At 39.7% G+C, this 72,089-nt stretch overlaps 1 pseudogene; it reads left to right on the top strand.

Moving 5' to 3' along the window:
- The first annotated feature begins 31,724 nt into the window (after nt 1-31,724).
- LOC100411914 (small ribosomal subunit protein uS13 pseudogene) lies at nt 31,725-32,172 on the top strand (annotated as a pseudogene).
- Nucleotides 32,173-72,089: the final 39,917 nt, after the last annotated feature.

Consider the following 72,089-nt stretch of genomic DNA (forward strand, 5'->3'; position numbering starts at 1 on the left):
CCATGAGCCCTGAAGTTTACCTTTGATTTTTTCCAATCGTATAAGAGGCTTTGATAAGCCAAGGGTCTATTATGTGTCTGAAAAATTCAGATTTCAGGCTGATTGGCCTTGCTATTTGCTTGAGCCGAAGCAAATGGCTCTCTCTACAAGAGCTCTCCAAGCCTTGCTTTCCTCGCTTCTGTTTGCAATAGAGATGGAAGAAAAAGAGAAGGGGGCAGAAGAGGTTGCAAAGCAAATTAATAGTGTCAACAGGACTAAAGAGAAAACTATTCAGCCTCCACTAGGGAAAAGGCAAACTGTTTTTCAAGTACATTAAAAATCACTTTAGTAGCATCCACTTTGCATGCATGCCCCCAAATTACCAAGCTAGTTACAAATTATTCTCATCTGCTTATAGAAGCACTTTCAAGATCTTCCAAAGGATACATACTCTGTTTTTGTTCTTGTATTGACTTGGTAGGTTTGTTAAAAAAAAGTTTGCCGGTGATCCCAGCACTTTGGAGGGCTGAGGTGGATGGATCACAAGGTCAAGAGATGGAGACTATCCTGGTCAACATGGTGAAACCCTGTCTCTACTAAAAATACAAAAATTAGCCGGGTGTGGTGGTGCATGCTTGTAGTCCCAGCTACTCGGGAGGCTGAGGCAGGAGAATCACTTGAACCTGGGAGGTGGAGGTTGCAATGAGCTGAGATTCTGCCACTGCACTCCAGCTTGGTGACAGGGTGAGACTCTGTCTCCAAATAAATAAATAAATAAATAAACTATTGGGCATCCTAGCAGTGGTCCGGAGCCCTTCCCAGTCTTTGAGACTGTACCTAGGTATTCTTGGGGCTTCTGAAGAACTCTGCCACTATGACTACTTAGAATACAAGAAATGTCTTGAGCGTTAAATCTCCAGTGATGTGTGGTGGGCCTGGAGTTGTTATCACTAGTGACATCAGAATGAGAAACTACCACAAAAAGAGCCTGGCACTAAGGTGGCATCAGATTTTTTTTTAAGCCACACCATTCTCCTCCTCCTCCTCTTCTTTCTTCTTCTTCTTTTCTTCTTCTTTTTCCTTCTTTCTTCTTCTTCTTTTTAATATACTGAAAGTATTTATAAAGGGTATTTTTAAACAAATTTGTCAAACTTATCACTAACTTAAATATATGTTACCATTAACTTATTTATCATTTTTGTTTTTTTAATGGAATGGGTTCTTAATTTTTTTTTATTCAGGTATAATTTATATAAGTAAAATTCACCTTTTAAAAAAGTATATAGTTCTGCAAGATTATACAAATACATACAATTACATAACCAACACTACCATCAATAACAGGTCTATCAGCCCAAAAAGTTCTTCCATGCCACTTTGTAGTCAGACCCCAGGCCCCCAAACCCCTGACAGCAACTGGTCTCTTTTCTTTAGAGTCTTGCTTTTACCAAAATGCCATATAAATGAAATCATACAGAATTAAGCATTTTTGCTTTGACATACATTTGAGATACATCCATGTTGTTTTGTGTATCAGTAGTTCATTCCTTTCAACTGATGAGTATTATCCCTTGTATGGATGAACCACAGTTTACGCATTTATGCACCAAAAGATATTTGAGTTGTTTGTAGTTTTTGGAGATTACAAATAAAGTTCCTATAAACATTCATGTATTTGAGTCGGGATCTATCAGACAGATTCAGCTTCCAGAACCTAGGATTCAGGCTAAACAAATTCACAGGGACTCTTCCTGTAGAATGAATCATTTCTGCACCTGATCTCGACCTTCCTTCAATACTGGATCCTCCAGGTCTCCTGGGGAGACTTTTTAAACTTCTTGTGCAAAACTTACTAAAATTCACACAAGAGAAAGTCTTAATATCTTTTGTTTTCCCAGAAGTAAATTTTCTACATCCTAGTTAGTAAAAAATATACAGTCATGCCTCGGTATCTGAGGAGGATTAGTTCCAGGACCTCTTTTGGATATTAAAATTCACGGATACTTAAGTCTCTGATATAAAATGGGATAGTATTTTCATACAACCTATGCCCATCCTTCTATATACTTTAAATCATCTTTTGGTTACTTATGATACCTAATACAATGCAAATACTATGTAAACTATTATTATACTGTATTGTTCAGGAAATAATGACTAGGAAAAAAGTCTATATTGTTCAGTATAGATGCAGTGTTTTTTTCTGAATATTTTCAATCTTTGGTTGGTTGAATCCATGAATGCAGAGTCCATGGATACAGAGGATTGACTGTATGAGCAAGTCCTATAAGCTTTATTTATTGTTTTGACTACATTTTGAAAGAGACATTTCTTACTTGTTGAGGATTCCAACACCTTGAACTAGTCTTTCTTTCTTTTCACCTCTGGTATATTGTGGAGTATGCTTTTGACATTTAAATGAGGACATTTAGTTATTTCTTTGGTTTAGTATATTTTCAGTTTTTAAGTAGGATGAAAATCTTACTATTTCTGAAAATCACAGAAATCATGACTGAGAGAAAGAGAGGAGAGAGAGTAAATGTCTACAAAGAGTGCTCATGCATGACCTGAGAGCTTTGAAGTCATGTAATATATCTGGCCTTTTAATAGGTGATCCCAACTTTAAGGAATGGCGGTGTGAGAAAATCCTAGTTAATAACCCATTCATATCAGGTTCTGGATAGTCAGCTCCAGAATCATTTCTTTCAGAAAGCATTCTCCAGTGGTTTCTATTTGGAAAACAACTCTCTCATCCTTATGGTGCATATAAAATGTCCCTCTTCCAGCAGCATATCTATTGCATCAAGCAAGATAAAGTATAGTTTTATTTTTTGCAGTAGTTTTATTTTATTGGAAGGTAATGACTACTCATCCTCCATGTATTTGGGGAGTGGGAGCTGTAAGGGACAGTGGAAAATAGTAAGGCCTGTTGATTTTTTCATGAGGTCATTTTTCCTTTGACATGCAATTTGATGCTTCACAATTTTTCTGAAAGTCAAAAGGAGTACCACGTTCTCTAATTTTCATAGTGCTATAAATAGCCCCTCACAAAGCATAATTGTATAAAACAGATGACACTTCTTTATGAAAGAATTTCCACTGAAAAGATAAAAGGAGGTCAAAACTCTTATGTGAGACATGTATTTTCAAGTATTCATAAGAATAGAAATCATTAACAGTGGGAAAATTCTTCGTGATAGTCACACATAAGATACTGGAGCCAAAGCCATTTTCACAGGCGCCAACTGTAGTTTGAATGGAATCCATCCAAGAAGCGGCTGCTGGGCATTTAGCTCAAGTGCCAGTAAAAAGGAGGAGGAGCATGCATGTGTGCGTGTGCACACACATACACACACACACACATATACACACAGTACAGCTTGTGGAGGTATTTGCCAGAAACATTTTCAGGCTTTTGCCATCTGGGTCCTACAGCCAACAGTCAGGTCCTGTGGTGATTCCAGCTGCTGACTCCTGCTCCTAGAGGTGGAGTAATGTGGAAAAGAAAAGGGAAAAAAACAGGAGAGCACATATAGCAGCTGGAAGGATATGCTAAAGAACATTTACATAACATCAAGATCCCAATTAACTTGTAATGATTCCAATGTCATGAAAACTTTAAGAAATCCACTTGCAAGTGATTATACATGCGTTGGTATTATTTTTGTTATTTATAAATCAGCAGAGATACACAGGACAATTTATAAAACATTTAAAAAGACCAGGACTCTGTTTCATTGGGTTTATGGGCATGTAACAAAAAATGGTGGGCAACATATGAATTATATAAGAAATCAGGCCGGGCGTGGTGGCTCACGCCTGTAATCCCAGCACTTTGGGAGGCTGAGGCGGGTGGATCACGAGGTCAAGATGTCGAGACCATCCTGGTTAACATGGTGTAACCCCGTCTCTACTAAAAATACAAAAAATTAGCTAGGCATGGTGGCTCGTGCCTGTAATCCCAGCTACTCGGGAGGCTGAGGCAGGAGAATGGCCTGAACCCAGGAGGCGGAGGTTGCAGTGAGCCGAGATCGCGCCATTGCACTCCAGCCTGGGTAATGGGTGAAACTCTGTCTCAAAAAAAAAAAAAAATCATTGGTAGTCATGACACTGAGCCAACATGTATTGTGTCCTTCCCATGTGCCAGGCACTGAGTTAGGCCTTTATATAAACTCTTCATTTTAACCCTTACAATACCCCATAAGGAAGGTGTTCTCAGTAGACTCATTTTACAAATGAGCAAATTGATTTTTGAAGAGTTAAGTGGCTTACTCAATATCCTACAGCTGGTATGAGGTAGTGGGAGGATTTTAAACCAGGTCGTGTCTTATTTTAGAACGAATGCTCTGACCTTCTGCTATACTGTCTCTTCCTGGCAGTGTGCTGAGTTAGTCCTCCATGGACTAAAAAAAATTCCAGTGGGCCCTGGGGCTCAAGCTTGTAATTCCATCACTTTGGGAGTCCAGGACAGGGGGATCACTGGAGCTCAGGAGTTCCAGACCAGTCTGGGCAATATAACGAGACCCTGTCTCTATTAAAAAAGTAAAAAATTTGGCCAGGTGTGGTGGTGCACCTCTAATCCAACTACTTAGGAGGCTGAGATGGGAGGATTGCCCAGGGGATTGAGGGTGCTGAGACCTGTGATTGCTCCTCTGCTCTCCAGCCTGGGCTAGAGCCTGCACTGAATTTATAATCAGGAGATGCTAGACCAGCAAAGCATAGACAGTAGACAGTAGACAGTAGTTCTTCTGGCATTTTCCATGCAAATGAGTCTTTTCAAGCCACCCAGTTTGCATGAGGTTACTGTATTCGATAGCCCTCTATAGAGCACGAAGTCAGATATTCCCTCTGTATAATAATGATTACATTGCCTCAGCATCCTTGATAGACAGGGCCACTGCATTGGGTCTTTGGACAACTTAGTTCTCGTGCAGAGAGTAAAGCATTGCTGTTCACTTCTTTTTTCATTCTTATGAGCATGAGTGTTAGAGCTGGAATTCAAGCAGAAAGTTGAGATTACTTCCTGGCAGCAAATGTTGTTCTATCTTTGCTTCAAGAGTCTGTGCCTCTCTGTTGATTACCTCCTGCCACACTCTCAATTAATGCACACAACAAAAGGGTGGGGGGGTTCAATGGGGAGAAAAAAATTAGGTAAGGTCAGGTTCTTGTTCACCTCATCATTTGGTTCATTTCTTCCATGCTCAGAACTCCCTTTGTCATCAAGGAGAAAGAGAACCCGGGGTGGAAGGGAAAGATAACTGGGCCTGAAGTAATTTATAACCATAGGCAACTAGATCATTTTATACCAAAATGGTGCTTTCTCAAATCTCATCATTCATACCAGGAGTATTTCTTATGGATTAATATTCCTGTGTTTATGGAAACATTGTGTGCAGTTGAACTCGCTTAAACTGTGAACATTTTGCCTCCCTGAAGAGTTGGGGAAAGGGTATTATGTCATTATAGTGTTAAAACGCATCAGTGACTTGATCATTTGGAATGCTTTAATAAAAATGAATTCTATTATCTGATTCTGATTATCTAGCACCAGGCTTTACAGGCTTTTAAGACATTTTCCAGTTGTCAGACCTTTTTTTCTATGAGACATTTAAATACTTAGATTTCATTCTTTCTGGGATTTCTAAATATAGGAAACAGATGTCTTAATAGCAGAAATATTTACAGGATTACTCTGTGGACAGTCTTCTCTAATGGCCTTTTGAAAATCAAATCATGTTACTGGATTATGTATCAAACATCTTTGCTTGAAGTGAAGTAGTGGGTAGAGACCCAAGATTCAGTCCTGTTAAGAGGTATTTGTTAAAAATATATATATATATATATTTATATACACACACACACACACCACACGCGTGCACGTGCATGGGCACACATACACACACACACACACACGTTATTATGGCTAGTATGATTTAGCTGTGTCGCCACCCAAATCTCATCTTGAATTGTAGTTCTCATAATTTCCATGTGTTGTAGGAGGGACCCAGTGGGAAAAAAAGTGAATCATGGGGGTGGTTAACCCCATGCTGTTCTTGTGATAGTGAGTGAGTTCTCACAAGATCTGATGGTTTTAGAAGGAGCTTTTCCCCCTTTTATTGGCACTTCTTCCTGCTGCCATGTGAAGAAAGATGTGTTTGCTTCCCCTCCCACCATAACTGTAAGTTTCCTGAGGCCTCCCCAGCCCAGCAGAACTGTGAGTCAATTAAACCTCTTTTCTTTATAAATTAGCCCGTCTTGGTTATATCTTTAATAGTAGTGTGAGAATGGAGTAATACAATGGCCAATTTGAAAAAGCAAAATATGGCTGACTGAGCTCATCCAAAAACTTCCCCAATAGTAGTAAATATCAATAAGGGCTATTCTGTGTGACAGTAAAGTCGGACTATAAATGTGTGCTTCTCATGTATTTCTTGGTCTCTACAGTAAAAGTCATTTGCATACATGAAAAGGTATACATTCCTGTATGTGCTAATGTACCTGTGAGCATGCGCATGCCTGCGCATACAGACACTGATTTTCATGGTAAAGTAATAGAAATCCTGCAGATTAAAATAATTTTTATATACCAAACAATTATATTTTTCATTGCAAGTATTTTATTTTTACCCTGAGACTTTTCTTCCAATTTAGCTAGACCAGGAAGAATCCACTTTTTCAGGTGGCAGCCGGGGCGGGGGTCTTACCACAGCAAAATAGATAGAAATTGCGTGATGCACCAGAAAGAAGACTCAAAGCACAAGTTGGAAGAAGATTCCCACAATTCCATGCCCAATCCCAAGGGCGTATAAAAATTCGTGGGATAGAGGGAGTGTAGAGAAAGTAAACGAGAGTATTGGACTTGGAGGGACTGAATAGAGAGGAGTAAAATCAGTATATAGAACATACCCCCTCCACACCCTCCTAATTGGTTCTCCCTTCAAGCCAGGTGGCTCCAAGGGCTTGTGATTAGTGCAGTCACACAACGTCTTGTGCTTAGAAAGGCCCACACTTAAGATTTAATGCTCTGGGCCTATTGTCTTAAAATTCTCTTTACTTTGATTTTGTGTTGTGTTTTTTTTTTTTTTTTTAAGTGGGATGGGAGAATCACAAGGAATCAGGTGTTCAGAGGAATGTATTGAGTAGAGGCGAGGAACTAGGATGTTGAAAAGTAAAAAAAAGGAGAGAAGGAGAGGAAGAAAGAGGAAGAAAAAGAGGGAGAGAGAACAGGAATATTGCTTCATTCTAAAAATGGGTATTAATAATGGCCGATCAATATTTTGTGTATTTAAAATAGAGAACTCTATAAATATTTATTGAGTTTACTTGTTCCGGATCTGAGTTGAAGTCCTGGATATCCTTATTAATTTTCTGTCTCGTTGAGTCTAAATCTCGTTATGGGTCTTATGTATCTGGGTATTAAGATCTCTTATTGTTGCATTGATCCTTTTACCACTGTATCTTTGCTGCTTTGAAATCTATTTTATCAAATGTGAGAATTGCAACTCCTGCTTTTTGTTTATTTATTTATTTTTGCTCTCCATTTGGTTGGTAAATTTTTCTCCAACCCTTTGTTTTGAGTCTTTGTGTATCTTTGGAAAAATAAAATCTTTTATGAACAAGCAAGTACTCAGAGATTTTATTACCACCAGGCCTGCTTTACAAGAACTTCTGAAAGAAGCATTATACATAGAAAGGAACAACCAGTATGAGCCTTTCTAAAAATATACCAAAAAGTAAAGAGCATCAACATAAAGAAGAATTTACATCAACGAATGAATAAAATAGCCAGTTAACATCAAATGGCAGTAACCCTAAATTTAAATCGACTAAATCCCCCGATCAAAAGATACAGCCAAAACCTAACGGTATATCCAGTGATTTTGTGTTTTGGCAGTGAAGTCTGATAGTACAAAGTAGCCTTGACTCCGCATGGTCCTAATTCCTGTCACTCCCAACTTTCCAGGGATGGGTTCTTGGACACACTCTGGTGCCCTGGCTTCTCCCAACCACCTTCTAGTTTCTCAGAAACTTCTACTTCTCTCTGCGGCTCACCCCAGGGACCTGGTTGTGAGGATGGGGAAGGTCGGGGTCTGACTGTATGTGCCTCAGGGGGTCTGCAGGTGGGGCATGGTGGTGGCTGTACCAACTTGAAGCTGGCGTCACCACGTGTGGTTGGCAGTTGCTTTGACTAGGCAAGCTTCTTGAAACCACCTCTGAAAAGGTATGACAGTAAGAGAAATCTAGCATGGCTGACTCAGTCTTGCTTCTAGTTTCTCAGGGTGACTGTCCTTGCCTTTTCCTGGGTGTTGGCCAAGGTAACCATGGGAGGAATTTAGTTTATAGTTTAAACTTAAAGCAAAGATAATAATCGTCCCTCCCTAAAACTAACCAACTCTTTATTCAAGTGTTGAAACTGCCTTTGTAAAACTAATGAAAGGCCACAATATTAGGACTATGTTAGTGGCCTGAATTTTGCTAAAATGTGTAGTGTATTTTCTATACTCCCTTAGTACTCAGGTGTCATATGGCTAGAAGTCACAAGATTTGTGACTTCCCCAATTGTTCCTATAGATAACATCACTATTGTAAAACCTAAGAGTAGTCCTTTGAGATGTTTTTAGACTGATCCCACCCAGACTTGTGACTCATGACTCAACTGATCTGATGGCCCCCAAAAGGCAGACAGCACACAAAGACCAATTTCCACACCCTAATTATTACACCCCCAACCAATTAATAGCACCCATTACCAAGTCCCCTGCCCACAAAAATATCCTTGAAAAACCTTAACCTCCAAGCTTTCTAAGAGACTAATTTGAGTAATAACTCCGTCTCTCATATGACTGGCCTCTCACATAAATTAAACTCTTCACTGCCGTACCACAGTGTCAGTAAACTGGTTTTTCTTTCCTGGTGAGCGTGAAGAACCCATTGGGCAATTACACTTTCACCAGCAATTATACTCTCACCTATCCCACATCTTAACCCATCTTAACATGGAGGCTGCAACCCCTCACTTGTTCTATCCACCATGGGTCGAAGCAGCAAATCCTTTGGAAGGAGAGGTTGACTTCCCCATCTCTATTGCTGCAAAATGAATTACCATAATTCCATGCCTGAACGCAACACATACTTGTTATCTCACAGTTTTCGTGGGTCAGGAGTCCGGATACAGCTTACATGTGTTCTCTGTAAAAGGTTTCACCAGGCTTCCAGCAAGGCATTGACAAAGGTGTGTTCTTATCTGGAGATTTGCCTCGGGGAAGATCTGTTTCAAAGACTTCTCTATTGGTTGAGAGAATTCACCTCCTTGTAATTGGGGGACTGAGTCCTCATAGATTTTGCTGGCTGGCTGTTGGCTGGGGGCTGCTCTCAGCAACTAAATGCAGTTTCCTGACATGTGACGCTCTTCCTGGGCAGTTTCCAACATGGCTATCTGCTTGTTTAAGCCTAGAAGAATAATCTCCTTTCATTTCATCAGCTTTACCATATTCTACTAGTCAGAAGCAAGTCTGATGTCCAGCCCATATTCAGAGGGGAAGAGATTATTCTGGCATAACAAAAGGAACCAGAGATTAAAAAGTCACTTTAGAATTCTGTTGACCACACCCAGATGTGGCTCATTTTTTGAAAGAGCTTGTATTTTAGCTGAGGAAAGAAGACCAACACTTCCAAAACATTGAGATATGGAACCAAACATTTCCATGGCTTCCAGGAAGGCATTTTCCTGCCTGTCTGCTTTTAACAGTTCTGACAAGGATTAGCCAAGGAGTGATTGTGAAGCACTGGGCTAAGTCTGCAATCCCGTGTGTCAGTAACTTACTCATTTGTGCTACCGGAATGACTTTGGATAAATTACCTCCTCTGGTGCAATAGTTTATTCCATTTTTATAACTTAAAAAAAAGAAATGTCTTTGCTCCTCTTTCTTATGCCCAGTCCTACACAATTCTCTAAGAGGATGCTGAGCAATACTAGTCTTCTCTGAGTCTCGGTCTGCAGCTCCTCTTCTCCATGGCCATTATTTAGCCTGCAAGTAGAAAGAAATGCTCCATTTTCCCCACTGATTACCAAGTGGGACTGGGAGCCAGCTATCTTTACAGAAAGTACAGAAAGTTAATCCAGCATTTGGTGGATGCAGGTCTGGAACAGGATCAGAATTCTACTGACAGGCCAGGTAAGATTACAGCATTCTGGAGATGTAATACAAAGTGCCCAGAAAATGGAGAAAGTTTCTATAGAGTAAAGATGGGAGTCAGCTGCAACGTGGAAGAATGGAGTGGGGACACATAAGGAACAATAAAATTCATCTTAAAAGTCTCAAATTTTGCATCACGATCTAATCTTGGGCCCTGTGAAGACTAGACTGAATCCCAGGAGTGTGTCTATGTACTTAGAAGGCATAACAGCTCCACATCCTAAATGGGAAGGCCTTTTAGAAAGGCAAATCGTGTGGTATATAAGCGATTCAACCCAGTTACTGCACTACAGTAATAACAATGTATTTTAAATTGTGGAATGTATGCTGATTAATTCCATGGAGGATTCTGAAAATCCTTTAAATCAGAGAAGTATTATTTATACAAAAATTGGGACATCACTTTTCTGGAGCCCCTTCTATTTCTACTATTAAAGTGACTTGTCCAAGAATCACTCCGTAATTGGTAACTTGTAGAAAAGGACTAGAGATATTTTATAGAAAATTTATTTTAAGTCCAGGCATAGTGGCTCACGCCTGTAATTCCAGTACTTTGGGAGGCCGAGGTGGGTGATCATGAGGTCAGGAGATCGAGACCACCCTGGCCAACATGGTGAAATCCTGTGTCTACTAAAACAAAATTAGCCAGGCGTGGTGGCACATGCCTGCAGTCTCAGCTACTCAGGAGGCCGAGGCAGAAGAATCGCTTGAACCCTGGAGGCAGAGGTTGAAGTGAGCAGAGATGGCACCATTGTACTACAGCCTGGGAGACAGAGCGAGACACTGTCTCAAAAAAAAAAAAAAAAAAAAAGAAAGGAAAAGAAAATTTATTTTGAAATACATGCAGTAGCTGTAATTTACCTCCTCCGTGGGGAAGAATAGTAGGCAAACTCTGAACTAATGCCCAGTGGAAATGGATGCTAGGCATTGGGAAGATGACACTGTAGCATAAAATGTGTTTAGGCAGATTTTTCTGTCTTGCGTTACCCACAGAAAAACCTTTACAATGACACTAACATAGAACCCTCTGTGTATTAGTCAGTTCTCACACTGCTATAAAGAAGTATCTGAAACCGGGTAATTTCCAAAGAAAAGAGGTTTAATTTGCTCACGGTTCTGAAGACTGTATGGGAAGTGTAGCTCCTTCTGCTTCTGGGGAGGCCTTAGGAAGCTTCCAATCATGGCAAAGGCAAAGGGGGAGTGAGACACTTCACATGGCCAGAGTAGGAGGCAGAGAGAGAGTGGGGAGGTGCTACACACTTTTAAATGACCAGATGTCATAAGAACTCTATCGCCATACAGTACCAAGGGGGGAAGGTACTAAACCATTCCTGAGAACCGTGCTCCCATGATCCCATGACCTCCCACCAAGCCGTGCTCCAACACTAGAGATTACAGTTTGACATGAGGTTTGGTGGGGACACAGATCCAAACCGTATTATTGTGCTCCTGGCCCATCCAAACCTCATGTCCCTTTCACATTGCAAAATATAATAGTCTCTTCCCAATAGTTTCCCTAAGTTTTAACTCCTTCCAGCATTACTCAAAAGTCCAAAGTCCCAAGGCTCATCTGAGACAAGGCTAGTAGCCCCTTCCACCTATGAGCCTGTAAAATAAAAAACAAATTAGTTACTTCCTAGATACAATGGGGGTAAAATATTCCTGTTTCAAAAGGGAGAAATCAGCCAAAAGAAAAAGGCCGCAGGTCCGATGCAAGTTCAAAACCCAGCAGGGCAGTCATTAAGTTTTAAAGTTCCAAAATAATCTCCTTTAACTCCATGTCTCACGTCCAGGGCACACTGGGGCAAGGGGTAAACTCTCAAGGCTGTAGGGATTCTTTACTTTATACCATGCACATTTTGGGCCAAATCTTTATTCAGCAACTCTCTAGTGAACTTTTCTTCAACCACAGATCAGACCTTATTCCTTGTTTTCACTAATGTAATAATTATCTGTTAAATACTCCCTCTGGACAAACACTATGCTAATGTAACAGAAAAGCAATAAATGACAGAGACCAGCTCCATCATCTTGGAACTTACATTCTAGACAACACAGCTTTTTGCTTAGAAGTCATCTTTCTTTCAAGTCTTGTGTGATAAAATGTTTAAAAGGAGTTGTCTGCTCGTAGTTCAGTCATAAACACAGTTTTTCATTCAGGAATTTGTGTAATGACTTTTCCTAGGGTCAGTTACCAAATCTAAACACTTGCTGATCTTGTTTTGTTCCATTGTGATTTTCCTTATCGGTCCTCCACTCTTTCTTTGGGGAGCTGAGTCAAGCATGACATTTTTAAAATTTGTGTTTTCATTTCATTGTTATCCTCTTAATATAGACCTCTTTTGATTGCTATCAACTATAAAAAGTGTTCTTGGCTAAATACAATAGAGGTATTTCTGAAACACTGCATGCAAATTGGATTTTTGTAAATTAAATCACATTTATACTTCGACTATAATTTCAGAAGTGTAGTACAGAATTGCTTCAAGAAATAGTCAAGTAATTTCTGATGCTTACTTGCAATCGTTAAGTGGATATGCCTGCATCTCTTCACTTTGCATACACATACAGGGCAGGGTCAATAAAGCAGATTCAGAAAAAAATCCACTGCCCAATGAAGGTAATATTTTATTTTAATATTGAACATGTTTTCTGGAAACCCTACCTGCATTTCAACTTAGGATGCTGAATTAGAGTTAGTCCTTTCTTTGATTATGGTTGATTTAATTATTTCACTCTGAGAAAACAGGCTTGGAACCTGTTCTCTACCATATAAATTTTGCTGTCGGGTCATTATGACAGTTTGGGATTATTATCTAAAATATTTAATCAATTTCTGACCTTTTCTGATACCTTGCAAGTGTTTCTACTTACTCTCTTCAACACAAGTCAGTATAGTTCCAAATGTAAATCCTGCTAAAAAATTCAAATAGGAGAGGGATATAGGTGTCGAATGGAACCAGCTTTTGTTGAATCTCTTCTGTGTGTCAAGTCTAAAACCAGGTACTCCATATGCATACATTGTTTCTCATTTCATCATACACCAACGGTAGGATGAATATTAATGTATTCATTTTACAGTTGAAGAAACTGTGGTTTTGAAACTTAAATAACTTGCCTAAGGGCACATTATTAATACGTGTGCTGTGGTCCAGGGGAAAGGGTAGGGTTGTGGAAATCACTCAAACACTGGATTTGAAAACCTGCCTGACACCAGGAAAGATACTTAAACTCCCTAAGGCTCAGCCTTTCGTCTACAAAATAGGGCTCCTTCCAGATTCATTGTGAAGATAAAAATAATGTATGCATAATATCTAGCAAATGATAGATGCAAAAATAATTACAGCAATGGTTTTATATAAAACCTACCAAGTCCAAATTCACATCCAGTGTTCCTCCCAGTATCCCACCCATTTAAAATGGCGATTTAGCTATGGAAACCAAGAAACCTCACAATAATCCCTCACACAATATTATTCTTGGGAAAGTTTACGAACAACTAGGGCAACTCTGTTCCTTTCTTGATTTCCCTAACATCAGTCAGCAAAAATGTCAGCAAGAAAACAGCTTATACAAGCTGAATTCTAGTCCTGGCTCTAACATGAGCTGCATGACCTTGGGTGAGTCATCTAATTTTTCGAGTGTCAGTTTCCTTGCCCTAAAATGGCAAAGTCAGATGAGGAGACCTCTAGGGTGCCCTCTGGCTCTGCAATTCTCATTTGACCAGGACCTGGAGGACTTATTCTGAGTTTTCTTTGTGTGATTCCTTTCTTTAATAAGTCTGTCAGACAGAAACTAAGCCTAGAGAAGTGAACAATCAGTTGATCATTTAAAAGCCCATTTCCTCATTCTCTGTTCCAATTTATCAGGGATCTTGTCATTGAATCACACAACATGTAGGCTAGAGCCAGAAAAAGTACCTACAATAGAGCCGCTTTCAGCCAAGATAGGTTGAAAAGTACCAAAGAAGTTGATGATAAGAGATAACTGCTGGTCTTCATGTATCGTAGACCATGTTAACTCTCTTGTCAAATTAAAAATTGAAAAGGCTCTTTGAACAAGACAAACAGCTTTTCTGTAGCTTTGGTATCTGCCATCAGAAAACAAAATTAACCATCTGAGGGCCGTTCAATAAGGACTCACCCTCTGTTGCATTTTGTCAGGTTGCAACGGATAGGATATTTCAGCATCAGCTAGTGTCTAAAATCACATGGCCCAGTGGTCTCCTCAAAGGGATACTGCAGTGGCTATTTACAAAACCTGAAAGCTAAATGCATAATTTATTAAAATTTCTTGGCTCCTGATTCTTTTGGTTTATGTGTTTTCAATCTATGCCTTTCAGAAAGTATGATTCAGAAACTCTCCTCAATAAATATCAATCACATGTCTGCTGTTTTCTAGTGTCTAAGGTATTAAAAGGATAGAGCAAAGAAAATGGCATTTGAAATAAATAAGACATGATATCTGCCTTAAAGAAGCTAGAGTTTAAAAAGTGCCTTAACTATAAAGTAATTTTGAGCCCTAAGAGTTGAAAATGAGAACGTAGCTAAACCTTTTTTTTTAAAGGATTGAAATAATTTTTCCTGTAGATGGAGAAAGCCCAGCCTATTGGAAGGGATGTTGAGGGGTGTGATGGAAGAAAAGCAGCCGCTCCTCATTCTCTATTCCTTTATCTGTCATAGTCGCTGGTTCTCATATTTCTTTGGTTTCTGCGATCCCAACCAGAGCGCGGAGCAGGGAAGGGACTATATGTGTTAGACAAAGTTGGCAGTTAGTAATGTTTCCTTTTGCCTCATTCAGATTTATATGTATGTGAATAAATAAAAGGTTAAGAAAGACTTGCTCAGCCACCAAGTAGCTCGCAACATGGCTTTTGCCGTAATCAAGATTCGGGTGAAGGGAGAGGCAAGGATGAGAGGTGAGAAATCATTTCTCTGTCTTTGGTTACCCTCTCAGTCGTGAGGTGAGAATTAGACTATGACATTTTATGACCTGATTTAATGACTAAAATTTAATTTAAAGGCTACGATCTGAACATCGAGTTGAAGATTCTACTCCAAGTATGTTATCTTACTGATTCATATAGTTTATAATCAGAAACCCTGATTGAATTTTAGATATGTTTTCTTTATACATTATTATTGATATACTTACTAACAAATCATTCACAGGAAGCATATTTTACTTATCCATATTACATGCAATGAAGAGAATGGATTCTGGATTATACTGAATATATAACTGCTAAGCTTTTAATATTACTCCTCAGGTAAGAAAAAGTCAGAACTGTATCATAATCTACATTTTGAACTTGCTGAAGACAATATTGTAACCTTTTTCCCCATGAAATACAATGAAGAAATATGAAACCTTCAATGAGTTTTCACAGGGAAAATAGTTGATCATCACTCACTCTCTTGCTACTCCCTTCCTGCTCTCCCCACTACCTCCATCCTAATTTAGGATGCTGTGGTCTCTGAAATGCAGTCACTTCCTGTCTTCCCTTTTCCTTTCTTTACTTCTTTTTTTTTTTGAGACAAAGTCTCACTCTGTCACCCAGGCTGGAGAGCAGTGGTGCGATCTCCGCTCATTGCAGCCTCCACCTCCCGGGTTCGAGTGATTCACCTGCCTCAGCTTCCCGAGTAGCTAGGATTATAGGTGTTCACCACCATGCCCAGCTAATTTTTGTATGTTTATTAGAGACAGGATTTCACCATGTTGGCCAGGCAAGTCTCGAACTCCTGAGCTCAAGTGATCTGCCCTTCTTGGCCTCCCAAAGTGCTCGGATTACAGGTGTGAGCCACTGTACCCAGCCCCTGTCTTTCCTTTTCTAATCCCTCCCTCCCACATCTGCCAGATTAATAGTCATAGAATTCCACATTCTTCATAACATTTACCTGTGCAGTCTTCAGTGTCTCCCCAGTGCTTGCAAGAAACAGTAGAAATACCTGAATTTCATACTCAAAGCTAAACTGACTGGCTCTGGTATAGAAGCTCAGTCTTTCTGTGGTCCTGAAAAGCTGCTCATTCACTATGGTGCCTTCCTTGACACTTTTCGTTCCTGCCTAGAATTCTCCTTCTCTCATTTGTCATTCTTTATATCCCATCCATTCTTCAAGGTCTTCTTACAACTCCTGCCTTGATCACTCTAGCCATCAGATGTCTTAGGTGTGCATTCCACCACAGTCATGTAACAAGCCATACTCTTCTGACTTCACATTTCTATTCAACCTTATCTGACTTACGTCTTGCTTCTGATGCAATTGGGTTTCAGAAACCATAAGTTACACTTTTTTCTAATCTCCAAAGCATAGCGTGAAAAAGAGGCTTTGTCAAGATTGTGGTGTTTAATTTTTTTATCTTGATAAATTTTTTTTAAAGAAACCAGTTTGTCTATTGTTATAAAACAACAAACAAACAAACCATATAAATATGCAAGGCAAGTAGAGGAGTAATAGTTGTGGTCCTCAGAAGGTCAAAGTGAGCTGTTTCATACAATGCTGGTAATTGTATAAATACGTGGTCAGTTATTTAACCCATCAAGCAGGTGTCGGCAGGTTTACATGCTACGTGTCCTTGTTGAGGACACAGTGAAAGTTGTGATGGTTTTGATGTTACCACTTTTCTTGATAACACCAATTTCCAGTGGAGTCTCCAAAGGAGAGTTGTTCAGTTGGAGGGAAATGAGAAAAATTCAGTAAGTTAATCCACGTAACTTAAGTATGAATGGAAACTGTGAAGTCCCTTAACAAACTAACCTTGAGAATTCCAGAGCTGGCAATAGAGGGGGAAAAAGAATCTCAAAGTAGGGAGGAGCCACTATACTCTGATGTCCTAAAACTCAAAGATTCTCCATTCCCTTGGGGCATTTCTTTTATGATTATTGCCTCCACCATCAGAATAGCCTCAGGAATATGGCTCCATCTTTTTTTTTTTTTTGAGATGGAGTCTTTGTTGCCCAGGCTGGAGTGCAGTGGCACAGCCTCAGCTCACTGCAACCTCCACCTCCCGGGTTCAAGTTATTTTCCTTCTTCAGCCTCCCAAGTAGCTGGGATTACTGGCATGTGCCATGTCCAGCTAATTTTTGTATTTTTTTTTTTTTTTAGGAGAGACAGGGTTTCACCATGTTAGTCAGGATGGTCTTGAACTCCTGACCTCGCGATCCGCCCAACTCAGCTTCCCAAAGTGCTGGGATTACAGGCATGAGCCACCGCACGCGGCCGTGGCTCCATCTTTAAAGCCCCAGCTCAAACATAGATAAACCACTCTTCCCTCAATTAATCATAACATTTTTTGGAAAATTGAAGGATAAATCTCCATGTGGGCAGAAAAGCTAATCCACACCTATGAATTCATAAATTCTTCAGAAATTCTTTCCTTGGGTGGCCATTTCTGGTCCTACCACATGTGAAAAGGAATATGCCAACTTCCTTATGGTAGCTGTCCAGAATTTCTGAGAAGTGTCGAGAAATAAAAACATTCTGAAGGACAGCTGGTGTGGCTCCTCCTGGCATGTGGGCGGGTTGGCTTCTCACCTCTGGAGTAAGAATTAACTTTAAGATGATGCATCAGGATGACCATCTCAACTTATAGTCTTACAAGGGAGAAGGGGCTGGACTTGTCCTCATTCTTCCCACACAGAGTTCTTCATGTTCTTCTTCAAGCTTTAGGATATCTTTTCCCTAACAAAATAGACTATAAAGTTTAGATTAGAAGAAGACAAGAATGTGACTTTCTTACAAGGAATTCCTAGCCTCTGTACCTTCTTGTTTGAGTAAATTATAGTAGGACTGGAAAAGGAGGAAAATTCATCCTAAAAGAAAGGTATCGAAAATAGAGGTATGTGTATACTTGTTCACATCTACCTAATTTCTAGACCTAATGCATAAACATTTTCCTTATAATATATACTGATGTGCAATAAAAGTGTTACTAGGCACTGGTACCTATGACAATACTTGGCAGTATAGTAGGTGCTCAATAGTTATTTGTTGAATAAGGAAACTAGTGATGCAGAATCAAAGATCATAATAATCATCACCATTTGAGGACTTAGTACATGACGTTGAGAATCTTTTATCTATAATCCTCACAAGAATAGAGGCAACAAGTTTATTACTCTTATTTTTGCAGGCAGGAAAACAGGTTTATTCAGGCTTAGTAATTTGTTTAAGGTCACACAGCTAATGAGTGGTGAAGTCAGTGTTTGATATTAGTGTTCTTATTGAAAACTCTGTCCTTTTTTCCTGCACACCGATGCTGTAGAGTGGGAAATAGCAACTCCAGTAAGAAAATGAAGAGTCTTTTACTCTGACAAATTTCTGCTGCCCATTGATCCTCACCAGGTCTACCCTCAACCTACCCCTTTCCAAGACATTGCTACCGCCAGAGTACAGAGTACGTTCGTTAAAAGAGTCTCAGAGCTTATTTGCTCAGGACTTTGGACAGCCTCCAAGAGTCTTCTAGATTCAAAGGGTCTCATAGCTAAAAACTCTAGATGCAGAAGTATTTGGCTATTGATGTTAAAGCTGCTCAGGGCCTAGATGGAGTAGGCAGGGAAGTGTTTTATTTAGGAGTGCAGGTCTTAGGCTTGTAATAGGATGCTTTTTGTCATAGGTAACAGCAAAACAATATGGAAATTTGTCTCAAAAGATAGGGAGTTCAAAGGTCAAGTAGGTTCTAGGCACAATACAATCAGTTGCCCAATGATATTTTCAAGGACATAGTTATTTTCATCTTCCCTTTTGCAGTTGTCAGGCCTTGTACTTAGCTGATTTACCTTGCAGGTGATGCAAGATGGCTGCCAGGGCAATTGGGACTGGATGTTTCTTTGACCTCATGCAGTGAGAGAGAGGAGAGAGAGAGAAAGGGAGAAATGGGAATGGAACCGTGGGATATGACTTATTTTCTTTAATCTAATGAGGGTGACAATTTACGTGTTTACTCCTGGCTTAATAAGGATTGCCAGGGGAAAACCATGCACTAATTTGATGTATATATCTGAGAAATGGGGGAAGGGTGGTGCTGTTAGGAAGATATGGGAGGATGGACTCTGGCTGGGCAAAATTAAGGTGCTATTGTTAGGAGTGGCTCAAATGATAAAAACTAGGTAGAAGCTAATGGCCCCATGGTCTGTGACTTTGAGGCAGATCATCCCAGCCCAACATGCAACTGCAATTTGGGGAAAGTATGTAACATACATATGTACACATTTCAACTTTTTAAAGGAGGAGTCATAATATGTTTTAAGCATTCAATTGCTAAGACTTTGATAAAGAGGATGTTGCCAGAGATTTACATAGAAAAAATAGCTTTTATGCAAATAACTTTCAGGAAGATAATGCTGTTTACTTTCAATAGTTCAGATAACTTTCACAAAATGATCATTTTTTCTTGTTGCTCTGTGTAAATCTCTGACAACATCCCATTTAGCATGCCCGTACATCCTTACTGGGAGACAGCCCAATGTTATGGTTAAGAGTGTGTACTTGGTGGGTAGGTGGCCTGGGCTAACTTCCCTATCCTGCCACAACAGCTAAATGAACTTGGGCAAGTCACTTAACTCTCCATGACTTGGCTTTTTCATCTATATGTAAAATGGTGATGTTAAGAAGAGCAATGATAAGGTCCCTCAGAGACTTAAGTGAGTTAATAAATGTAAAGTGCTTAGAACAGTGACTGGCCCAGTTGTGTGATAGGTAAAATAAACATCCCAGTGTTTACAAAGAAATAGTCTACGCTGAATGTATTCACGTACTGTGTTGTTCTCACACATTTCCCAGTATGTCGCTGGCCTGTGAGGGCTTTTTCCATTCAGCGTTCAAGGTGATCCTCTCAAGACCTGGATTTTGCTCTCTTTGTCCCCTGCTTAAATTAGTGGACCCAAATCTGCTAGCATCTGACTTCATAGGTCAGCCTTTCTTATTTCATAGAAAACAAAATGGAAGATCAGAATTGCCAGCTGTCTGGTGTTTAATGGGGAATTCTCCCCCTCCCTTCCCACCATTTTTTTATAGTTCACCTATCATACTCATGTGCAATTGAATGCCTCTCCCATATACGATACTTGCCAACTCTATCTCCAGTAATTATTCTGTTTTAGTCTGCTGCAATGTACCTGCCAACAATCTGAAATGTGCAGGTGGTGGCTGCGCATGCTGTCTGCTTTGCTCTGTCTCCATTTGCATGCATCCTGTGGTGGCAACCTAATGCGATGTCTCTGACACGGCTTACAATAAAGACAATGACAGGGGCTTGGGATGCACAAGTGCCTCCTCTATTTACCATCAAGATGATAGTTTTTTTTTTTGTTTTTTTGCCTTCTATAGGAAAAGATTTTCTTCTTTTCCTATAGAGAAGACAAAGTAAGAGCCTGCACTATGCTGGTATAAAACACTTGTAAAATACACGAAAAGAAACTACCCTCGGTGCCTGAAGAGGAATATATATCTCCTGGTCTCTCCTTCCCTCTTCCTCATCCACCCCTCATCCATCCTCAGCAATTAAATGTATCACAATCTGTTGGTGACTCCTTTGATTCAAGAGAGTACATTTTTCTCTTGACTTTTGTCAACAAAGATATCTTTAAAAAATCTATTCTATATTCCTTTAGGAATTGTGACAGATAACAGCTAAAAACGATGGTTTTTCTCTAGCATGCCATTTTTGCTCATCGATTCTTTTCTCTTTATTTAAAAAAAAATCCTTTGGGGCTGGGATTTTCTAAGATTGGACTGAACTTAACCATTATCTAAAAAAAATTATTATCTCAAAATTGGTGAGCTACATTCTTTCAATTATTTTTGAATTATGGAAAAAACAGTTTTTCCACTCTGACCATGGACTCAAACCATTTGCTGGTATGACTCGAAAATAGTGATCAGCTTCAATCTGACTAGACTGGTCTTTCATGAAGAGTGAAAGGGAATCCAAATTTGAAGTAGTGTGTTTGGAGCCCTTCACATTGTGAATTTCTGAAATTACAAGCCTGAGTGTGCAATTATTACATTTTTGTCTCAATCTTTTCTAAAGTACTTCTGTTAAAACTCTCATTTTGAAGCAGCTCTGATAAAGTATTAGTGACAAAAAGGCAAAAAGCCTCAGATGTTTTCAGAATTTGCTCTCTGAGTAAAAGTGTAGATCAAAAGCCTCTTAAAGCCTCTGTCCATTTTCAGAGCTGTATCCTTGACCGCAATTCTCTTCTCTTACACTTACTCTTTGGTTCCTTCTGATCCTTTTTCTCCAGTCTTTCCCATGTGCCCTTCAAAATGCTAGCCTAGCCTCTTTGGGTATTTCTTTCCTCCCATTATTATTTTTTCAAGGGCATAATACAAAGACATATGGGCTGCACTGATCTATCCTGGACACAGCCTGTGTCCACTTTTTTCCTTTTTCTCCCAGGTGCTCCCTCTCAGATCAACTTAATGACCTATTAAATATCTCAGCACTCAGGACGTCACTTGGCTTCTAACTCTAACAAAATTCTATAAGGGTTTTAAGTGTCTTCTGTGCAAGAATCAAATAATATACAGTTAGGAAAGAAATTTGGGGTCCATAATACCTTGGGCATTGGCAATGAAGGGCTAAGTTAAAAACAGTCATACTGGGCCGGGTACGGTGGCTCATGCCTGTAATCCCAGCACTTTGTGAGGCCAAGGCAGGTGGATCACCTGAGATCAGGAGTTTGAGACTAGCCTGACCAACATGGAAAAACCTCATCTCTACTAAAAATACAAAATTAGCCAGGCATGGTGGTGCATGCCTGTAGTCAGGAGCATCGCTTGAACCCGGGAGATGGAGGTTGTGGTGAGCCAAGATTGTGCCATTGCACTCCCGCCGGGGGAACAAGAGCAAAACTCCATCAAAAAAAAAAAAAGCCACCCACACTCAGGAGAACCTTACTTGAATGGAAGAAATGTATGCTACACACAGAGAACTCCAGAAGGGTCTTTAAAGCCAGGCTTCACCTTTGGAGGGTGGGGCCTATGGAAGGGAAAAGAGCTGCTTTATTGCGGGCTGTATGACCTCTGAGGACACCCAGCCTCTGATGGCAGAAGCCCAGCTGGAATCCAGGCCTTCAGCCCTGTTTTCTGAGTGGCTGGCACTTCTCTACTTTCTTTGAAGTCAGGTACATAAATTAGTAGCATGATTTTTTCCGCATTTTTCCCTTTGTTTTTGGACATGTTTCCCCTCTAGCCACCACTTAAATTTGGGAATCAAACTCCAAATTCATCCTAGCCCAAACTGGATAGGCACAGTGCATGCCCATTAACTAAAAGCTAAATACTGCGTTTCCTAGGGTAGCACTTAATGGGTTATGCTCCTTATTTTGATTTGGAGATGATTACTTCTAACTGCAGTAATTCCAAAAGAAAGAAAATAAGAATACAATTCTTTATCTCATCTTTTGTTTCTAAATGTCATAATAAATATACATCTGGAATTATTTTTATTTTATTTTGTTGATTTATTCTTGCCTGTTTCAGCCCCAGAATGCCTGTTTACACACAGCTTCTGAAATGGCAGATTGATTCCATGCATGGGTTTGTCTTTTCTTGCTTTCAATTAAAAAAAAAAATTTCCATACTGAAATTTGCAGTCATTTTTAATCATAAAAACTGCTGTTTTTTTTAAAGCAATAGAAATTTAAATGATCATACTGAACACATATTTAAAATTTCCCACAGATATGGTGGATTTGATCCTTATGATAGTATCATCACTTTAATAATTACACAATTATAAAATAAACTTTTTGCTGTTAATTATTTATTTATTTAACCTGTTGCTAGTTGGTGGCAGCAGAGGCATGAAATGTGCAGTGTCACTTACACAGTATTGGCTGTGACTAAGACTGAAATACTGGAGCATCTGACTTCCAATTCTTATTATAAAAATGATCTTCAACTCCTATTCATTTATTCAGTAACTTCCACGATGTCCCTACCACATGCCCCGCGCTGAGCTAAGTGCTAGCAATGCAGAGAGGAAAAAGGCATTGTTTTTTACCTTGAGAGGTGGTAGAGATCTCTTTTTGAATTTGTGCATCAGGACACTCTCACATAAAGGATTAAAAGAGAGTGGGGCTGCTGAATGAGAGTATTGCAACAATCCAGGTAAAGGATGAAGAAATGCGGTGGCAGTTGAGACAGAGGGGCAATAATCTATTAAAATGATGCAGCCAGGAGGTGAAATCCATAGGATTTAATTGAATGGGATGATGGGCTAAGTGATGAAGAAGAAGCAGTGTAGGGTGATTCCCAGGTTTCTACACCTAATGACTAAATGAGTGATCATGCAATTTCCTTACTTAAGGAATAGAAAATAATTTTTTAATTAAAAAATAATTCCCCACTAGCATGCTGAAAGTAAAGAATTTTAGTTGCCAGTAGAATTTCCAGTGGTGCTTTCTAGAGGGCTGTTGGACACAACCATTGGAGCAAGAAATAAACATTTGAGGATTATTGAGAGAAGAAGACATGTGAATGGATTGGTTGACCAGGATGTGCATCTCTGATGGATTAGCTCCTATGAGAGCACAATTAAGGGATAAGGTGAGAAAACAAAGAGTAGAAGCTGTCAGAGTGGTAGGAAGAGATCCAAGGAAGAGAAACTTGTCAGTAACAGAGAGTGACAAACAGTGTCAATTGCTATTGAGATGACAAGAAAAATACGGACTAAAACTGCATTAGAATCAGTGATTGGGAGGCCATTGGTGTCTTTAACTAGGGCAGTTATAGTGGAATCATAGATACCAAATGTCTCTAAGAAGACAAGATGAAATTGAATCTAGGCTATAAATAATAACAGCATTGCTTTATTGTTCAGGCTCCCAAATATTAAATCCTCTCTTCTTATTCGCTTACTGAGCTACGTTCTGCCCCTCCAATGCTTTCTCTATTAATTTAGGAAATCAACTCCCAGATAATCTATCACCTTAATATTTTCCTATGTATCCCCTTCTCTCTCTCTCTCCATAGCCACTGCCTCAGCACAGACTCTCATCCTTTTACCCCAGGTTACTACAAAAAACAATTTTTAATTTTTTTCCAAAATGAAAATAGCCTTATTGTTCAATCTGATTGTAAAAGTATCACATGCTCATTATTTAAAAAGTAGTCAACGATACAAAATGGAAAAAGTAGAAATCAACCATTACTCCAACACTTAGAAATAAGTATAATATGGTCTGACTCTGTATCGTTACCCAAATCCCATCTTGAATTGTAATCTGAATTGTAATCTCATGTGTTGGGGGAGGGACCTTGTGGGAGGTGATTGGATAGTTGAGGCAATTCCCCCATGCTGTTCTCATGATATTGGGTGAGTTCTCATGAGAGCTCATGGTTTTATAAGAGGTTCTTCCCTGTTTGCTCTGCACTTCTCTCCTCTGCTGCCTTGTGAAAATGGACGTGTTTGCTTTCCCTTCCACCATGATGGTAAATTTTCTGAGGCCTCCCCAGCAATGCGGAATGGTGAGTCAATTAAACCTTTTTCCATTATAAATTACCCAGTCTCGTGCAGTTCTTCATAGCAGTGTGAGAATGGACTAATACAAAGTACTTTTAATACTTCAGTGTATATCATGCCAAACTACAAAAGTACTATCTTGTAATTTGCACTATTCACTTAATATATTGTTAATGTCTTTTCCTGTTGTGAAATGATCAATCAATGCAGTCATTTCAGAGTCACTATAGGGTAGTGGTTAAGAGCATGTAGTCTGAAACCAGGCAGCCCGGGTCTGAATCCAGCTCTGTTATTTACTGCCACTGTGACTTTACACAGGTTACATAAACTATGTGTCCCCCAGCTCTTCATTTGTAAATTGGAAAGACCAATAACACCAACTATTGTAATAAGGATGAATTTAGTTGCTACATGAAAAGTACTTAGAATAGCATCCTACACTTAAAAATACTACGTAACAGTTAGTTATGAAATATATAGTATTTCATGGCATATGGTATGTACCTTGGGTTTATTTCAACACTCTTATTGTTATATAAGATAAAACAGGTCTTAATCTCCATTCTCATCTCGATCTAATCTATATTTACAATTATTACCTAGAAATTAGGTGTTCCTGTAACAAAATTCTGAAATGGAGAGCACTGGTTTTAAAACTGGGTGGCAGGCAGAACCTGGAGGGAACTGAGGAAGCTGTTACTAAAAGCTGTAGAGGCCTCAAGAAAACGTTAGTGAAGGATGGAAAGACAGTGAGGAAAACAGTATTAGAGACTGAAGAATAGGAGCTTTCTGTTATGCAACGATGGAAGGTTTGGCTACCCTATCAACTGTGGTCACATGAAAAATAGGAAGAATGCCTAATGTGTTTATGCACCTGGTTGGGGAGATTGCCAAGCAAGATATAGAAAGTTCCAACTGGCTTCTTTTCACCCCCTATAATAAAACATGAGAAGGTAAAAATGAACTATCAAAGGAACTAGCAGAAGTGAGAGGAAATGTAAGCCCAAGATAGTTTCTTGCGGCAGCAAAAGATTCTCAAAGTAAGAAATGGCTTCAAGGCATTGAATCTAGGGCAGTATAATGTTGTTTCAAGGTAAAGTGGAAGTCAAGCATGAGATTCTAAAAGTCTGTCAAGACCTTAGAAAGATAAGATTTGTAGACACTTTCCTTTAGACAAAAGGCCTTCTAAAGATCTTAGGGATGTGCCTTTAAACCTTTTTTTGATTAAACAGTCTTCTAAGAATTTTAGAGCAGTGGTCTCCAACCTTTTTGGCACCAGACTGGTTTCAAGGAAGATAATTTTTCCATGGATGGGGGAAACCAGAGGGAGATGGTTTTGGGATGAGATGAAATCCACCTCAGATCACCAGGCATTAGTTAGATTCTCATAATGAATGTGTAACCTAGATCCCTCATATGTGCAGTTCACAAATGGGTTTGTGCTCCTATGAGAATCTAATGCCGCTGCTGATCTGACAGGAGGCAGAGCTCCAGGGTAATGCTCGCTTGTCTGCTGATCTCCTGCTGTGTGGCTGGATTCTTGACAGGCCATGGACCGGTACTGGTCCGTAGCCAGGGGTTGGGGACCCCTGTCTAAGAGCTATTGTCTCACAGCAGCCTCTCAGGAAGCTCTAGACAGAGAAGGACTTATTTTGAGGGGCTTTGTGAAATGGAATATAATTTGATGTACTAGTATCCCATCAGGTTGCTAAAGGAATTATGTCAAAATGAAAAGAATATACTTTTAGAATACTACTAGAGCCATGAGCCATCATGTAAGAAATCTGTACCCCTGCTGGTGAGACCATGTGGGCAGGTCTTGAAACTATATGGAGAGATACAGTGGCCCAGTTGAATGCTGCCTTCTAGCCAAGACACCAAACTGGTGACTGAAGCCGTTTTTGGGCCCTCCAGACAGACTAGTTAACAAGTCATTATCATCAAGTGACCCCATTGTTGCCAGATGAGGCAGTAGAATCTCCCAGCTGAACTTTGCTCTAATTCCTGACTTACAGATTATGAGGTTAATAAAATAAATTGTAATTTTAAACTATACTAACTGATTTCTCATAGTGTCATAGATAATTGGCAAAAAAATTTAGTCACTGCAAGACTGATCTAAACAACAACATACAATGACAGCAGTAACATGTTTCTCTATGCTTTTAACTATTTAATTCTTTATTTTCTAGTAAATAGGGTTCAAATTCTGAGTATGATAGTGAATGCAGGAAGAATTTCGACTTTGTCCACATTTTGTAATTATTTTCTTTCAAATTAATGTATATTTTAAATCAAATACCTTGTATATTTTTCCCTGATTCCCTGTTTTTTTTCCAAATGTTTTATAATATCTCATCCTCTGAACAGTTATAAAAAGATCTTATTAAATGCCAGTCTAATCTTGCCAATCCCATACTGAAAGCCCCTTAGTGGTTGTTTTTGGGATGAAGTCCACATTCTGAGGTGTTTATTCCTGCAGCGTTTTCTTTGCCATTCTCCCAGGATGCCGTAACTTCAAATCTCCTAATAAGCTATGCTAAATCTCACTTCTAGATTCTGGAACATGCTATTGCCTTTGCCTAGGACATTTTGTCTCCTGGTTCTTTTAGCTAACTCCTTCTCATCATTTAAATCTTAGTATTGTTTGGAAAACTCTGCCCCTACCGCAAAATCTCTCTCTCTTTCCCTCCCCCACAAAGAGGCTCCCTTATCTCTCACTTTACATACCGGCCCTAGCCCTCCCGCCGCCCAGCTTCCCGCCCAGCAGTTCAAACTGACCAACAGTTGCCCACCACCTCGGCTTTTGGCTTCCCCACCCCCCAGCCCTTCAGCCCCCTATAAAACAACCCTGCCCCTCTGAGCGGCGCGGCCATTTTTCCTTTTCGTCCCGGCTGGCCTGCCCGGAGGCTCTTTCCTCTCAATAAAGCCTGAACTTAAGGAATTTCCTCTAGCCTGCGGTCCGGTTTTTTCCGAACGAGCTCAGTCTTCCCGCAGAGGGTAGGTCGGACAAATGGTGCCGGAAACCCGGGACGGGAGCTGGGGCCGTTGGCCCGGCCACGGCCCCCCTCCCCGACCTACCCAACACTGGCCCTGCCACCTCCACTTTCCGATTAAGGTAAGCCAAGTTTTTCTTGCTTTGCCTTCCCCCGCTTCCCGTCTCCTCTTCCTACGGCATGGTGCAGTTGCTCCCTCTCCGGCGTTCCGCACGGACTCCTTGCCTAGTCTCGGCCGAGCCAAGGTAGTCTTCCGTTCCGGCTCCAGGAGCCTTCCGAGGGACAGCCGCCAGACGGGGGACGCCCCTCTGACCGCTTCCCTTTCCCGTACTTAATTGTACTCTGGGGAATTTGCAAAGAACGGGGACGCCTTTTCGTTGCATCTGCCCATCCGCGCCGGAGAGTCTGTAGCTGCGCCTGCCATGGGAAATTCGGAGTCCAAAATACCTCTGAGCACCCCCCTTGGGTGCTTGCTGCGAATTTTACCAAATTGGGATATTCCCAAACCCTCAGAAAGAAAAAGCTTATCTTCCTGTCTCAGGTGGCTTGGCCCCAATACAAACTCAGTAACCAGTCACATTGGCCCCCGACTGGCACTTTTGATTTCAACACCCTCCGAGATCTCGACGATTTTTGTCGCCGCGCGGGCAAGGACAATGAAATTCCTTACGTCCAGGCTTTTTGGGACCTCCGTACCCACCCCGACCTATGTTCTTCCTGCTCCACCTACCAAATCCTCTTATCTCGAACCCCCCGTAAATCTTCCTCCACTACCTCTCCCCCTCCCTACTCCTCACCAGAGGATCTGCCTGAACATCTGTCCTCTCCTGCCAATCTCAGCAACCAGTCGCCATCAACGGCACGCCCTTCCCCCACTCCCTCTGCACCTCCTACCTCAGAGGCCATGCCTCGCTCTCCCTCTACTCCCTCCGAGCCCCCTCCCTCAGAGGCCACACTTCCTCTTGCCTCTCCGGTGGCGGCCCACACCCGCTCTCACCAGCCAGCTATCCTGGCCCCACTCCGAGAAGTAGCAGGCGCAGAAGGTTTAGTCAGGGTCCATGTTCCTTTCTCACTCCAAGACCTGTCCCAAATTGAGAAACGTTTAGGATCCTTCTCAGCCAACCCGTCCACCTATATTAAAGAATTCCAATACCTCACTCAAACATAAGAAGCCCTAGTCCGGTACACTCGACTAGATCTAGCCTCCCATTTTATCTCCCAATCAGCACCCGACATAAGAAAGAAACTAAAGAAAGCAGAAGAGGGGCCAGAGACTCCCATCCAAGACCTGGTAAAAATGGCCTTTAAAGTATTCAATGCCAGGGAAGATGCGGCTGAGGCTGCCCGCCAAACTCGCATGAAGCAGAAGGCTGCCCTCCAGACCCAAGCCCTAGTGGCGGCTCTAAGGCCGGCAGGGAACCAGAAGCCCAAGGCCGAAACCCATGCCCCTCCAGGGGCATGTTTCAAATGTGGAAAGGAAGGACACTGGTCCCGAGCCTGTCCACAACCATGGCCACCAACTAAGCCTTGCCCTATCTGTCGGCTCCCGGGACACTGGAAGTCAGACTGCCCCAGCTTCCCCAGGGTGCCGGTTCCTCAAAACAGACACACTGGCGTTACGCAGCCGGCGGTCACCCTCAGTAGGGAGGAGCCTGCTTGCCAGGAGCCGACCTCCGAGGGAGCTCCGTTCCCCAGTCTACTAGGGCTGCTAGATGACTAGCGGGGCCCTGGCTTTCCGACTCCGGTTACCCTCGCCGAGCCTAGGGTCACAAGACATGGGGGCTACCTACTCCGCACTTCCTTCTTATTCTGGCCATCTCACCCCTTCCCAGGTCTTAGTCATGGGAATCGATGGGACCCCGAGTATCCCCTATCAAACCCCACCACTCATGTGCTCATATAACTCCACTCCCTTCACCCACTCCTTTTTAGTAATCCCCACCTGCCCAGTTCCCCTTCTGGGGTGAGACATCCTTTCAAAGCTGAAGGCCGTCATAACCTTCCCCACCGCCAGCCCACACAGCCTTTTTCTCCTAGCCCTCAATACTCTGCCTCAGAACTCCAGACCCTCCAGTCTACCCCCGGGGTACAGTTCAAGGATGACTGGGCCTTCAAGCATAACCTCCTCATCCTCCCTGAAAAGCAAAGGTACCAGATAATCCAAGACATCCATAATTCACTCCACATTGGGCCTAAAGCCTTATACCAGTTCCTCAACCCACTTTTTCACCCCCATAGCTTCCTCAGTACCATATAGGAAGATCAGTCCTCATGTACTGTCTGCGTGAAAACTAATTCCCAGGGTTCCTGTCATCCCCGGCGCCAGCTTCATCAGCTACGCGGGTTCCTACCTGGCCAAGACTGGCAAATTGATTTCACCCATATGCCAAAGCACAAACAGTACCGGCATCTGCTAACCATTGTTGACACTTTTTCAGGCTGGATTGAAGCTTACCCCACAGCCTCTGAGTCTGCCGGGACAGTAGCCACTCATCTCATTCAAGACATCATCCCACGCTTTGGACTCCCAGCTACCATACAGTCAGACAACGGCCTAGCCTTTATCTCCAAAGTCACTAATGCCGTTTCTACCTCTCTAGGAATTCAGTAGAAGCTACATGCCGCCTACCATCCCCAGTCCTCTGGTAAGGTAGAACGGGCCAATGGCCTAATAAAGGAGCATCTGACCAAGCTCATGCTTGAGCTCCGCCAATCCTGGGTAACCTGACTTCCTATCACCCTCACCAGAGTAAGAGCAAGCCCCCGGGGCCCATCACAGCTTAGCCCATTTGAGCTGCTGTATGGTTGCCCCTTCCTGCTTTCAACTCCCCCACCGCCAGAGACTACTCCTCTAGACAGCTACCTCCCCTACTTTACTCAGGATTAGGAGGAGGGGCACTAGTCCACTCTCACCTGGCTATAGCCCGACTGACCTCGCAATTCCAAGCAGCTATTGATGACTCTACTGAGTCTTTAGCATCACTCCAACGACAGATCACCTCAGTTGCCCAAGTTGCCTTGCAGAACCGAAGAGCCCTAGACCTGCTCACTGCTGAACGAGGAGGGACCTGTATCTTCCTACAAGAAGAGTGCTGTTACTACATCAGTGAATCCGGCCTAGTAGAAACCCGAATCGAGAGCCTCCAGAAACTCAAAACTAACCTGTAGAGTCAGAAGTTCTCGGCTGAAGCCACAGCGTGGTGGTCTTCCTCTATGTATACCCTCTTGTCACCATTGCTTGGGCCCCTAATAGCCGTTTGCCTAATCTTACTTATTGCTCCTTGCTTTCTCCAGTTCCTACAGCGGCTCTTTCAAGAACTGACTGGAGTCACCATCCACCAGATGCTGCTCCAACCCCACCCTGAACGAGTGCAAGAAACAGACCTCTCCCCAAACCTCCAGGCTCCTTAGGAAAAGAAACCTCTTCAGAACCCCCCGTCGACCCTTGTCAGCAGGAAGTAGCCAGAGAGACAACCGACGCCCCTGACCCCCTCTTTTTCTTTTCTTTAAGGAGTCGGGAATGTTTGGAAAACTCTGCCCCTACCGCAAAATCTCTCTCTCTTTCCCTCCCCCACAAAGAGGCTCCCTTATCTCTCACTTTACATACCGGCCCTAGCCCTCCCGCCGCCCAGCTTCCCGCCCAGCAGTTCAAACTGACCAACAGTTGCCCACCACCTCGGCTTTTGGCTTCCCCACCCCCCAGCCCTTCAGCCCCCTATAAAACAACCCTGCCCCTCTGAGCGGCGCGGCCATTTTTCCTTTTCGTCCCGGCTGGCCTGCCCGGAGGCTCTTTCCTCTCAATAAAGCCTGAACTTAAGGAATTTCCTCTAGCCTGCGGTCCGGTTTTTTCCGAACGAGCTCAGTCTTCCCGCAGAGGGTAGGTCGGACAAGTATAATCTTCATCTTCTAAAGGAGGCTTTTCTTGAGTTTCTGTTTGATGCTCCTACAACTTGTGTTTACAGAAACTTAGCACTTGTCACTCACATTTGGACTAAATCTTACTCTGATCAGTACATATGGTTTTGGATAAACTAATTCTGTCTCTCCCACAGGAGGCCTGCCTGCTTCTGCTTGTGCTGCCACCATGTTTCTAGTGATCCCTGAAAAGTTCTAGCATATTTTATTACTTGACACCAACATCGATGGGGGTTGGAAAATAGCCTTTGCCATCACTGCCATTAAGGGTATGGGTCAAAGATATGCTCATGTGGTATTGGGGAAAGCAGACGTCGACCTTACCAAGAGTGCAGGAGAACTGACAGGGAATGAGTTGGAATGTATGATCACCATTATGCAGAATCTATGCCAATTCAAGATCCCAAACTCGTTCTTGAACAGACAGAGAGACGTAATGGATGGAAAATATAGGCAGGTCCTAGCCAATGGTCTGGACAACAAGTTCTGTGAAGACCTGGAGCGACTGAAGATTTGGGCCCATCTCCATGGACTTTTGGAGCCTTTGCGTTTGAGGCCAGCACACCAAGACCACTGGCCACCATGATCATACTGTGGGTGTGTCTAAGAAAAAATAAGTCTGTAGGCCTTGTCTGTTAATAAATAGTTTATATACTTAAACTCACATTTTTACACATCTGAAAAATTATTTTTGTATTTAATATAGTTTTCATTACCCAAAAAAAAGCAAAGAGAAAAAAAATAAAAAGCCCACACATTGCTGAAACAGTGGCTCAGAGCCACCATGGTATTATTACTGATATCCTTATGAAATTTCATGAAATGAAGATGGAGATACTCAGAGGCATTTCTTAATTAAGGTCTCATTTGTCTTTCCTATTCAACAAAGTAAATTTAAAAGTCATGTGTCTGTTCCATATGTTGATAATGCTTTTCAAATTTTGTTTTTGTTAAAAAGCTACTTTTTCTTTTTTAATAATAGCTTTTGAAGTGAAGAATTTTGTAATCATGGGTTAAAAATGAACTCTTGTTTTCTTCAATTATAATTATGTGGTAAACTTAATGAAATAACTGAAAGTACCAGGTTACAATCCTTACTGAAGAAGGCAACTTTTTAATTAAAAGTTTCTCTATTCCAGAGTCAGTAGAACAATTGGGCAAACCAGACCTTCAGGCTTTGGGGATAGGCCAACTACTTCCAGCATGATACAAGAGAATTTGAATGATCATGTTCTCTCTTTGCCCAAGGATGGTACATATCTAGCATGTTCTAGGTGCTTAAAAGAGAAGTTAATTCAAGACTTTTATTAATTGTCTTTAGGGGATTGCACTAAAATTTCTAGGTTATCCTTTGTGTAAAATTATATGACATTATGGTAATTTACTTCTCTTTTTTTTTTAAGACAGAGTTTAGCTCTTGCTGCCCAGGCTGGAGTGCAATGGCCCGGTCTCGGCTCACTGCAACCTCCACCTCGGGGGTTCAAGTGTTTCTCTTGCCTCAGCCTCCCAAGTAGGTGAAATTACAGGGGCATCACCCTTCCGCCCCCATCACCACACCTGGCTATTTTTTTGTATTTTTAGTAGAGATGGGGTTTCACTATGTTGGCCAGGATGGTCTTAAACTCCTGACATCAGGTGAGCCATCTGCCTTAGCCTCCCAAAGTGCTGGGATTACAGGTGTGAGTCACCACGTCTGGCCGGTAGTTTCCTTACTTCTTGCCCTGCAGTTGTTTTTTCATGATAATGATTTGAAATATTTTTAATTAAAAAAAGTCATCTCAGAACAAGCACTAACCCACAAAGGAGTTTGCCAGTATAGGTGCTGTAAATGCTTTAAAACAAAGATTAGCCTCTTCATAGGGTAGGTTCCCTTTAATCTAAACCCTATAAAGCAAAATCCTGAAAAAACAATGGAGCTTTATTAAAGAAGTCCCTACTGTGGGGATCGCTCCCGTGTTAGGCCCCTAGGAAATGGGCCTCGCCATACGGTGAGCTTGAGCCCGGACACAGATCCCTGGTTGGGGGACTTGAGCTGAGGGAAAGCAGGAACCCAGAGAGGGACTTTGCTATTCAAAATAATTAACAGACATTACTTTACGGATATGAGGACTCGGGAGGCATTGTGTCCACTTTCGGTTCCTTATGGTTTATTGCTTCATTGTTTTCATTTTTGGATCCTTGCTACATTAGTTGTAAAATATTCACTTCAGTATTCACAATTGTTAAGTATTTGCTGGGCGTAACTTACTTACCTTGTGACTTAACTTAAGTATTTACAATTGTTAAGTATTTACTGGGCATACTGATAATATTGACAATCAGCATCACCTACTTTGCCCTTGACCTTTTAAATCAGTATCTATTCCTTTTACTAGTTCCCCAGAATTGTTTTGTGTTTCTTTTGTTATTTGAGAAATGCTTTGATCTGATGTAAACAACATTAAGTAGAAAAGTATATAATGGAACCTACTGCACAAATAAAACTGCTGCTTGGGTATAGCCCATCCAGTCCTCCAAACCCCGCTCTTTTCTTTCTCCTTTTTTTCCACTCACGCTCTCTTCCAGAGAGAGGTCTGGGACCCTCTCGCTGGATGAGTTCCCAGGCTCGCGTTTAGTTCACAACACTACATCTCCTTTTGTGATAGATGGAATGAGTGTCCAAGTTACTTTCTTCTCTGTACGTAAATTATTATTGTTTAGAAAGGGTTCATGGTTTTATTTTAAGTGATTTCCCATGAACTCAACATTTGATATAGTTTGTGAAGACTATCTTTCCTGTCTTGCAGAGATTCAAACCTGCATTAGCAGCAGCAGCCATTTCCCTGTGGACCAACCCATCTTCATCCAGGGAAGGCTGGGACACTTGCCATGCTTCAAAGGAGTCACAGGCTTTCCAAAAGGAGCGGGAACAGGTAGGTTATCTTTGCCACAAGTGAGGAAGGCAATTCTGGAGTACGCAATTTGGCTTGTGCCAAAGCTCAGCCTTCTAGGGCTGCATTTAGATGCTCCCTGATGCCAGCCCCTCTACCTTGTCTGTGCTCATGGCTTTTGGCTGTGACGCCACAAAAGCCTGCTTCATTGACACAAACATTACCTTTTCTTTTTATCTTCATTTAATATGGTTTGGTAAAAGAAAAACAACCTGACTGGTCTCAGTGGCCCATGCCTGAGCCACTGAGTTGTAATTACAACATTTTGGTAGGCTGAGGCAGATGGATTACCTGAGGTTGGGAGTTCGAGACCAGCCTGACCAACATGGATAAACCCTGTCTCCACTAAAAATAGAAAAAAATTAGCTGGGCATGGTGGCAGTGCCTGTAATCCCAGTTACTCTGGAGGCTGAGGTAGGAAAATCACTTGAACCTGGGAGGTGGAAGTTGCAATGAGCCAAGATCATGCCATTGCACTCCAGTTTGGGCAGCAAGAGCAAAACTCCATCTCAGGAGAAGTAGAAGAGAAGGAGGAGGGGGAGGAGGAGGAAGAAGGAAGAAAGAAGAGGAAGAGGAAGAAGAAGAAGAAGAAGAACAATAACAACAACAACAACCTTATTAAAAGCTGTCCTCATTGCTGGTGCCCACTTGGAGCATTATGGCTGGGAGTCAGTTATCATAACATCTAAAATAAATCTTTTTTCCCAGAGTTGTGTGTTTTCATTTGGTCAGAAGAAACATTTCTTCTTAGTGGAACATGACACCTCCCAGCTTGGGAACACTTTTCTTTTTGAGTAAATGAATCTAGTTGGCAATTTCTAATAAACATAAATAAGTGGAAATTATTTATCCCTGTGCTATTCTCCCCCAGTTTTATTGCTGTCTTTGGTGACAGAAGTACCAATTTTAATGCTTCAGCACTCAATAATGGAAAGTAATTTACTTTGTGTTCTCATACTAGAAAGTAAGCAACATCAGATCACACAAAGGCATATTTGAGTCCATATGGAAAAAAAGCACCTTGCACATACAAGATGCTTAACAACCAGCTGTTGATGTGGAGATGTGATCTAGGAGTTAGCCTTAAATGTGAAACATGTATCACTCTTTCCATAATCATTCAGAGACTCATCCCATAGTCTCATCAGTCAAAGACTGAAAAGTCACCTGCCTGCTGTGACAGAATGGTGATTCTCACCACATGAAGAGGGTGAATGAAGCCCTTGAACTGATGTACACAGGTGCGTTGCCTTTCCCAATTGTACCTTTGCTGTCCTCTTTCTTGACACTGATACACTGAGCTGAACACAGGATTTAATTTTTCTATTTTTTATTTTATTTTATTTTAGATGGAGTCTCGCCCTGTCGCCCAGGCTGACAATGGTGCAATCTCGGCTCACTGCAACCTCTGTTTCCTGGGTTTAAGCAATTCTCTTGCCTCAGCCTCCCAAGTAGCTGGGATTACAGATGCTTGCCACCACATCCAACTAATTTTTTATGTCTTTAGTAGAAACGGGTTTCACCATGTTGGCCAGGCTGTTCTCAAACTCCTGACCTCATGATCCATCCGCCTTGGCCTCCCAAAGTGCTGGGATTATAGGCTTGAGCCACTGTGCCCAGCCAAAATTTTCTTTTATCTCACTGTTCTTCACCTCAGTGATGCTGCAGTTAAAACCAGGGAAATAAAATCCACACCGTTAAGTTTCTATAAAATTTGCACTCATTGTTTGGGAAGGACATGGTTGTAAATTGGAAGCTACTCACCAAATCCTATGAGATTAATGAATCAGAGAAAGTGCCATTTCTCTCTTGGGAGGGAGTCACTGCCTCAGTTCAAATGAAAGGCATTTATTTGGTCTATGGGGGTTGGCATGCTAATGGGCTGCTTGTTCCCCAAATCACTTTACAGTTCCCTTAGGCATATTAGCAACCCAATTCCACTGTGATTTAAGAAGAGGTTACCATTTTATACAAGTAAATTTAGCTTCCTTTGTTCTAATGACATGAATATTAGAGGAATTCCAAAATATGTAGATGTATGCCAATGACTAAATTTGTTCTAAAACACACCTTCTTTTGTAATAAACGGTCACTACCGTTTTCATTACAGCAGAATGTTTTGCATTTGTGATTTATTCTCCAATCGTGACTGATTCATTACTAGAGCAAAGAACTTTGGGAATTTAGGTAAGTAAAAAAAAAAATTTAAGAAAGTTTTATCTTGGAATTGCTAATATTCTACATATTCCTTATGGTACTCTTTGCTTCTCTTGTAGATTTGATACTGTTTTGAGAATTTTCTGTTTTAAAAGATATAGCTGTAAAGTCAAGCAGTAGATTGGGGAAGTATATGCACAGAAAACATTGCACAAAAAATATTAAAAAGCTCATACGCATTGATAAGAAGAACAGCAAGCCCCTGAGAGGTAATCTAGGAAAATTTAAGATGAACAAAAGAAAAAACAAAGCTAATGCACATGTGGTAACATGTTCAATCTTATTAATATTTTAATAAATGCAAATTAAAAGGATATAATTTTTACCTTTTAAATAATATGCCACACTGGAGAAGATGTGCTAAATTTGGGACTTTTGTTCTTTATAGTGTGGGTCTTTAACTGCAATAGGTTAAATTTGCTAAATTCTTGCCCAGAGGTTTGTAATTCTGATCTTCATTATCAGGTAACAACCATCAAGTAAGGCCAAGTATTTAAAGGAATACTTTTAAGCTAGGCACAGTCACACATGCCTATAGTCTCAGCTACGTGGAAGGGTTGCTCAGGCCCAGGAGTTCAAGGGTGCAGCGAGCTATGATCGTGCCACTGCACTCCAGAGGCTGGCAGCAAAACAAGACCCCGTCTCTTGAAACAGGCTGGGCATGGTGGCTCACGCCTGTAATCTCAGTTCTTTGGGAGGCTGAGGTGGGCAGATCATGAGGTCAGGAGTTTGAGACCAACCTGGCTAGCACAGTCAAACCCTATCTCTACTAAAAAAATACAAAAAATTAGCCAGACGTGGTGTCGTGTGCCTGTAATCCTAGCTACCCTGGAAGGCTGAGGCAGGAGAATTGCTTGAACCTAGGTGGTGGAGGTTGCAGTGAGCCAAGATTGCATTGCTACACTCTAGCCTGGGTGACAGAGGAAGACTTTGTCTCAAAAAACAAAAAAATTTTTTTAAATAACTGTCCATTTCTTGAACAATAAACACTACACAAATAATATTCAAAAGAAATAAAACATTATGCACAGGCTAGAGTGCACCACTTTAATGATTTAATTCCTAATTTTATCACCATTCATTCATTTAATAAATACTTATTGAACAACTATTATGTACCTATCATTGCTCTGTCTTGGAGGTGCAGAGTGAGCAAGTCAAAAAGATTCTTTTTCTCATTACTCTTACATTATAATACATTTTGCAGTTATGTTATAACTCCCTTACTTAGAAGGAAAAAAATCCCAAAACCAGGTTTTCTACTCATATTCCGGAATCACAGCACTTAAAAGGTTATTGCTGTTTGCTTAATTTTTGATATTTAGTCTTAACAAGAAAAAGCACATCAATCTTGAAATTGTCAATTCCTTTTTACATGTTTTTGGGTTTTCTTTTACATGCTTAGAAAGGAAAACCAAACAAAGCCACCTCTTTCCCCAGTGGCTTGTGTCTGACTCATAACATTTCCTTACTAATCAGTGCCAGTTAGTGGAGTCATTAAGATTCTGGTGAGGCAATCAAATTTAGATTCTCCTCCAACTCTTCTAGTAGAGCACCCTCGGTGGTGGAAGATGAGAGTGGGGCCACAGGGGTCTGGGAATGAGAACTAAGATAAGGTGGTCTTTACGAGCCTGGCTTTGGATTAGGACATCTGGGCTGGGCCCTCCACTTACCAACTATCTAAGCAGGGGCAAGTCAATGAACTGTGCTGAGCCTTGGCTGCCTCATCCTCGAAAAGACAATAGGAGTTTCAACCTCATAAATTCCTTCTGGGGCTTGGATGATTGGATGAGATATCACCTCGCCCAGCACTCAACCAGTAGCTGCTGCTGTTTTTAGTACCTTGAAACAACACTCATCACAGTCACAATTTTCTAGAGGTCAGGAATTGGTCTCAAACTCCTGACCTCATGAATATTTTAATCAAAGATTTATGTAAATACTATATTCTATGATAATATAGTATTTACATATAGTATCATTTTACCATAAAAAGATTTTCCTATAGCTCTACCAATTTTCTTGTCTTTTCTTTTCTTTTTTAGTAAGTTGACCTTTCGGGAAGGAGTGCCATGTCCCTTCTTGTCTTCACCTTCCCTTTTGCTACCCTGGTTTATAAAACAAGACTTTTTCCTTGCTTCATCTGTTGTTTCTCCTCTCCCCATTGTCTACCCTTACCCTCACCCCCACCCCTAGAGTATAAGGTATTATTTATCCAGCACTATAATTGTAGCCTTTTGCAGGCAGCTTCATAGCCAACTAGTCTATTTTTTATGGCGTACTTTTTAAAGGGTCAATTCCTTTTCTTTTGAACACCAATGACTCTATGTAGATGTTGAATAGGTTCTGCCAGGAAGGCATAATCTGGATAATAGCCCTATCCTAGCTGGCAGAAAGATAAATTTATTCTCGCATTCATGAGACTTCCATAACAGAGGGACTTTCTATTTATTCAGTCTGCATATTACAGAAGAGGAGAACATCAGCTTTCCAATTCTGGCACTTTATATTATATTTAAGAGGAGGTAGATCTTTTGTTTCATTCATCCATTCATTCATTTTTTTAATTAAATATTACTGAGATAAATATTTAAGCTAATGGATATTCCTATGACCCTGATTTGATCTTTATGCTTTATATGAATGTATCAAATTATCACATGTATTCCAAAACTATGTGTATTTATTATGTATTAACAAAAAGTTTTTGAGAACCTATTATGTCTAAATGTCATTGCTTTGCTATTTTTTAAGTCTTCTGCCTGGGAGAAAGATCCCTTCTTGCCAAAAAATAAAAATTAAAAAAAATATGCTTTAACAAGGAAAAAAAAAAAGAAATGGGAATTTGGAAAGTATGAATTACATGAACTGGAATAACCTATAGGTTACCTATAGGACTTGTTAGCCCCTACAATTCTGTGAGCAAACGAGCAAATTTTTTAATATAAACCTCTCTCTTTCTCTCTTCCTCTCTCTCTCTCACACATGCATGCATACACACACGCACAGACTTTATTGATTCTGTTTCTCTGGAGAACCCTGGCTAATAAAGTTACATGTCACTTTTACTTCATTACAATTATTAACTGCATTTATTGCCTTCTATGGTTTGAATGTCCCCCCCAAAATTCATGTTGAAATTTAATTGTCATTGTGACGGTGAAGAGGTGGGACTTTCAAGAGGTGGTAAGTGCCACTGTCGAGGGAATGGGTTAGATATCTTGGGAGTTTATCCCCGTTTTCTGTCTCATTTGCCTGCTTTCTCTTCCTCCATGGGATGGCCCTGTCAGATGCTGATGCCATGCTCTTGTACTTCCGAAGCCTCCAGAACCATGAGCCAAATAAAACTCTATTGTTTATAAATTACTCAGTTTTGAGTATTCTATTATAACAGCAGAAAATCTGCTAATACCTTCCCTTATATTGTTTTAGGCAAATAAGTCTTTCTTCTTGCAGAGAATATCAAAATACCTCACTGATGAGAAGCAGGCACCTTTTACTTTTACTTTTTTTTTTTTTGAGACAGTCTTGCTCTGTCACCCAGGCTGGAGTGCGGTAGCGCCAACTCAGCTCACTGCAACCTCTGCCTCCCAGGTTCAAGCAATTCTCCTGCCTCAGCCTCCTGAATAGCTGGGATTACAGGTGTCTGCCACCACACCTGGCTAATTTTTGCATTTTTTAGTAGAGACAGGGTTTCACTGTCTTGGCCAGGCTCATCTCGAACTCCTGACCTCATGATTCACCCTCCTCAGCCTCCCAAAGTGCTGGGATTACAGGCATGAGCCACTGCACCTGGCCCACCTTTCACTTCTTTGTAATGAGTTTGGGTAAAGTGCCAACAAAGGGCCTGCAGTGCTGGGGTCCCTGATGAAGATGTATTTGCTGATATCTAGAAAGCAAATTTGTGCTTGGGAATTCAATTATTTATACAAAACAAAGGATGAAAAGAATGTTCTGGTCAAGCTCTTCAGGGTAGGAGGATCAACCTACATGCATTGACAGTTTATTTTAAGCATAGTAATGGATAATAGCTCTGGAACCTTACATGCTTAGGCCTTCTCACTGCAGCTTCTAAACTGCATGCTTAGACCCTTCCCAGGCCCTGAACTAATCCCCCTCAAGGCAACCAATGAGATTCCGACTATATCTTGAATACTCCTGGGACCATGCCTCGACCTAGAATTCTTCTCAGGACCCTGAATCAACTGGATGAGAACTTCTGGGGACCTACCCAGCTGTTTAATATCTTGCTTCAAACCTACTAAGAATCCTAACTTCAAGCATGGCCACTGGTCTGAATCTACTGTACCTGTGTCCCATCCACCATCCCTAAGATAAAAAGACTGATTTATCCAAGTAAAGCTTGAGTTCATGTCCACCCACCCTCAACATCCAGGCTGGGATTGCTGAACGCAACCCTAAGCTCATTGTCCATCTCAGGCTCTGCTCTCCTCCCTTACTACGATGCCAAGGCAACTAGACTGCTGAAGTCTCAGGAGCCTTTCTGCCAAATCATTCTATGATAGGGAGAAGAGAAACTGTGCAGTGATTTGGGACACAAATTTTTTGGGTGAGTGGATCTGTTGCATAGTGGGTCTCTGGGAGTCCCTGTGCCATTTGGGAAGATAGACATCCTATTCTCTATGGCCCAACCTAAGAGGCACATCCTCTGGAGGTTTGCTTCAGCCACTCTGACTAAACAGGCTCACCTTTGATTTCTTCTTTGAGGCCCTTATAGGCAGTGATCATACAATCATTTGCATAATTTATACTATTACTTGCATAATTTATACTATGACTATGAGCCTTCCACCCCACCAAGGGCAAGGGCTGTACTTACTTTCTTCACCTCTGTATCCCTAGTATCTGACACGCAGAAAGCACTTAATAGATGTTAGATTAATGAATGAATGAATGAAGTAGCTAACTGAGAATTGTATTGGATAAACCAGGATGCCTAAATATGAATAATGATTTGCTGCTAATTAGTTAGAAATAAAGAAAATCGTGCAGATATGATAAACTATTTGACATTTGGCAAATTACCATTTCTAAGTTTATTTCTTTGCCTGTAAAATGAAAATACTAGAACTCATCAGAATGAATAAAGGTTAAGTGCTTAATATACATAAAATGCTTACAATAGGCACCCAGCACACCTTAAATACTTTATACCATTACTATTTACATATATTTATTTATACAATTCAAAAATTCTTTAAAAAGCAAAACAAAACCAATGCTTTATCTTAGACTACGTAGGTTGCTACAAAGTTAATAGCAAAGACTGGGTGGTTTATAAATAACAGAAATTGATTTCTCAAAGTTCTGGGGTCTGGGAAGTCCAAGGTCAAGGTGCCAGCAGATTCAATGTCTGGTGAGTGCCTACTTCCAAATTCATAGACAGAGTCCTCACATGGCAGAGGGGATGCTGAAGTTTTCTGGAGTCTCTTTTATAAGAATATTAATACTATTCATAAGGGTTCTATTCTCGAATGCTTACCTCCCAGAGGCCCTACCTCATCATATCCTCACCTTAGGGGCTAGGATTTCAACATATGAATTTTGGGAGAACACAAACATTCAGTCTATAGCATTACACCCCTTATGTCCCCAAATGTATGTACTTCTCGCGTTCAGAATACATTCCTTCCAGCCAAACAGTCCCAAAAGTCTTCACCTGTTCCAGCATCAACTCAAAAATCTTAAGTCCAAAGTCTTATCTAAATCGGATTTGGGTGAGATTCAAGATACAATTTATTCTGAGGCAAATTCTTCTCCAGCTGTGAAACTGTAAAATCAAATGGGTTGTGTGCTTCTTAAAAACAAATCTGGGATAGGCATAAGATAGACACATCCATTCCAACAGTATAAATAAATTGTACCTTCACCAATGGGAAATGAGTCATAACAAAGTTCATCCAGCCATTGGGAAAAACATTTCCTCACAAATTAGTGAAAATTCCTGGAGCTTAGCCTGAACACATGGGAACACCATGAAGACTGGGTTTCAATAAAACATCAGTAATCCTCGCGAAGGAAGAAGGTAAACCTGACGAGCTATGTGACCTTTGGCACATTACCCACCATCTTTAAGTCCATTTCCTCAACTGTAAATTTTTCTTTTAACTAAAGAAAAATTCTTAAATGAGCTTAAATGGATGTTTTCCATAGTAACATTCAAAAATGAACCCAGTTGCGTATTTCTTTCTCTTGTGCGCGAAAGAGATGAGAATGAGAAGAAAGAAAAACACAATGAGCATCAACATTGTTTCTAAGCATTTTCCCAGTGAGGAGTTGGTCTCTTGCCCTCACCACTCCATCGAGCCCATGAAGTATAGCTCAATGAATAACTAACAGATGATTACATTTATGAGGAAAGAGTACTCAGAGCAGACAGCTACTTCCTACAGGTGACAAGCAATCTTCTGCCGGGGCTTCACCTGACGAGTCATTTTGGGACGTGATCACAAGGGTTGGAGACTGATGAAATTATCCTGTCCAACATCAAACACAAAGTGGTTGTAAATCAGCAGAGGCTGTGGCAGAAGGAGAGCAGCTCAATTCTTTATGCTTTGCAGACACTCTTCTACCTGGGGCTGCATCAAGCATCCTAACAATATCATTAAGTGACCCTATAGAGATTTAATTTTTTAAAAAAGCAACATCAGACTATCTATTGACTTGAATCCCTCAGCTGTCCTGAGGAAGTTGATTTGAAAGCTAGTTCTATGATTTAAAAACTTGAATGTGTTGAGGCTAACTCCTCAGCACACAGCAACATGTATAAATAAATAGATGCCTCTCTGTTATAACTCTCCATTTGACCTTGCCAGACAATTGTGCGCTGCGCTTAGATTATCATTGTGTTTTCTGAGGGTCACTTAGAAAAAGGCAAAGCAACATAAAAAAGCAAGCCATCTTTAATTTAAGCCGGTAAAAGGAGCTCTGCAGAATCAAAAATTGATCTTGCAAATGCATTCTATAAAAAGAGAGGGGCTAAAATATGGATGATTTATACATGGTATCTGCCGAACAGCACTTGATTTATACAGGATCTAAAGAAATGTGGAGAAACCATTTTGAAGTTGCCCTGCGGATGGAATCATATTTTAAGAGTAAAAAATTGTCAGGTTTCATTGAATAGAGACGGAGCTTTCTAAGGATCCCATTTCCCATCACTGCGGAAGGGATTTATATACATTGTTCCATTTAGTGGTGTTGGGAAGTTCTGGTGTAAATCCTTTAGGGTCACTGTAAGAACGAGCTACTCAGAGGTTCCCAGTGCCTCATGATTTGTACGAAATTGTTTGGTTTGGTTTGGTTTTTATTTAAAAAAGAATTGAAAAACAATTTTTTTAAATGGTTCTGCTGGAAAGGTAACCGAGCTTACTGGGGTCATGTTGCAGTTGTATACAATCCCAACGCCTTCCTGAGTTACTTGCAGAACCTGCTATGCAAGGGCAGTGAGTGGCTCTGCGTGAAAGGCTTGTGCACATTTAAATAGGTTGTTTGAATAGAAATTATGGCTGATGTAAAAATACCCTGTGCATTTTATTTAGTTCTTCATTTGTAACTGAAATGAAGCTTATAAATGCCTTGGTTCCCTTACATTTTATGAAATATACCTTGAATGTCCTAACGGTGCTCTTCAGGTAATTTTGCATAGATAATAGAGGGACATATTTAATTTTTTTTTAAACTTAGAACTTCTTATAAAATAGTCAATAAGAGAGGAAAAATAGCTCTGATGAACTGTATTTGAAAAGCAAAGTGAATGTAGGAAGGAGCGTCCAACGTTCCCAAGGAGCCGGCTCGCCTGCACTTTATTAATGGCTATTTTTGTGCAGGCTCCGCAGGGCTCTCTCGGTAGTTGCTCTTTAATTATCTTGCACTTTGTTCGGAGAAGGTATGTATTGGCTCCTGGCCAATGTGGGCTAGGACTCTTCTTGTCACTACAGTGTCTAACAGCATGTACAGAACAATATCCCAATTAGATCTCTAAGTGTTAGAAATATGATACACCAGTGCATTTTTTCTCAGAGGCTGATCTGTGGGAAGTTTCAAAAACACATAGAAAGTAAGCTTCATTCTAATCCTTTAAACATCAGCCCAGGAAGGCAGCCCAAAAAACTGAAAATACAACAAGATAATGTCAATATCTCTTCGGTTTGTAATTTTGTTTATCTTAACTCTTAGGTGAGAATGATCAAACCATCATTTCCAAAAAGCTTTTTTTTTGTTTGCTTGTTATTGTCACCTTCCAAGATACAACTCCATTTCTCTGGTAACAACAAAGGAAACTTTTGTTTTCTGCCTCTAAATTCATAATGTTTTATTGCCAACTGAAGATTTCTAGATCAATTAACATAGGGGTTCTTTAAACAAACATGTGACCTACATTCCTTTTTAGGGGTTAATCCAAACTAACAAAGTAGTTTGAATTAAATTCAAGGTATATAAACTTGAATAAATACTCCATGCATCTCTCTTTTCCTCTCTCTCTCTGTTTCTGTCTCCCTCCCCCGTTCTCACCGTCAGAGATGGAAAGAAAAAAATCCTGTGGAAAAGAAAGCAAGCTCCTTTTATTCTACTACCCTGTTGAGACAATAATTGTGTAAAACGTCTGCACTAAGTTAAAATGGCCAAGGACAGCCTTTAATTTACACCCTGCAATGGGTTAAGAGTCCAGTCAGTCTTCTCTTCTGTTTCTATCAGTCACTCTTCTTATAACAATTGATCTAAGTTATTTTAAATGGTAACATATTTCAATTCTTCCCATTGGCCTTACAATCAAACACCACATATGCTATCAGCTCCAGGGTATCCTTAACTTGCTTTTCAGAGGAGAGTGAAGGCTCTTTATACTTCTTTGCTGATAATGAGGTTTACAGAGCGTGGATGGGGACCAGTTGTCACTGAAGAAGCAAGAGAAAAGTTAAGTTCATATTTCTACACGCCCACGTGTGATCTCTCTCTCTGTCACACATTACGCAATCAGACTTTCCTTACGATATCAGTAAAACAGAGGCCTTCAGTGGGATTATTTGGTCTGTACTCAAATTTTCCTAGCTCAAATAAAAAATAATAACATTTCTGCTTTCTGTTTTGATTTATAATTACTTACTCCTTTATAAAATACTCCATTACTAAAAACACTGGGCACTGTCCTTCTTTCAAGATATTGGCTAACATTTAAAGAAAAATGAGTGTTCAAGATTCTATAAAGGAAAAGATGGAATAATTATAGACAAAGGATTTAAATGAAATTTCAAATTACTAATATCAGGGTAAAATCTGATTAGTGTAGCCGATTAGAAAACTGAGATGATTCCGTGATGCAAAGCAACTTTCGTCATGAATTTTCTTTTTAATGCACTTCACTCCAAAATTGACTAGCCATGACCTGTGTCTCTCATCTCATTCTCCAGTTTTAGTTCTATCTGGATCCCCACAGGAATAGACTATTTAGCTGGAAAGGAGTGAGTCATGTAACATCACACATTTTAAGAATGAAAATAAGCTGCCATAATGGTATGCACCTGTAGTCCCAGCCACTTAGGAGGCTGAGGCAAGAAGTTCTCTTGAGCCCAGGAATTTGAGGTAGCAGTGAGCTGTGATTGAGCCATTGCACTTCAGCCTGGGTAACAGATCAAGACCCTGTCTCAAAATCAAACAAATAAAGAAGAAAAAAAAATATTATTTAAAAGCAGAGGATTAATAAATTCTTAAATCTTTTATGGATCTTCAAAACAGATATAATCTTGGCAAGGTGCGGAATAGAATTTACCACCAGTGCTTGAAGTTGACTTCAGGGCTTCATTGGTACTCAGATTAAGGAGATAAAATGTGACTTTATGAAATGTTATCAGGTGAATAAACAAAATAATTAATAATTCAGGTTAACCTTGAATAAATACTCAAGTCAATGGCCAAGTTATCCATTTTGATCCATCCAAGTCTCTTCTTGATATGGCAGGTACCAGAAATGTCTTCAAATGTTTATTTTTCTCCAACATCCTTTTAAGGATCAAGAAAATGGCATGAGAAAAGTCAAGTGACTTGCCCAAGGTCACACAACTGTGAGTGGCAGAGCAGAACTACACCCTGTGAGTCAACCACCACCATAAGCCCCAGTGTGTTGCTCCCAAGACAATTTTCACAGCATTGACAACACATGATAACTTTCTGCTTCCAGAAGATGTTCAGCTTGTCTAAGTAGAACCACTGCAGTTACAAAGATAACAATGGGCTCTTTTTAATTTTTTCTTCCACTTATTTCAGTGTGTCCTGGGCAGTTAGTTCCATGCTGAGCCACTCTAGAACAACACTAATATCAGTAATATCAATCTTGTGTTTATTTAAAATTTTGCTCATCATGAAGTTTTTGCAGTAATTTTATGTTTTAAAAATATCATTAAAAAGTTATTTATTCTGATCACCAAGTTTTGGGGCACACTCCTCATTTCCCCTTATGTTTTGCACCCCAGGCAAGTACCTTACTTGCCTCTTCTAGTCCCTGATGCTCTATCCATGACTGAAGAAAACGGATGCAATTTCTCGAATCAAGTATGACAAAGAGGCTGACGGTATTTGATAAATTACAGGAAGGGAGCATTCACTTCAGTTTTGCTATTGGTTCCTTTCTGTGGATTCAGGGTTGTTGTGCAGGCTTACATGATCCTAGATGGAGGGGTGTCCTCACCTGCCCAGGAAGGAGCAAGTAAGATGGGAAGTCAGTTGCTCTGGATTTCTTGAAATAAAAGAGCTGAGACCTGGTCTGCGTCACATACTGGAAAAGTAATTGTCCATTGGTATTTCTTCTGTTGCTCATCAATATTGTGTTTATTTGGGGCTTTATTGTGGAGGGAGAGTGACTCTCTAGGGTGTCATCATGTATTATCTCAAGCTGATGGACCCCTATCCCAGCCTGTGCAGAGATGGGTACCACCCCATTTCCCTGCAGTCCTCCTCTTCAAAAAAAATAAACCTGTTTTGAGAATTCTTGTGGAAATTCAGCATTCACTCACTGCATACTTGTTAGTGTGCCATTTTAAGAAGCTGGAAACTTATTTTACAAGTTTTTCTTTGCCTAGACAACTTGTAGAGGGAAAGGTAGCACAAAAATGAATGTAATAAAGAAGAAACTTGAAATGCTACATTTTAACAAATTCTTTTAATCAAATGAAAATTCAATTATAATAGTAGTAACAACTTTATAAAAATTATTCTTGTATTTAGCCTGGCATTTAGCATTTATTTCTTCATGTACCTGGTCTTGTTCAAAATTATAGGGTCCTGATTACAGATTAAATGAGAAAAGGATGTAAGAGGACAGAAAACTCACTGAGGGAGTGCTTGACAACTATTAGATACCCTGCTTTTGTGCTAAAACAAACATTCTGGGGCAAAGTTCTAGTCTGCAACACAATTTGCTTTCTGTTGCTTGTACTCTAGCCTACTTGAGTGAAACAGTTACTTTAAAGATTAAAATATTTAGATTTTAAAAAGACATTTCAAAAAAATTTGCAGCTGTGTGAAAGGAGAAAAAAATGGATACTCTTGGTATCTCGTGATCTTTAAGTTATGTCTGTCTTCATGGACTTTGATAGCTTACATTTTGCCTGGTTTTCATTTTATCTTAGCTAACACCCCTAACAGAAAACACAGTGAGTAGGTAAAAAAATCATCTGTGAACCATAATAAATGGATTTCTGCCAATGACAGGTCGTGATACAGAAAAAAATCTGTGATGACCCTCTTTCCTCTACACTCATTTATCTCTTCCTAGTGTCCACTGATAGATTCTTGCTGTATGATTTATTGAAGAAAAACACCACCTAGAAATGGGCTTTTGATAAAATTGTTCAAGGATTCCTGGACGATAAATCCTAATCTTAACATGCAGTGCTGCAGAATGTTTCACCTTTCTTGTGCTATAAATAAAATATGCCAAATGTGATAATAAATCCATACATTTAAGCACTATCTACGTAGTTTAGGAAATAAAGTCATAGTATGTACGCCTGATGTTAATAGCAGCTCTAAGCCTGAGGATATTGATGGCAGTATTTGTGCATTTGCCATCCAAATTTTTAGCACTCTACAGTGCTTATGAAATTTCATGGCTTTTATCTGCCTGGGAAGGCTGGCTCTGCAAAGAGCATATGTAGGTTAAGCATAATCAGTTTCTGGTGGCTTGAATTGAAAGAGATGTTTCCTGAACACAGGCCACTTGCTTTTGCAGACAGCTGAAATTTCGAGTTCATGCAGAGACCTTTCTTTATAATTAATTGTCTACTGGAGGAAGCAATGAGAGGCTCAGTCACCTTGTTGTGACCCCACTAGTGACACAGGATGTTAAGCATCCGAACCCTGGTATTTAGGCTTCTTCTCATAAACTCAAGGACAGGTATCTGACCTCCACGTGGTAGAAGGGTGAGGGAGCCAAGCTCCACTGGTCTTCTTTGATCTTATTTGCTTCTCACTGTGTGGAAATCTAAGGACCGATTTTAATTACTAAACTTCTAAAGCTTATAAACTATTGCCAACATCCATGTAGTCAAAAACATGGAGGCAAGACCTTAATCTAGCTCCAGTTTCTCAATCTTGGCACAATTGACATTTGGGGCTGGATAATTGTTTGTTGTAGGGGGCTGTCCTGGGCATTGTAGGATGCTTAGAAGCACCCCTGGCCTCTGCCTTGTAGATGCCAGTATCCTCTCCAACTCTCCAGTTGCTATAACCAGATGTCTTCTGCAGGGCAACATTTTCCCTGGTTGAAAACTACTGATCAAGCCTGTAAGAAATATGTTAACAAACGCTGTGACATTAAAGAGGACAAAATTATTTGCAGACAAAGGAAAAAAGAGTTAGTCCAAAAGTAAAAGGTCCTGAGTTTTGGAATGAGAGTAAGTTGGCTTTTATTTTAGAGAGAGTCAAAACATTTGTGAAATGATCTTCCTAGTGTCATATCCAAAGGGAAATAAAAGTCCCACAAAATTCTGGTGATTTGCTCAGTTGCTAAGAAATCATGTGTTTAATACCACACTTGTATCATCATTTACATTGAACCTGACAGAATTAGGATACAGACATAAAAATAGTGTGTACTTGAAAAGGGTAACCACACTAGAAGAAAAGACATGGAAATGAGAATCAAGGAACCTAAGAGAAGTTTTTTTCTTCAACAAATTGGAAGTGGAGAAATCCATTATATCATGTGTAGCTTTCTTTGTGTCCTCAGATATTTATTGAAGGTCAAAGACAGAGATGCCTAATGGGTTATGATTATGTGAAATGAAGTGAGAAACAATGTTTTATAATAGCAAACACTTTTTATAGTGACAGTGTATTATGTTCACTAAAACATCTTACAGCTGCCTTTTTTCTGGCATCCATGGCTCAAAGAAGGAAAATAATATGTTATTCAAAAAATATATAGAAATTGGGGGTGTGACTTGTTCAGAGCCAGGGCTCTTGTCTCAAGACCCAGGAAAATTTCCCACTATGTTTCATCCAACTTGAATAACTGTTTACTCCAAAAAATATTACATTTTTTTTATATCACTTTTTCCCATCTCAGTTCTAAAAAAAAATTATATATTTTAGTGATAAAGAATTTATGAACACTACATTAGGGCTCCCATAGTTGTGAGCTTGACAATACCTTTACAATGCCAAAAATAGCTCAGGGTCTTCCAAATAATAATAGCTACGCCTTTTATGTCCCTAGTTACTAAAGCAAATCAAAAAGCTGTTATCAATTCAATAACACTTTGTAAATGAACTTTTATTTTATCAACCACAATAGCATCTGCATAAATTTTTTAAATAAATAGAACATAGGCAAGAGTATTATTTATGTAGGATAAAGCTTACTGGCTGGAGGCACTTTGCAACAGTTCCACCTACCCCACAGTTTGGAGCACAGGACATTTTATTGATGTGCTTCTTATATTAACATGTGTAACATTTATATGGAAAACCTTGTGAAACTGTAGTAGATGTTCTTGGGCCCCACCCATATGCCTCTGGGTCCTCACTGTAGGGTGCACATCAGCTCCTCACAGCCAGCATCTTCTCTCCTTGTCAGAGGAACACTGCCATCATGTCCTGTGTGGCAGAGAACCAGAGTTTCCTGAAAATTGATGTTCCCTTGAGACCGACCAGTGTGGCAGTGTAAATGCCCAGCTCCCCAGTCCTGGATAGCAACAACTCTGAGGTATAATCTAACTGACTCTGGATCGCCCCTGTAGAGTTGAACCTAAGTTAGACTTTCTAGGATTGTACTTGATATTGCACCCTTGTTTGGCTTCCTTCCCTTCCACAACTTCCAGTTCCATGAGACATTCCTAATAAATCACTTCCACAAAAATCCGTATCTTGGGATCTACTTCTTTGGAACCCAGCCTAAAATAGATATGATGTAGATTATAATATTCTCATTTATTCGTGCCATTTGTGGAGCAGGTAGTGTAGTGGGACATGCACATTCACTGCTCTATCTTAGGACTTAACACAGGCCCAGCACAATGCACATGCAGCATATGGTGGCTGAAGATTATTGCATGCAGACACATCATAAAATCAAACCTACACTGATCTTGTATCCTGCAACTCCTGTCTTTCTGATCTCACGCCTTGGCATCCTTCGCTTCACATGTTTTGCTCCAGCTGTACCGGCTTGTCTCTGCTTTCTCAGCCATACCAAGTTCTCCCTGAGCCCACATGCCCTATGGGCTTTTCTCCTTGCATGAAAATCTTTTCTTCCAAATATTTTCTTGGCTAGTTCCTTATAGTTTAGCAAATGGCATTTCTCCACTGAGGCCCTCCCTGACCTGTCTCACCTAACCCCATGTAATTTTCTTGTTAGCACTAAGCAGTATCAAATATTTCCAAGAGAGCACAATAGTTCATGCATGTCATCCAAGCATTTTGAGAAGCCGATGTGGGAGAATTGCTTGAGCTCAGGAGTTCAAGACCAACCTGGGCAACACAGGGAGACCCTGTCTCTACAAATAATGAAAACTTAGCTGAGTGTGATGGTGCATACCTGTAGTCCCAGATAATCAGAAGGCTGTTGTGGGAGGATAGCTTGAGCCCGGGAGGTCAAGGCTGCAGTGAGCCATGATTGTGTCACTGCACTGCAGCCGGGGTGACAGAGGGGGGGAAAAAAAGGCAGATACTTTCTTGTTTATTTGCCTCCTTGTTTATTGTCTATTTTTCCCAAAAGAATGTTTGTCCCATGTGCACAGGAGTCTTGTAAGCCATGATCATCAACTTCATCCTAGTGTCTAGACTGCATCTAGATCACAACAGACACTCAAATATTGGTGGAATGCTAAAGAAACCAAATACATATGATAATTATAAGATGTAAGGTTTTAGTAAGGCAATAAAACATTGTTGCAGAAAATAGGAAGGGGAGATCTATAAGACACTTAGTTAAGAATTCTATGGGAAAGTAACATTTAGGCTAAAGCAAGTGCTATCAGGAATAGGGTGTGCAAAGGCTCCAAGGGAAAACAAACTTTTTTTTTGTTTATTTTGGGGGCTCAAAGGAAGCTGTATGATTGGAGTGTGGAAGAGAGGAGAAAATAGAGAAGTAAGAGGAAGCATGTCATGTACAGCAGAGGTTGGCACTGTGGGATAAATCTGGCCTGTCACATGCTTTGGTAAATACAATTTTACTGGAACATAGGCATGCTAATTTGTGTATTATGTATTGTTGTTTTCTCACTAATACAGCAGAGTTGAGTAGTTGCAATAGAGATTGTCTGTTTGTCTGTCAAACCTAAAACATTTAAGGTATGGTTTTTACAGAAAAGGTTTACCAACCCCTAGGACCTTGAGGCTGAGGAAAGAAGCTTGGGGTTTTGTTTTAATGCAAAGGTGTGGCTGTTTTCAAACATGTCTGCAAATTCTCTGAAATTCCTTCCTTTTAGAGATGGATGTCTTTTCTCTTAGAATCTGAGTCCTGTGATTTCTTAACAGTAGAATACAGAAGCAGCGACACTATGTGAGTTTCTGGGCTCAGGCTTTAAGAAATTAGCAATTTCTTTCTGTCTGTCCAAACCCGGCTTCCATGTTGTGAGGAAGACCAAAGGGCCCTTGGGAATCAGCGGGGTGAGGCTCACATGGGAAGAGCTCAAACACAAACTTGTTGGCCATGTGAGGCAGCACAAACTGGCTCTCACAAGAGCCAGCACAAACTTGTCGGCCTTGTGAGGCAGCCTTCTGGAACGTATGTCCCTTAGCCCCTAGCAGAGCCATATGCTTTACACTGTGTTGAGCAAAAAGGAGCTCTTCTTACCCAAATGGCAGATTTGTGTGCAAAATCAATAGTTATTATTGTTTTTAGCCACTGTGTTTTCAGACATTTCATTAGTTAACAGTAAGAACCAGAACAAATGGGAAAGCATTCCTGTCATTTCCTTTGCATAGTCTCATATTTATCTTAACACAGATAATGCAAACCAGTTAGTGTTTATCTAATCTCTCTGTTTCCCTTTCAAAGTATCTTTCAACTGATTACACAACCTCATTCATTCCATAAATAATTGAGTGTCTACTATATGCAGTAGTCTACATCATAAATATTCATTGCTTGGTAGTTTGATATTTGAATGAGATATTTTATTTTGTTCGAGAGTGAAGGATCATTATGCCAGTACTTCTGTCAATACAAAGGAATATGTATCGACAAAATCACTCACACAAATGATTTTTCCATTCTTGAATTTTAATTATGAAATTTAGTAACCCTTTTCTGCCATTTTCTAAAATTTCAAAAAACACTCAGTGATAATTAGAATACTCATTAATAGATAAAGCTGGCACTTCATAAATATCAAATTATCATTCTATTTATGTGTTAGCCATTTTCCTTTAAACACATACATTTAGTGCCAGTGTTTTCTTAACATATAAAAATTCAGTATTACAAAGGAAATTGGATGTTAAAATTAGTACCTGAGCATGAGGAAAATCACGGTTCCACCTATTGTCCCATTTGGAAATCTGGCCTGGTATTCTGAAGTTGAATAAGACAGAAAAAGTGGATGGAAAGATTTCTTTCACGCTATGCAAATATTCAATTTAGGAAGAAAGCTATATTATCTGCTTGTCTATTAAGAATAAAAATCACTGGGCTTCTTTTCTAGTCTTTTTATTGTCCAAGTCACAATAATGGGGCAGGTTTCAAAAAAAATAATTTTTCTGCCAACTTTATGGGTCAAACTCTGAGTAAGGCTGAGATAATTTATGGTGGAGAAAATGACTGCATCTGGAATCTCTAGTTGAACCTGCCACATGACTGAGCTAGTTTTTATAAAGAAGCTAGAAATCTGGCGCCATGGTGAATGAAGAAAATGAGTATAATCGTTTAACAAGCTTGCAGCTTTGGATCCTGATGGTTGGAATTGAATGAAACATCATAAGGAAAGAATAGCAGGTAGGAACATTGAATGCCTAAGCACCACCGTGGTTACACATGTCAAACAAGTCAAAACAAGCAAATATCCAAGGAAATGGAGGAAAGTGAAATACACAATCATGAGATTATGAGTGCAAAAGGGAAATTCTGTCTGTTTACGGAGAACTGTTAAGGTGACATCTGGAGGGATATGGCATTGGCTGGTAAGGGAGTAGTTCCTGGTGTGCCAAAATAGTCTCCCTTGATCACAAGCACACACCTAGATGGAAAAAAATGGGGATGTAATGTTAAATAGCTCACCTAAGGTGAGCTATTACATGTTAGAGGAAGGTTTTGAAACCAGATCTTGTAACATTAAAGCCAAATTTTTTTGTTTTTTAATGCTACTGTGGTAGAGAAAAATAACACTCCCCTCCTGACAAGATATTCTAATTCCTAGAATCTGTGAATATGTTAGTTTATATGACAAAAGGGACTTTGTAGATTTGATTTAATGATTTTGAGTCAGGGAGACTATTCTGGATTATCTGGGTGAGTCCAATATAATAACAAGAACCCTTGTAAGGAAGAGAGAGCAACAGGAGAGTCAGAGAAGGAGATGTGATAATGAAAGAGGAGACCAGAGAGACAAATTTGATGCCATGCTATTGGCTTTGAAGATGGAGGCAGGAACTGAGCCAAGAAATGCAGGAGACTTCAAGGAGCTGGAAAAGGCAAAGGAATGGATTCTATCCTAGAGCCTCTGAAGGGAATGGGCATAGCTGATACCTTGATTTTGGCCCAGTGAAACTCAGCTTTAACTTCTGACCTCCAGAACTGAAAGATCCTAAATTTGTGTTGACATAAGCCACTAAGTTTATAGTGATTTGTTATAGCAGCAATCAGAAATGAACATAGCTACCATTGCTGCTTCTAGATGTTTATCACTACAAATAATACTGATTAATAAAATGACTAAAGAATAGAAAATTTTTTTCCTGAGCTAATTCGTGAGAGTCAAAATCAAGTCTTACAAATGGATTCCAGGGCCCTTTGTTATTTTATGTGTTGAAGAGGGACTTCAGCATCCTCTAGTCTATGAGTTTCTAAACTTAGCTGCTTATCCAGATCCACCCAGGACACTTTTTAAATTCTAGATATAGAGAACCTTATACTAGAATCTCTTTGAATGGACTGTCAAACCTACTGGTTTGGGAGTCAAGCCCTGGTCCAGGGCTGTTTGGTTGTAATGGCTGTTGGGTTTTGGAACATTAATACTGAGATGTATAAAGGATGCTACAGCAAATACCCACACACTTGCTACTCCAAATCATCAAATAACTCTAAAAAATATTTACTTCCATATATTTTAACAACTTTGAAATAAAAAGACTTTTGGAAGTAGAATATATGGAAAACCTTTTTTTAAATTTAAAGTTAATCAGAAATTAAAAAACAAAATCTTTGCATAAGTCTCAAACAACCAAATTGAGATCTTAATTTAGCATTTTTCCAATTGAATAATTCATGACAAAGTTTAAACAATAAGATACCCTATATCAAAAGGCAAAGTGATGCTGGCATCATACCTTTCTTATACCTTTTTCCCTGTATCCCTACAACACTAAACATTAAGCCAAAAAAAAAAAAAAAAGCACATTGATGAAGTTATTGGGCCCAAGTTGGGCCCAATTGCTTTAACTTTACATTTTGAAATAATTATAGGTTAACAGAAAGTTGCAAAAACTGTTTCAGAGAGGTCCCATCTACTTTTCACGCAGTTTACCCTCAAGGTAACATCTTATGTAATATCTTGCATAACTGTGGTATAATATCAAGACCAGGAAATTGATGTTGGTACAATCAATAGACAATACTGAAATTTTTTAAGGTTATACGCACTCATTTGGATGAGTATGGGATGTGTGTAACATCACACAATTTAAGCATCTGCGTAGGATCAGGTAGCCATCATCACAATCAAGGAACTGTTTCATAATCACAAAGATCCTTCTTGTTACCTCTTTAGAATCATACCCATTCCTCTCCTCACCCTTCTTCCTAAGTCCTCCATCTCAGCCCCAGCCACTGACAACCACAAATCTGTTCTACATCTCTTTAATGTCATTTTGAAATTGTTGTATAAATGGAATAATAAGGTAGGTTACCTTTCCAGGTTGGTTTCTTTTACCCAGTATAATTCCTCTAAGTAGCTGCATGTGTCAACTGTTTACTTTTGTTGTGAAATACTGTTCCATGATATGGATGTATCATAGAGGGCCTAATTATTCACCCCCTGAAGGGCAGTGGATTGTTTCCAGTTTTTGACAATTGCAAATAAAGCTGCTAAGAACATATTTTTGTGTGGACAGAAGTTTACATTTCTCTGGGATAAATGTTCAGGAGTGTTATTGTTTGGTTGTATGGTAAGTATATGTCTAGATTTTTTAAAAACTGCCAAACTCTTTCCAAACTGGCTGTAGCAGTTTATGTTCCCACCAGCAATATATGAGTGATTGAGTTTCTTTGCATCCTCACCAGCATTTGGTATTGTCAGTATTTTCATTTTAACTGTTCTAAATGGTGTGTGGTGGTATCACATTCTGGCCTTAATTTGTGTTTCCCTGATGCCTGTTGATGTTAATATACATATTGCCATATGAAATGGCAATTCTTTTGTGAAAAGTTGTTTTGTGAAATGTTCATTTATGTCTTTGGTACATTTTCTAATTGGACTGTTTGTTGTTTTTTTTACTGTTGAGTTTGGAGAGTTCTTTATATATTCTAGATATGAATTCTTTGTTGTTATTTGGTTGGTAAATATTTCCCCATGGGTAGCTTGTTTTTTCACACTCTTAAGAGAACTTTTATAAAACAAAAAGTTATAATTTCTATAAAGACCAATTTACTATTTTTGTTTTCATTTTATGGAGCCTGATTTTTATGTTATATCTAAGAACCTCTGCCTAGCTCTAGGTTTTGGAGATTTCTTTGCATGTTTTCTTCTAAAACTTCTATAGTTTTACATTCTACATTCAAATCTATGATACATATTAATTTTTGTATAAGGTATGAGGTTTAGGTAGGTTTATTCAGCATCATTTAGCAATAAGATTCTTTTTCCTCCCCTGGAATGCTTTTGCATCTTTGTTGGAAATCAGTTGACCATGCGTATGTGAGTCTACTGGCCTTTCAGTAATGGTTTTAGAATATGCACTATACATACAGAAAGCCTTGCTTGGATTTTCATAGTAATTGCATTAAATATATGGATTAATTTGGGTTAGAATTGACATATTTAATGTGTAGAGACTTCCGATCCCATGAGCTCAGTCTATCTGCCTGTTTATAACTTTTATTTCTTTCATCAGTGCTAGGGAGTTTTCAGCATGCAAGTCCTGTATATGTGTAGTTACATTTTTACCTAAGTATTTCACTTTTTAAAATCAATGTAAATGGTTTTGTCTATTTACTTTGAGTTTCTATGTGTTCATTGCTAGTATAATATAGATACTCAATTTTTGTAGGTTGATCTTGTATTCTGTGACCTTGCTGAACTTCTTGGAGTTTTGTTTAGATTGCTTGTAACTTCTCTACAGACTATCATGTTATCTGCAAATAGGAAAAGATTGATTTCTTCCTTTCCAGTCTTCATGTGTTTGATTTCTTTTTCTTGCCTTGTTGTATAGGCTAGAACTTTTATCACTTCACTAAATAAAAGAGTTGTTTAGTTAATACATAATTTAAAAATATTTTACTTTCTCAGGCAAACATTAGAACCTCTTAAATAGTACTCAAATCATATGAATAAAGACTTATTTATGCTTATGATGCCCCAATAGATAGTTCAACTGTATTAGAAATTCAGAATAAGTTATAAGGTTTCAATATTGTCCTGACTTACTGTGTGACCTTGAACAAAATCACTCTGTAACTCTAATATATCAGTACATCATTTCAAAAGACACATAAAACATCAAATATTTTACTAAATTTTGTGAGTAATACAATTTTATTGTAAGTAAAAAAAATACTTATTCAGTTAGAAAGTTCTCTAAAATTCTAATCTACTCATAGATTGATGGAACTCCTTATTGAAAAGTAAAAACTCAAATAGCTTTATTTTTCTTAAAAAAAATTACATTTTTAATTTTAATTGTTATATGGGGGATTAACTTTCACATATATGTTAATGTTATACATTAATGTTAAAACATGAAATAGGAAACAAAAATAAAAGTTCTCATTTAGAGAAGGCAGTTTCTGATGGAGGCAAATCTTTTGCCTATCAAAATTCTTTTCTTTAAAACACTGGATTACCCATGTCTCTTGCTATCTACCTCTTGTGTGAAGATTTCTTTAACTGGGTCTTCCTTCACATCCAATAGTTCACTACTTCTATATCTTTATTTTTAAGACTTAAGGTTTTTGTTTTGTTCTGTGGGGGCTTTGTAATTTAGCTGGTTTTTTGTGTGTCTCCATTCTCTCTGTCATCACTCAAATGTATTAAGCGCTTCTTGGTCTTATCTCACTCCCAGGTCCTAACTCAGTGCCTACCACATGCAAAGATCTCAATAAATGTTGAAGTGATTTAAAATAAAGTCATGACAAAGATAATGTCAAACTATCACTATTTTAAAATTTATTCTTGAACGTATTCCTTTTTGCCCTAATTTGCCTCATGTTTTCTCTGGCTAATAATAAAATTAGCAAGTTCCTTGAGCAGTATCAATTGAGGAAGCCAGCAGTCCACTATCTATGCTGAGAAGTTTGAGAAGTGCCTATAAATGGATTTAGTGCCGGTGGTTTGCTATCTTTGAATTCTGTATTTACCTTTGCTTCACTCTGCCTCTCATTGGTGCATGACTTTAATTAGGTGATAAAAGGATTTTGGTGGGGATTCTGCCAAGGAGAAAATAATACCCAAAACACCTCTATCATAGGGGAGAAGAAAGACTCCGTTAAAGTGTAAAGAATATGAAGACGTCTCTTCCCCTGTGTCTTAATATTCCACCTCCTTTCCAACATTGTTTTAGCTTCTGCCTTTCTGTGTGAACCTCACTTGGGTCCTCTTAAGCCTCCTTATCCTCATTGAGGTAATTCAGACTGGAAGGTTGTACTGGCCTAGGACTCAAGCTGGAACCCTTTTTTAGACTTTTCCTGTCCATCTAACCCCCAACCTTAATGCTGATCTGAACTAGCACTCACTGGATTTGTACCTAGTCCCATGTCTTATTCTTGAGGTCCATATCCCAGTCTTTTCCCTGGGCCTGAAATTCAGTGTTTTAACTTTAATTCAGGATTTTAAACTGCAATTTCTCAGGGCCTACTCATTTCTCTGCCTCTCAACATCCTTATAGACTCAGGTATGTCTCAAATCCCAAGGATCTCCACAGAAACCATGGGTCTGGTCTGTCCTGGTTAGGTCAACTCATTTTTTTCTTTCTTTAGACCACACAAGAGAGTAAAGGTTGGGGTAGAGGGATTCAAGCACATGCTTTGACTTCTCCACTACATAACATCAGCTCAGTGATGCTAGTGTCTAAGATGGCCTTATGCATGTATCGGGGGTCTTGATGCTGGGTGTTGGCTGGGGAACCTCAGTTCTCTTCTACAATTCCCCCCATCCTCCGTGGTCTGTCCCTATTCAGAGCTTTTTTCTGTGGCAACAGATGATGAACAGAAGCTTCAAAGCCCAGGCTCAGAAGTCACACATCAATTCCACCCCATTCTACTGGTTAAAGTAGGTGACAGGTATAGCCCAGATTCAGAAGGAGAAATAGACTCCATATCTTAAAGGGAGGAATGGTAAAGTCACATTGCAAAATATGAGATGGGAGGGATTATTGAACTCATCTCTATGTCTCCTAAAGCAATGGTCCCTGGTGACTGGTGAATGAGATGGTAGTGGCAATGCATGGTGGTTCATGCCTGTAAGCCCGGCACTTTGGAAGGCCGAGGCAGGTGGATCATGAGGCAGTGAGATCAAGACCATCCTGGCCAACATGATGAAACCCCATCTCTACTAAAAATACAAAACTTAGCTGGGTATGGTGGTGTGTACTTGTAGTCCCAGCTACTTGGGAGGCTGAGGCAGGAGAATCTCTTGAACTCAGGAGGAGGAGGTTGCAGTGAGCCGAGATAGTGCCACTGCACTCCAGCCTGGGTGACAGAGAGAGACTCCATCTCAAGAAAAAAAAGAGATGGTAGTCCATACCTTTCCCATCATTCCAGTCACACTCCAGAAATGGCTTAACTTCTGTTGAAATGCATCTGCGGAATGTACAGGCAGCTGCAGGGATGACAAAAACAGCCGCTGTGGGCACCTACCCAGGGTTTCTCCAGAGAGGCTGCCCTTTGCCTGCTGCCCGCTTTGACAACTTATTTAATTGGGTCCTCTGGATTCTCAGTTTGTTTCAGTGCCAAGTCTTGGTTTCCTCTTTCTATCTAGGCTTCTTGGTTTTAAGTTCCTCATTCCCTTAAAACTACTTCTGGGATTTGCCTTCAGTTGTACATTCTAAGTCATCAAGCTAGAGGTGTCTCAAATCTCCACCACAGGACCCAAACCACCTGAGCTGTGCTCACATACCTCTGGGTGTACATTTTTAGGGAAGAGGAACCCAATAGCCTTCTACTTCAGAAAAATGATGATCAGGTGTGAACTCTGAACTCACCTTCCCTCCATTTTCTTATTGGTCTCTATCTATCTTCACTTATTTTATCTATCTAAGGAAGAATGTGCCTCTTTCTTTTCAAGACCAACTTTTGCTCTAGATTCAGTTTCCACATACTCAATTTTTCCAGGATCTCAGTAGTCTCTTCTCTCTTCTATGTTCTTTTTCTTTCCAGCTATGTACAGATGGATGGCTCTGCACAGCCAGTAAATAGGATGAAGTCTCTCCCAGCCATCCTAGTCCCACAGACCAAGAATATTCCTAGATTTCTACTTTAATTTACCACATAAATCCTTGAGAGAAGAAGCCACATACCCAAATTCTGTTGTTTACCCAAGTGATTACCTTCCTTCTTTATAATTCCACCAAGACAATTCCTATAATTCCACCAAGACAAAACAGCATTTCTGGGGGCTCCATTTTACCAGACCTCTTTCAGCGTATGACAAGCTGCTCTTCTCCCCTGGTGGTCCTCAGACCTCACATCAGTCTTCCTTCACTCTGCCCACCCCTCAGACCCTCATTTCAGGCTGTATTTCACAACAGAATCATTGGGGACCTTTTATAATTTGCCTATACCTAGGCCTCACCTTAGAAATTCTTATTGATCGGCTGGGCCCAGTGGCTCACGCCTATAATCCCAGCACTTTGGGAGGCCAAGGCAGGTGGATCACGAGGTCAAGAGATCAAGACCATCCTGGTCAACAAGGTGAAACCCCATCTCTACTAAAAATACAAAAATTAGCTGGGCATGGTGGTGCGCGCCTGTAGTCCCAGCTACCTGGGAGGCTGAGGCAGGAGAATTGCTTGAACCCAGAAGGCGGAGGTTGAGGTGAGCCGAGATCGTGCCATTGCACTCCAGTCTGGGTAACAACAGTGAAACTCCATCTCAAAAAAAAAAAAAAAAAAGAAATTCTTATTGATCTAGGGGAAAATTTAGGGCAGTCACATTTCTTAAAAACTACCCAGTTGGTAATGTTTTATAGGTTTTCTCAAGATTCTACCCCCAGTTTTCTTTTCTTCTTCTTTTCCCTAAAATCTACAGGCAGTTCTGCCAACTTACATGGCATCAACTTTGCTTAGAATCTCTAGTTACTTCTAAATATCATCTCCAAACCTGAGTTTCCAACCTTCTGTTGGATACAACTCTCTGCATATTCTGCTCTAATTTAACATAATTGTTTCCTGAACTAACTTACTCTCTTTCTTTCCAAATCTGTTCTTTTTCTTTTCTGTCTCTGAACAGTATTGTCAACTACCTGTAAACTAAGCAGAAAACCTTAGTCAACCTTGATTACATCTCCATTATATGCCAACAACTGCTTACTTATCTAGTACTATCTCTTAACTCTGAAACATCACAGCTTCACACTCAGGCACATCTCAGTTCAAATTGCAGCCCCGTCACCTCTCACTCACGAACTGTGTTACTATGTCACTAACTTCACATGTCTAAGACTCTACAGAATGGGCACAATTATGCTATCATGCAGTGTTATTCTAAGGAGTAAATAAGGCATTTAAAATGCCTCTCATAGTAAATGATAGTTGTGGCCTTTGCCTACTCTTCCTTTCATGGTAACTGAGTTTGAGCCATTATCCTCTCTTTTTCTGGGCAACAGTGATATGTCTCCTCCTGCTTTGCAGAGGTATCTTTATAAAATGCAGATCTGATTACATCACACACCACTCACAAGACTTCAGTGGCCTCGCCATTCTCCTAAAGCATAGGAACCAAGCACTGAAGAACCAGTGACAGCAGGGTGAGTAGGTTGGGGGATGATTTAGACTTCCATGAACTTGAGCAGGTGTCCATCCATTTTGCACCTCTATGTAAAATGCTACATGAATGCCACTTCATATTCAGATTGCTACCCCGGTCTCTTTAATAGAATTCTAAGGCCACTACTTATCCACTGGGAAGGTTTTCTCGTCATCCCACTCCTACTTTCTACTTATTACCTCTCCGTTATCACAGAATTTCAAAAGCAGCTGTACAAGCAAAATTCTTGACTCTAGAAGAGGTCAAAACTTCATTAAGAGCCAAACGCAGTGGCTCAAGCTTGCAATCCCAGCAATTTGGGACACCAAGGCAAGTGGATCACCTGAAGTCAAGAGTTCAAGACCAGCCTGGTCAACATGGTGAAACCCCATTTCTATTAAAAATGCAAAAATGAGCTGGGTGTGGTGGCAGGCGTCTGTAACCCCAGTTCCTCAGGAGGATGAGGCAGGAGAATGGCTTGAACCTGGGAGGCGGAAGTTATAGTGAGCCAAGATCGCACCATTACACTCCAGCCTGGTTGACAAGAGCCACACTTCGTCACAAAAAAGAAAAAAGATAAAAAACTTTATTAGGACAAGTTGATCACAGTCCAGAAAAGGTGGGAACATGGCAACACGAGTAGTTACTTGCATATTTATTTATTTATTTTTATTAAATACTATTCATACACATCTCTAATAATAGCTGTCTCCTTGGTTAGTGTGACAGGCAGAAGCAGGGCAAATGTCAAACTACCAATAATAGTGACAATTCAGTGGGTCCTCCATTCACTAAGTGCTTAAAATTCTTTTGCATAATTATGCACATCTCTCTTTAAAAAATATGTACATATTAGTTTTAGCACAACTAATGATAGCTTTTCTGACATAGGAAGTCTTTAGTTTTTTAATAAATTGCTATTTTTTATTTTTTTATTATGGGTTTTGGAATGAAGATTGATTTTTGTACCATTTTGGGGAGATAATAGCTGACTTCTGTGCTGCTGTGCCATTGCACAGCTCAAATTTCAATAATTAAATATAAACATGCTCCCTCAAAAGTACAGTCACTTAAACTATGGCAGTGCTTCACTAATAATCGATTTACAGAATCTCTCATTGTGAAAACAACAGTCTCCTGAAGCTGTCATGGCACTGTCAGTATTACGAAAGCAGGTAAGAATTAGCTCTTGGGCTGCAAACAGAGTCACAAATTGTCACGGTTTCCTTGGAGACTTAACGCACTATACCTACAGAACTGGAGTTGCCAAATTAGAGGGGAGTCTCCAGAAATTAATCAGGCTTAATTGAGAAACTTTCAGCTCAGTCCTAGGGAGGAATCTATAAAGAATTGCTAGCGAGGGGGTGAAAAGAGGAGACATGCCTCTAGCAGGGTGGAGGTGGCCGCTGTGTGGGCCTGTGAATTGGGTGGTGGCAGAGCCAGGGCCACAGCAGCCTCGTGTGCAACGCTAAGGAGGCTGACAGAGCAGGACTGGCTCTCATTATTAATGAGTCACCCCATATGAAAAGCCTCCTGTATTTCTCAACAAATAATCTCTAAGTCACAAGGCGGAAGGCTACCCCGGAAAGAAGAGGCAAAGACAGTGCGAGTCAAATTTTTCTAAAAGGGGCATGTCATGATTCTGATTTTATTCTTCTTTTCACATTATTTTCTTTGTGAACCAAAAAAGTTGGAGCCCTTTTGATAATTTTAGAATTCTGCATGATCTTTCTTCTTGGGCTGCTTCTAATAGAATGGCACTTTATCTGCCCTGCTTTTCCCGTACTCTTTTTTGTATCCCTTGGGAGAGAGGCATACATTTACAGGAGAGATTTGAAGCAAACTTTAACACAAGATGCTAATGTCTAATTCCCCACTGTTGGAGGAGGAGGCCAGAATCCCAGGAATGAAAAGGAGCAAGAAGAAATATAATTTATGAGCGTAAAGTAACTGCATATAAGACTCTACCAATTTCTGGTGCATTGCAACAACAACAAAATAAATAATAAAATAAGATGAAAACAGAATGTGCTAATATGAGAAGATGGAGCCACCTCCAAAATCTCATGTTCTTTAGAAAAAAGCATTTGTCCGAAAGGCACAGCATTTATTGGATTGATAGCTGCATTTTTCACTAAATGTAACTTTTAACTTTACCTACTTAAAACTACCAGTACTAAGTAACAAAACATGGGAAATGTGGACTCTTAATGCCCTGTATTTCTATAAACTAGAGTTTATATGATCTGTTGCATCTGGAAATTATTAACAGGTATAACTTTTTACCACAAGGATTCATCTTTATTCACTAACCATGAAAGCTGATTTTGTGTAGCAAATGAGGCATAGTATGTGCATGATTTTATTTAGATTTACTCATTTCTTTATGAAAGATGATTCAGTTATATCTTATAATACTATAATACTATTCCCTTGAGCAAATAAAAATAGTTATGATGAATCTCTGTCTCCAAGGTTTCCATTTATTAGTGTTTATTTCATGCTCACTGAGGGGCACAGTGGTTAAGGTTATGAGCCTTGGAACCAGACAGATATGGAGGTCAAATGATGGATGACTTCAGTTTTGTGGTTAGAGATAAATCTGTAAGACTCAGTTTTCTCATCTGAAAATGGGGATAATAGTTCCTACTTCAAAGGATTGTTATTGGAATTGATTGAGATGTCAGTTAATAGAGAATTTAGCATATACACTCCACATAATGAGAACTATTTAATGTTTAGCTGACAATATTTTACATTTGTGACATACTTGTATATAATATTTACAGTGTTCACAAATCAATTCTTTGTAGGTTTAAAAAACTTTCTATCAATATAATAATTTAGGTTGTTTTTATTAAGCTGGATTTTGACTAAATTATGCTATTTTAATTCAATTAAACTTTTAAAATTGCATACATCTTTTCCAAATGTTTCCAAAATATTTAATATATTCTTAAGTCCAGATAGTCCTAACTGTGCCAATATGTAGTTACTGAGTGCCACGTAGACTAAATTACCTTATGGTTTATTCTTTGCCAGTATAACAACAAATATTCACTGCTGTGTTCAGGAACAATATGCTAGACCTCATTAATGTTTTGTAATATGTGCTTGTCAAGCCGTCATCATCATTATTTTAGAATTATTCTAAAATTAAATAAAAACTATATATCAAATTTTTTTCTCTTAGATTTTATATTAAGGTCCAGGGCAAATTTAAGTCATGCTACTTTTGTTTGTCTGTGCTATTATAATACCCTAGGATATGCTCATTTTCCAAACATATGCATTTTGCCTTTGTAGATACGTATCTGAGTAGATTTGTTTCCAACGTGGCTCAAAGCCATGCTCTTCTAAAATTTCCAAGGTTACTTGGGTAGTAAACTTAATTTTGAGGATACTGATCTGTTTTTTGCAGGATAAGTTTTATAACATTCTGATGGTACTAAAATGGTCAGATACTCTGACATGTTCTAGGAAGTTTTACATGGCTGAGAAAGAAATCTTTGATAATATTTCATGCTCTGTTATTTTTGAATTTATTCGTTGCTCTGTATATTTGCTAGTGCCTTCATACATTGTTTTTAACATTGTAATATCATCTTTCCTGGAGGTTAGAAATGATAAATCACTGATGTTAAAGTTCTCCTTGAGCATTACACTTTGGTTACTGTACACTTTTAGTGTACAGTAAGATTCAGAGCCAGAAGAATATCTTGAGCTGCCTAGGTGTGGTCAGTATCTGAAGGAAAAGGAACTTGAAGAAGCAAAAAAGGGGCTTTAATCAGCTGGTGCTAAAATAAAAACAAAACAAACAAAACAAAACAACTGTAATGCTTATCACTAACAACCCTTCGTTTTCAATTACCACAAAGGAAATAACCTGAATCCAGTTTGCATGACTGACTACTCTACCAAGACAATTTCTCTTTTCTTGACTGCATAAATATCAGACCGGAAGCTCCAAACTGTTGACTTCAAATCCAAAAAATTAAAAAATTTTAGAGCTGGAAAGGACTTAAGAAATTCCTAACATCTCTCATCATTTTATAAATAAGAGACTTAAGGCCATCAGAACTAAGTGACCCACCCGAGGTCATGTGGGAAAGCAGGAACAAGGGTTTGAGGATTTCTACTCACTGAACTGAAATTCTTTTTCATCTTGAAATCTTGAAATCCCGGGTAAATTGTACCTGGAATGATGAGTGAAATAAAAGACATGGTTTTACAAAGTTAAACTTCTGTATTAACAAAATGACATTTAGCAATGTTTTCAATAAGACATTATAGTAAGAAATAGGTTTCACACTAAATGTTTGTGATAAAAATACTAGTTAAAACGTTTTGATTATTTTTTATCTGCCTGTGCTCCATATTCACTTGCCTTCTCTCTATGTTTCTTGACTTCTCTGGAGAAGATGACTTTTGTTGTATGTCATTCTGTAAGGAAATTATTGGTATATATAGCTTTTCTGTAGCTTAATTCCCTTAGAAATATTTCCAGTACTCCTAGATCAAAGTGTATAAATGTTTGGGGAGAGAAATCCATGAACTAGACCCCAAGATCGAAGATGATAAACATTGGCTTCTTACAAGGATTATGACTTACTCAGAATGCCCTCCTCATCTTTGGAGGTGGGAATTCACCATTCACATCCAATGCCTGCCTATTCTTCTTCCTATTCGTGGAATAAAAGCTCTTGGCTAATTCGGTCTTCCTCTTCTACATTTTTCCTTCAGAAAACTCACATGGCCTGACAAGCTTTGTACAGGTGATTTGCAAACCTGTATTATTACTTGCACCTTTCCCAACTCTAGTTTTATATTCTCAATGGCTGGCATTTTCTAGATATCCCTGGCCTCTCAAACTTTAATATATCTAATGTCAAAGATTATCTTTTCTTTCAAATCAGCTTTTCTTCCTGCCTTACCTATTTATAAAAATGACTCATCCATGCAATTGTTCAAATAATAATTTTTGAATTACTATTATATGACAGAATCTGAGTTGGGCACTGGGGATTCAGAGGGAGCAATTCAGTCCCAGTCCGTGCTCCTAGGGAAAAAGGAGTGGATAGAGGCAAATAAGCAGCACTTAAAAACACACGAAGTAGGTGCCAAGCTAAGGGAAGAACAGGTGATATCAGAGCCCCTCTTTTCCCTGATAATTGCTCTTAATATCTTTTGGTGATCTTAGACTGAGCCCTCTATGTCTGTCTTTCCCTGCGTTTGTTGAGCAAGGTACTTTTAGGTGTTGCCACATTTTTATTTTCCAATCCCTGTGGCAAATTAAATATTTGCCACAAATTCTTTGACAATCTTTTCATTGAGAAGTGGGGTCTAACTCCTCTCTCCTTGAATCTGAGCAGATCACAATAAATGGGCTGTTCTGGAGCTTCAGAAGCCAGGCCATAAGAAGCCTCGTAGCTCTTTCAAAGTCCAGCTGCCACTCTGTGAGTAGTCCAAGCCATGTGGAGGAGCCAGGTGGAGTTAAGCTGAACCTCCAGATGACAGCCACCAGGAACTACAACAATGGGAATGAAGTTTATCAGAGATAAAGGGAAGGAAAAGGATGGATGAGAGGAATTTAGGGTTAAGTTGTAAGTAGCAATAGGGACAAGACGGCAGGTGCAGGGTGGCTGGAGTTCTGCTACGGAAATGCAGGACTCCTCTCTATACAGAAATAACTTCCGGGTACTTCCTGAATTTAAACTTAAAAATTTAAGGACATTTATAGGCTAAATGAATGTGTTCTCACAAATTTCTAGAATACCCATCATCATTACAATAGCAGTCAACTTTTTTGAAGCACATATTCCATATTGGATACTTACATTTATTATTAGTAAACACTTCCTGTTCAATAACCCATTTAACCTTCGCTAAACTCAGATACACAATTGTTACCTCACCTTACCTGTGAGGAAACTGAGTCATATTTTCAAGCTGGGTGTGGTGACTTACTCCTATAGTCCCAGCACTTTGGGAAGCCGAGGCAGGCGAATCACTTGAGGTTGGGAGTTTGACACCATCCTGACCAATATGGAGAAACCCTATCTCTACTAAAAAAATACAAAATCAGCTGGGCGTGGTGGCACAGGCCTGTAATCCCAGCTACTCAGGAGGCTGAGTCAGGAGAATCTCTTGAACCTGGGAGGTGGAGGTTGCAGTGAGTCGAGATTGTGCCATTGCACTCCAGCCTGGCCAACAAGAGTGAAACTCCATCTCAAAAAACAAAACAAAACAAAACAACACAAACAAATGAATAACCAGGAGTCATATTTCCAAACCCACACAAATACATGTGGCTAAGACTAGATTCCAGTCAAGGCGTACCCAACTGGGGTTTCATCTTGCAATGATACCTTATTAGGTCCTGCTGGAAGCTGAGGGCCCTCACGATCTGCTGCCATGTCCCACTGTGTGTCTACGCAAGACTGGATGATGATACCTGCAAGAGGAACACTCTGCTTGGTCACTGTACAAGTAGGCCAGAAGCTCAGACCCACACCCAGAATTCAGGCCATCTTGTCATAGGGGCACTTGACTTAAAAACTGTCCATACCCAGCAACCTAGGAAAGAGATGAGAGGGTCCTGCAGCTTTTGCCCCATAGAGACAAGTGCTTTTATTTTTCTCTCACAGTAATGTCTGAAGGTAACAGGCATAGAGAAAAATCTTCCTATAAACGTGTTTGTGTGTAGTGAAAGATGATTTCTCACATTTGCATAGTATTTGACAGTTTGCAAAGCCCTTATCTATAAATCATCTCTTTGACCCTCAGAAGTCTTCAGTGAAGTACAAGACAGGCCTTGTTATCACTGTTTTAGAAAAGTGATTACAACTGTGAAATGGGGATAATGCCTACATTGCTGTCTATGAAAATTAAAGTTTGTTTTTTTTTTGAGACATAGTCTTGCTCTTGTTGCCCAGGCTGGAGTGTAATGGCATGATCTCAGCTTACTTTAACCTCCACCTGCTGGGTTCAAGCAATTCTCCTGCCTTAGCCTCCTGAGTAGCTGAGATTGTAGGCATGTACCACCACGCCTTGCCAAGTTTAATATTTTTAGTAGAGACGGGGTTTCTCCATGTTGGTCAGGTTGGTCTCAAACTCTCAACCTCAGGTGATTTGCCCATCTCAGCCTTCCAAAGTGCTGGGATTACAGGCATGAGCCATAGTGCCCGGCTGAAAGTTAATATTAATAACATAATTTGATAGGTCACAGTTTAAAGAACGAAAAAACTATGTAATAGTCATTGCAGAGCAGAGGAGTAAATAAGGCTTAAAAAATGTTGATGACTGGCCCAAGATTATTCAAGGATTTAATAGCAGAGAACTAGGCCCCATGTGGCTCTAGTCCTTATCCAGAGCTAGTTCTTGCTTAGTTTAAGCAGGTACAGAAAACAAATAAGATTATATAGTCCCCTGAAGGTGGGAAGCTCATCTCAATATTCCTTCAATCCCTAACTCAAGACCTGGCACATAATAAAAGCTTTTTAAATGTTGTTGAAATGATTGTAATTGGAAATTCAAATCCCTGATATTCAGGAATTTCTGCTTTTCTCCACAAGTCACCCTCAACTTTATTCTCTTTGCTCGCCTCACCCTCAGAGGGTTCATGCAATCTTCAGATGTTGTTCTGGTGCTCATCAAAACTCAAAATACATTTTGCTGAAGAATGATGGGAATTAGGTGTTGAAACTAAAATCTTCTTAACCATTAGCAACACACAATCCTATATATCAGAAACATTAGGTGATCAATTTTTTTTTATCCTGAGAACGAAACACAGTTAATAAATACTTATTAAGGAGTTATTATGTCCTGGATATTATATTCTTCTATGGAAAAAATTTGCATTTCAGTTAAATATTTAAAAATGCATTCTGAAAACTAAAGTTGTATATTGTCTACATTAAAAGAGAAAGACAATATGGTTAGTTGGCAACTTAATTCCCTTCTCTTCCTAGTACTTAGGAATTTTCCCATGTGAAAACCTCACACCCGTCAGGAAACTCTATGATGCTCTATCTCAATAGTCCTTAAAGTGTGGCTCCTGGACCAGTATCAGCAACATCAACCAACCAGTTAGAAATGCAAGCTCTCATCTACCACAGCTGAATAAGAAAGTCTGCAGTTGGGTCCAGCAAACTGTGTTTCAACAAGCCCTCCAGGTGCTTCTGATTGGGGCTTACGTTTGAGAATCCCTGAAAATGGTCTGGAAGTATTAATCCCATGTGCCCTTTGATACATTAACTGGTCCATCAGTGGCCTGGAACAATATGTGTGCTTGTCTAGGTCCCCAAGCAAAGGGAATGGCTGAGAAATGGCAACAATTTAGCTTGCTGTGCTAAAAATTAAATTTAAAGTACTACATTAATAACAAGGATTATGTCTTATGAATGAAACCCTGCACAAACTGCAGGAACTCTCAGTCACATAAATGTCAGTGTAATAGGAATAAAGCAACAGTGTTTAATCCATTCTTACCTTACAGATTTTTCAATCTCTTTTGTCATGGAAGACTCATATTTTCATTTTTCTTCCTTTATGTTTTGCCCTTCCATTCTTTCATAATTTAATTTAAAATCACATTATTCAAAATATGCCTAGGTATTTCATGAATATCAGATGGAATGAAAGTTTTATGGACATTTTGCTATACTTTAGTGAGGTCAGCATGGGAAATTGTGAAACCTTTCTCAGATCTTTAGTTAAACTCTATTATGGCTTAATTTTCTCCTGGGGATTGCCAAGGAAAATCTACATGTTATTTCACTCATTAAAATTCCTTTTACTGATATCTAAATGGCTAATTCTCTACCTAGCTACAAGGGAAATGAAATCCCCAAATTTGATCAAAGTTAATCAAAACAGAGGTGTGTGACTCATTCAAAAGACAAAGCATGCCTATTAAAAATATTCCAAAAGAAGATACACGGATGAAGCTGCTGGAGGCCACTCTAACTTGTGTTATGATCATTTAAAAGGGATTTTAAATGACTATTTACGTTAGTATTCAATCAAAGGCACCCTCTATGCCAGCCCCCGCATTACACGGAATATTTATCTGGTGCTGAGATGCAGAGCACCTATAGGCTTTCCAGCCAGACAATTGCTGGAATCCATTTGACCTTTCATTAAATGGCAAGTCTATAATCATATTTTGTATGGATGCAAGCCATAGATTATAAATAAGAAATAACCAAAGGGAAGGACAGCTGGGTTATATTTGGTGTGAGCTTCTTGATTGTGTCACCATTGCTTTAGACATGACTGGAATGGCAAAAAGGGAAGACTTTACATGCACTCTTTGGGGTCATCAGAGGATTGATTATGATAGTGAAGCAAAATTATGCATAGTAAGTTTTAATTTCTATTGTAAATGTATGACTTCCTTTTACACTTGGTATTAGCCAAAAGGCCTGGAAGTGATATGACTTCCTTTTAGAAACCAGTGGAGCAACATAGTAAATATTAGTAATGTTTTAAAAAATGATTTTTAAAACCTTTCCATTTATATAGCTACTTT

The sequence above is a fragment of the Callithrix jacchus genome, chromosome 11 (assembly GCF_049354715.1).
Source record: "Callithrix jacchus isolate 240 chromosome 11, calJac240_pri, whole genome shotgun sequence".
In the NCBI taxonomy this organism is placed as follows: Eukaryota; Metazoa; Chordata; class Mammalia; order Primates; family Cebidae; genus Callithrix; species Callithrix jacchus.